Genomic DNA, 72,089 nt, shown 5'->3' with positions numbered 1-72,089 from the left:
TCAGGCAGGCCTGCCCCACCACTTACTGTTGTATTTCTGGTTGCAGGATAACCAGGCATCCTTCTTCCCAGAGACAGAAGAGACCTGGCAGGGGGAGAGTTGCTCAGAGATCAGGTGTAGCACCCACATTACAGCCAGGTATATGGTTAGTCTTTTCTGAAGGCAAATTCTTCACTGCATCAGGTGGTGTGTTATCCTACTCCTCACAATGGATTTTATTTAAAAAAAAAAAAATCAGTTAAAAGGAAAACATTCCTGAAGCGGGAGAGGTAGCCGGTTGTGCTGTTGTGTGGGCACACCTCGTTCAGGGTAGATCCTGCACCACCAGCTCTGCAGGGTGGGCTTCTGGATATGAGGGAAATTGCTCCTTTTGTAAAACTCACCTGTAGACCAATGGATTTGCAGGATGATCTGAAACTACTTCAAGCTATCACTGAAATGAGTTTATCTTTCTATTTGTCTTTCCATTTCCATTTCTATTTATGTCTCACATTCTCTCTTTCCTGTATTATTGTGTCTCTGCCTGCATAGATATTTTTGGATAAATTTACTGAATTTTTTTCAGGGTTTCCATGCTTACAGTTTCCTTACCGTGTTAAAATTGTGATGAAACCATAATATTGACATGAAGATTTTCCCCACACCTATTAGAAATTTTCTCATTTCTTCACTTAGAATATTCTTCTTGTGTAATGTGGTTACACCTTTTTCTTGTCCACATTTTCTTTTTTCATGGAAAGATTTAAGACACAGTTTCTTTTAAAGGAATTGTAATGTTGTGTTTTATTATGGAAAATTGCATATTTTCACAATTGCCTTCTTCACCTGCCTATGCTCAACTGATGTCAAATATTTTCTGCAAATAAAACAAATTTCCAAAGGTTTCCATATAGAGTTTACCCAGAGTTATCAGAAATATGTTAGGGGACACATCCAGCTCAGGCTGATGGCTCTCCAAGGCTCACAGTCCAAACAACCCTTATGGGATTTTTCCTCTTGCCCTGTTTAACAAGAGGAATTGCCAAAATCACAGACAAGCTTTACAAATGGAAGGAAGGTAAATGAAATGTGAGCACTGTACACACCTGGCTGAAGGAGCTTTTCTGCAGGTAATGAACTCACTGGTGTTAGGGCAGGGCGCTGGTAGCTTTTGCACTCTCTATTGTTACAAAGCTCTCCATCACCGACAGCGAGGCGAGAACCTCCAACACAAGCAAACAGAATGGACAGCATGGGAAAAACTGTCAGGTTTTGTTGCCCAGCCAGTACTCTCACATGTTTTATGTTATTGCTCAAAGCACATTAACACCAGACTATGACACATGTGGAAGTATGAATCTGAGGACCATTCAGTGCTGTGAAGTTTCCCACTTCATCAGTTACAGAAGCATCTCTGCTAACTTTGTGCTGTGAAAATTCAGCGTTGGATATGCTCACAATTTCTCAGCTCTTAAATGGTGTGGAGTGGTCTCAATGAGGGTGTGCTGAGCCGGTCTGGCAGTCCCCTCACACTGCACCTGTGTGCATATACATGTGTGCGTGTGCATGTGCGCATGTGCATGTGCACTACCCGGTGAGGGCTGGTTCCAACCTCCTCACCAGCACTGCTCATGGGCCAGTCTGTGCCTCTGCCTCTAGAGAAGACCTAGGCTTGGTCTTCCTAATATCCCAGTCTTTCTCTGCTTCTGCCAGTGGTACCAAGCTTCTGTGCAGGAAAGTGCATGCTGTAGACTCCCAAAATGCCGCTGATGACATCTAAAGCAAATACGAAATGTAGGGATAGTAATGAAAAAGTACAAAACAAAAAGCACAAAAAAGGAAGTCCCTTCTACAGAACTGCTTGGAACATCTGTGATGAAACAGTTTCCATCAAATATGTTGCTTTATCAAAGCCAACAAGTTTCATTGATACATAGGATAGCTAGCAAAATTTTTGAGCAAGCACTACTTGTCTCCACGCGTTACAAAGAAAGATAATTGAGATACATGACCAATGTAAAGCAGAAAAGGATGCTTATGGAACCATCAAAACTGCTCCTGAAATATTCATGCCACTTAATTTTAGAAACCTCTCCAAGGTATCAGCAATGAGACACCAGCCTCATTGGGATGGTGGGCTGTTCATTTGGAGTTGGAGAAGGTTCATTCAAAAGGAATTTCAGAGCCCCTGGGAAAGGTGCCAGTTCATATATGTTATTCAGTTTTCATTCTAAAGTGAAATTACAACAAAGTCCAAAACCTTGAAAGTTTTAGCAGAACAAAACTATTATTTCTTGCAGCTTCGTGCAATGAACATGAATACATGTTGAAAATATCTTTCAGCTCCTGAAGTTTCCCAGTTTCAATCTCTTAACCTGAACAGCGTATTGATTTCAGGTTTCGCATTCAGCAGTAAAATCTGAAGATTTTTCCCAGCCTTTCCCTGTGCATTAATGAACTACCTCAAGGTCCCAGTTGCAGTGAGAGAAAAAGATGACATTTGATGTCAAACCCAAGTCAAATTTTCTTATGTAATTTTAAATAAAAGGCATCTGCACCCTCATTGCATCTCCTGAATGCCGGGGAAAGCTGCCACGAAAGCAAACCCATGCCATGATGCCAGCACGTGGCGATGCTGGATGCAGGCTGCTGCTGCCACAATGCTGCTTGGCACCGGGGTTGCCCTTGCACATGGAGCGGTGCTGAGCAGCATCCTGGCAGCAGCAAAGCTGATTTCTGAGGTGGAATCCATGTTTTGATGTCATCACGGAAAACACAACCATCAGCTTTTGTTTCTTCAAAATGTGGAAACAGGAAAATAAAATCTGGACACCCTTCATCCTCCAATTTACGCATGATGAGTGAAAAAAAATGAAGGCTGGAGCCTTCTGGAGTGTTAGCCATACTGTACTCACAGCAGATGTCTTGTTTATTTTATCACATGTTAGTTGAATAAATAATGACAGTCATAGTAGCAAAGTCCACGGACAGCAATGGGAGACCATGGAGGCAGGGCAGGACAACATATAATAAAATTTATAATTTTATAAATGGGGCTGACATCTCTGTATTTAAAATAAAAAATCAAGACACAAAGTATGGTTTTAACCTGTAAATTCCCTAAAATAAGGATTAAGTCATACAGTAGCTAATACAAGAGAGACCAATTTCTGCTTGGGACTTTTTAACTAGCAGCAGCAGCAATTGCAAATAAGAATAATTAGGAGTGCAATTAGTTGCATTAGTGCAGTTAAGATCAGAATTTTGCTCCAGACCTTTGTCTAAAATCATTTGGACTTGCAGAGCATCACAGCGCACTTCTGTCCAGGTCTTTCAGTGTGAACATTCATCTTTTCACCAAATACACAGTCTCACCAGGCTCGTGATCAGTCTGACATAAGTTAGATGTGAAACTGCAGGTGAGCATTTTGAGTGTGGGATGTAGGACAGATTACCCAGGGTGTAGTGCTTGAAGCCCCCAGAAAACAGCAGCGGGATGAGCCCCGGGACACAGTGGGCTGGCTCGGGCAGGTCGGACGGACACAGCCAGCACCAGCCTGGCACCTTATGCCCTGCACCAGCAGCAGAAGGCAACAGGCTTTCCTGAAACCCTTGGAGGCTGCACAAGACCACGGATGAGGAAACTCTTATACTGACAACACATAAAAGCACAAGGAAACTTTCTTATTAGACACTTCCCACACCTTCCTAGAAAAGTTCTCAAGGTCTTACAAGGACTGACAGCTGGCACAGCTGATGTGGTGACTCCTCAGGAGGTGCAGACCAAGGGAGGAACACTGAGGGGGTGTAGGAGCATCCTCAGAGCTGGGAGAGGGCAGCGAGAGTGTCGTGGTTTAACCCCAGCCAGCAGCTAAGTACCACGCAGCTGCTCACTCCCCCTCCCGGTGGGACAGGGGAGAGAATCAGAAGAGTAAAAGTAAGAAAACTCATGGGTTGAGATAAGAATAGTTTAATAATTGAAATCAAATTAAAAAAAAAATTGTAGTGAAAAGGAAAATAACAACAAAAAGATGATCAAAACCCAGGAAAAACAAGTGATGCAACCGCTCACTGCCTGCTGACTGATGCCAAGCCAGTCCCGAGCAGTGATTGCTGCCCCCCGGCCAACTCCCCCCGGTTTATATACTGGACATGATGTCATATGGTATGGAATAGCCCTGGGACCAGTCTGGGTCAGCTGTCCTGGCTCTGCTCCCTCCCAGCTTCTTGTGCACCTGGCAGAGTATGGGAAGCTGAAAAGTCCCTGAGTAGTGTAAACACTACTTAGCAACAACTAAAACATCAGGGTGTTATCAACATTATTCTCATGCTAAATCCAAACTACAGCACTATACCAGCTACTAGGAAGAAAATTAACACTATCCCAGCCAAAATCAGGACAGAGAGCAGAAAGCAGCTGACCCCAAACCAGAGAGGAGACACCTGAGAAATGGGCTACAGGGACCTTGTCTGTGTGGATGGCTCCAACAGAATATAAACAATACTGTTGTATTAATAAAAAAATTTAAATCATATCAGGTATATGCAAATTCTATAAATCACATACATATGCACATGGCTGCCTGAGAATAAGGCCCCATTAATTGCTTAGATATTCCCAAAACAGATATCTCAGATCCAGTATATGCCTTTCATATGCATTGCTTGCCTCTGTGGCAGTAAAAAAATACATAAAAAACAAAACAAAACATAAGGAGAAAGAACAAGCCAACACCTTCTCTGAGGAAGGGCGTAGACCATCATGCCGCCTGACTACTGGCCATAAAGATTATTTAAATAAATTTTTTTGTTACCCAGCATATAATGGGGAAAAGCTGATTTTAGTGAGGTGATGGCTCCAAGGTTGGCTGACTTCTCCAAAGCTTTTCTGAAAAATCAAAACACCCTCATGATCAAATCTGTGCATTGCTGCCAAATTTTATTTGTTCTCTTCCTGAAAGGATCCTTTAAACCGCAGCTAGGTGGGAAGCGAAGAGAAAGGCACCACACTGACATCTAAAGACATCAATATACATACAGCATATAAAAATCCCTGAATGAAACAAATCTGCGCGTCAGCTTGTGCATCTATAGCAAATCCCTTCCTGCTCCACCAGTGAGATCAGCAGTGGGTTATTCCAGCAGTGGGTTATCCCAGCAGTGGGTTATCCCAGCAGCTGCTGCACCCTGCGGCACCCCGATGCACACTTCGGAGCTGCTGGCACTCCTGGGGCTTCCCCAGGCAGGGGATCTGAGTGCTTGTACAGGGATGGGCACAGCAAAGCCTGGCACAGCAAAGCCTGAACTTGGCCACAGACCATACTCTGCAAGAAAGTCGTCACACTGGTAAGGTTGTGAATCTGCTGGTGATTGATCCAGCAGTTATGTACTTTATTACATTTCTCCAGAGGTCAAAGGCTTCTAAAATGGCATTTTGGTCTGCAGTGTCTCACTGTGGTTGTAGCTCAACATCTTTTTATCTCCAGTTTCGAAAAAGAAAATGAATCAAATATGATTCGCTAGAACACTTGTTTTTTATCCATCAGATTTTGCACATTGCTCATCCACCCATCTTGGCCATGATGATCCCTACAAACAGCACCAGCAGCACCAAGCTGGCACGAAAGCGGAGGGGACAGGGAAGGTGGACTCACCGCATATGCTCCTCTCTCCTTGGGGACAGACATGCTCCACAAGGTGCCCAAGGCTGGTCGTCCTGGGCCATCAGAGGGGCCCTGCCACCGTGGTCCCTGTTCCCAAGGGCAGCCACCACTGCAGGGGGTCCCAGAGCTCCCTGAAGCAGGAAGCCACCAGGAAGCTGCAGGAGGGCAGGTTCGCACCCAAAATTTTAACAAGGAAGGGGCTTCAGCTGGCAGACTTCACCTTGGTCTCCTCTGAAAGCACAGACAGAACTTGGCCAGAAAAAAGTCTGAAATCAATGCAGCTTAGGTGCTACCCATTTCTGCCCAAACCCGACAGGCAAGCTCAAACCAGAAGCAAAAAATGACCCAAATTTGCAAGAGTTTAAGGGAAAGTGATTATAAACAACACCAAAACCCCATATACTTCAAGTACGACATCCAGTGGGACCTGCTGAGGCAGCTGGATTCTGCATAAAGATTATTTTATGATAATGCCACGAGGTCAGGGAGCTTAGCACAATTCACAGCTCTGTCTGGGCACTGATAATTTCAAGAGCAAAGCTCACAATATCCTCACTTGGCCCACTGTGAAGGCTGAGCACTGAAGAGGAGATGTCAGGCATAAAACGGGCAGTAGCAGAGACAAGCAGGATGCAAAGGGCTGCTACAAACCCGGGACCCTCTGGTTTTCCTCCCCTCTCCCATTTTCAGGGCAGAGGTCCAGGCTGCAGAAGGGATATATGTAAAGACAACCCGCACTTCTGAAAAATTCAGTACAACCAGACTTAACATATTTATTTTCAACATTCTAGATTTTTAATTTTTAGTTTTTGTATCTTACTTTGTTATACTCAAAATAGGATGTGGGATGTAAAACCAACAGTGCATCATGTTTTAGTCTCATTGAGGAAAATATGAATATCTGGCAGGTGCTGGAGACAGAGGAAGACCCTTCGCCTGACAGTGTACTTTTTCCACACAGATCTCAGCGGTTGCCCTGAGACCACAGGGGGAGGAAGCACCAGCAGAAACCCCTCAGAGGGGCTTTGCAAAGCACCGTTTTGTCGCAACCACACCCACGGCCATGAGCAGCAAACATAGCCATGCCACAGGAAGTATAAATTATAGTTATGGACTAATTACACCTTGGTGTTAAATTCCCACAACAAATGGTCTCTGCGGCTCCTCTGCAAGGCAGAGCATCACCCTGCACTCACCACAACATGGAGAGGGAACCAGCCCAAACCGTGTTTCCAAGCCAGCTATTATTTATTACCTACCAAATCTGAAATCTAAATACAGGCTTATTTTTGTTGCACTTTGCAGCTCACCACTTGTCGTCTTCCTAGCATTTCAGTACTCCTAAGTTTGAAGAGCCAATGTCAAAAGCCTTTTGAACTGGTTTATATCTATGACAGGTGTTTGTGTATGTGTACAGAAATATATATAATGGTTTACAGTAGTATCTGCCACTACCCTCTAGTTCAGGATCTGTGGAAAACTGCATTACAAACCAACTTGCGTTTTTTAAGGTTTACGGCTTAACTTCTACAATTTGCCTGGATGAGACCTGACAGTGTGTTATCAGCCTGGAATTGGTATTATACAGCCCCTCCCCATCCTCAAAACAAACAATACAGATTGTGTGCACAGGAGTATACAGAACATAATGCAAACATTTCTTATGCAAATTCAAACAGGTGCGTATTGCAGCACAGCTACACCACGGACTGCAACAGCCGCAAAGAGCTGGAGTGATCTGCCGTGCCAATACTCATTGCTCGTATTGCTCGTTGACAAATAGACCTTGGCAATGGGAACTGCACATCAGTCAGCAGTGAGAGTGTGCAGTATTAGTCATAGAAAGCCTGTGCCTCACTGTAGCAGAGGCAAGAGCGAGTAGTTTTTCTGTTTAAGAAATTAAAGAAAAAGCAGTTCAGATTTAAAAGAATGAAAAGCAGGGTCTGCGTTGAGCAGAAGGGGGAGATGTTACTTCCTGTGTCACTGAAAGAGAAACAGTTGGTTTTACTATAAGTAAATAAATAAAAGTGACCATTTTCTCCTGTGTCTTGGGCCCCAGATTCTGGCATTAGATATGCAATCTCTTATCACCATATTGCTCATAAAATCATTTTAATAATTACTTTCATGCTTGATCACACCCTCCTATCATTAATAACGCTGGCCCTGTGCAAATATAGCAAGTATTAAATGCTGAAGATTATTTAAGCATATTACTTTCAAGGCTGAAGATATTACTTTCAAGCTGAACTGCCACTTACCTATTGGGGTACATTTTTCTGAAAAAAAAAAGGTCTGTACTGTTTTGTTTACAGAACATAAAAAGGAACTATAACATTGAGAAAGAGAAAATGAACCATAAAATGCTGTTCACTTTGCCTGTCCTTTTTTTCCTTCCTAGGGTAACTAACACTTCTTGATGTTTATTGTATTCATCATTTTGTATTGTATTTGTCATTAAGGGGCTTTCTACATGTACCCCTGCTCTGGAGCTCCTTCGCCTCCAGGGCTTGACTGTGCAGTGGATGTGGAAGCCAGCTGTGGGTGCCTCGAGATTCTCCAGACACACACGGTATTTCTCAATAAGGCTGTATTTATTTAAACAAGACCTCCCATACACCTGCACCGAATAATTTATGCCATGCTCATGTATTTGGCTTTGTGTACTTCATATGAGCTGCAGTTCCAGGTTCCTGACAAAGAGTTTCTGGAAAGTCCCTTTATCTTTACGTGGAGGTCCCAGCACAGCTCATGTAAGACCCACTAAAAGCAAAATAGCACTGGAGGAGAAAGCCCTCCGCAGAAATAACAACAACCTGTAAAAGTGAAGAATGAAGTGACAGAAGTAGTAGCAAAAATTTTATCACACCCAGCCAGTATGAGCCCAGGGAAATTTATAGAATAAGGTTAATAAAAACAGGGGGGAAAATAAATAGTGGAAGGAAAGACAGGCACAAATCATCATTTATTTATTTATTTATGTCGAGTGCCTCATTCACTGCTGACCTACTAAAGAGATATCCAAAGAAATGCCAAAACCATGCAGTGCTCATTCAGTGAAAACCATGCAGGGATACGGCAAGTGTCAGATGCAAAGGCACAACTGATGTAAGTGCATCATCTGTCCATATTTTAAAGTCAGCTGGTGAAACTAACTCCATCTAAATGTTCACATTTTCCAAGTCCTCAAAAGGTTGCCTTTGCAAATACGATTCTTATCAAATATGATTCTTACCATTAATGGCGTTTCCTTGGCAGTTTCAGATGACTAACGAGTTTGCTAACAATGTTCTTACACCATCTTTTTGCTCAAAATATGTTTAAATGACCTGGTTGTAAAAACCATGGTAGTTAACACGAGTTCATGGTTATTACTACTTTTTCTAAATGCATTGTCAAGGTTCCTGAGACTGTGTGCTTTCAAGGTTACCACAAATTAAAAGCTATTTTGGCTTACTCTTCAAAAGTCCAACTACAACCATGCTATATGCAGTAAATCAACCCTTGAAACATATTTACACAACAGACAACATGTGGACAAATATTTCTCCCCACCAGTACCACAGCCAGGTGCACGTCCTCCCGGAAAGGTCCGCCTTGGCCAGCAGCTGCCTTTCAAACCCCAGGTGGGTGCACTGCAGCAGGACTGGCTAAAGAAGAAGGATGAAAGTAAGAGATTTCCTGTCAGACTCTTCCAGAAACTCATTTTTGTTACTTAATAAGCAAAAGCTTCCAAGAACTGAAGGAGGAAATACATCCCACTCATGCCAAAATAAAAATAAAGATGACTCTCAAATGATAGCATCTCAGGTCAAAACAAAAAAAAAATTACCCTTCAAGCAAAATATTGTACAAGCTTGCTATGGAGAAGGCACTAATCCAAATTCATTCTACATGTGCTGGCTCCTGCCTTTTTTCCTTCTACCATCTCTCATCATCTCACGCACTCACCGTGCTCAGCCAGAGAGGTCTTTAAGGTGCATTCATGCCACGTATGCATGAGTTAAAGAAGGAGTCACTGAAGGAAAATAGTGACTTAAAAGGGGCGAGGTTACTGTAAGTTACTTCTTCTTCTGACTCCTCAGTTGGCAATTTAACCATCGTGGATGTCAGCAGAGTTCAGGCAAGCTCTCCCTGGGAATTCAGCAGTAGCCGGTCCGTGCATTACCTCTGAATGTAGTTCCCTGTGCACCAGCAGAAGCAGGTAGCTTCGGGTAGGCTGCAGGAAGCTGCGTTTTGGGTGATGAGGGATTCAGTTGCCTTCACAGAGGTAATTAGTGCTGGTTTGGTCACCTGAGGATCTTTTTCCAGGTCTCCAGGCACTGCTGGAGCATGGGTTTACCTTCCAGCCCCCCAAAATGTCTCAAGCACCCTAGGATGGGAGAAATGTCCCCAGATGCCTGTGTTTAGGTAGGTGAGTCACACATCAAGTAGCACTAACAATGACACCTCTTAGTCTTGCTAAGATTCATATCAGTATTTTGCCCTTTTTCTGTCATTACAGAAAACCAGTCAGAGTACTGCCCTTAACATTGCTGTAGGAAACCAGTTTTCAGAAAGAGAAGCTAAGGAACCATTTATACAGCATATTTTAAAATGAACCAGTGTCTTCCACCATGAAAGAATCTCTTCTGCTCATTTTAAGTCTCATAACATAATCGATAGTCAAGCAATTTTTCAGCTCCTGCTCTCACGTATGTGTTAACTTGCAATTATGCTCACAGGGTATAGGGGCATAGTACAGTATTGACAAAAACTGAACTATCTTTCTAACTCTACTGAAATATTTGCCCACTTCCTGCTTGTTTCCTCTTCTTAAACTTGCTGAAATACAAGTTTCATCTTCAAAACGATGCAAATGTTAAACAAAAGTCTGTACAAGACAGTGAAAACTTTTTCTTTATCAAGTTGACATAAAAAGCAACTAACCACATGCCAGAACTCCTGATCCTATAAGGTAGTCTCCAAACCTCAGGACCTTCCAGCATCTAAGTAACGAATCTGCAACATTAGACAACAGTATTTTCCTCAAACTCTCCTTTCTTTTCTAATTATGTTTTTATTTATTTCAGTGCTCTGCTGAGCAGCCTTGAGCATTCTGAAAATCCCAATCAGAATCCACTGTGCTGCCCTATTTTTGAACTTCGGTTTGAAAGTAGACTTTAATTATCCTTGCATTGGCTTCCAAGGCCAGATAGCCTGCAGCTGTCCTGGCTGCAGTGGTCAGCATCACCAAGAGAGAAATCACCAGGCTGCAGGCAGAAAAAAACACACACAGACTCTCTCTTGGCTGCAGTACTGCATCATCATCTTGCTGAACAGCTTTGGACTGTGTTAATGTGCTGGGCAAATTAGTCAGCTGATCCATTGGTGTCACCAAGGGTCTATCCATTAGTTTTAATGGGCTTTGGGTCAGACCCTTACACAGGAGTAGTTAGTGAATGACCAATCATAAAAACACCTTCTGGTGACATGTTAAATATTCTCAACCATATGCAAATATTCTCAACTGTTTATGACAAATAGCAATCATCCCTCGCAACACTGTGCTTGCACAAAGGCTCACAATACACAAATACAGCCACAAGATTTTCATATCATTCTGTAAAATGTTCTGTATGGGGAACTCATACCATACACTCAGGCATACCATTGATGGAAATGGGTTTGCACTGAGAGGAAACCTTGGGATGCATTCAGTAACAAACCCAAAAATATCCCCACATTAAAATGAACCATTGGACAGCAGCTGAACAACCAGATAACAACTTGGCTGCTGTCTCTCATGCGATGTCTGTGGCTTTAGACAAGAAAATTAGAGCTGTTGATGGATGAAGTGCCTAAAATGACAATACACTCTATTGAGACAGGGTTAAGTCTGTGTGAGAGACTTTCTGCGCAGCAGCATACCAACCACTGGGCTCGAGCTGCCGAGTGGAGAGTGGCCACAGCTGCTGCATCTCACTGGGAGCGGTCAGGGACCTGAGACTGCATTATCACTGCAAGGCAAATAACTGCAAGCAGTGCTACTGGAAGCAGGGCAGACAGGGACAGTGCATAAGGATAGTACAGTATAATGATACTGTCTGGAAAAAGCCCCTGCCTATTGGTAGTAAAGCGAGTCCTTTGGGCTGCCCCAGCTCTCCCCGGGGAGGGAGATTTCTGCAGACCAGAGGCAGCATCGCTAGCTAAGAGAGAAGTTCTGGGTCTCCCCTCTGCTGAGACCAGGAGATGTCAATCTGGAACCAAAACACTGAAACTAGAGATTTATTTCTCCTTTCTTGTCCTCCTCTTTGTGCATGTATGTAATTGACTTTAATTAAGCTCGCATAGCTTCTAAACCGTGAAACCTAAATGTCTCTGGGATCAAATGACAGCATCAGGAGAGAAATTACTGCAGCATAACATATAAATATTACTTCGCAAATGAAAAAGTCTTATATTGTTTTTCTTTTCCCTAGATCATTTTCTTAAGCTTTTTGCCTGCTCTCTCTTTTGCTTCTCCTTTGGTAAGACAGCACCAGCAACAGATAAATAGTACCCAAGAGATAGCTGAAGTTCAAGTTTTAGAGGAAGTCAGGCTGCAGACAATATAAATATTGTATTAGTCCAATTCAGTAAAAGGTCTTCCCAGCTGCTGAAACTGAGTCACATCACCAGGAATCCAGAAAGCACCATGCTGTGCTGAATCAGTGCTGGGATTTTGCAAGCAAACAAACCATATTTAATGCATTTAACCAACAAAAACCAGAGACTCTGGGATTCGCCTGGCTCTCCCAGCCTTGTACACATCCGCACCTTGTTACTGACAACAGCAGTGCCTCTTCTGAATGGTTCCTCTTCCTTGTCTCAGTTAGACATGCAACCTTTACCAGAGGCACTGTTTCAATTAAATCATCCAGGAGCTGTTCCTGGAGTAGCAAGGCAGACCAGTGTGCTGTTATTAAATGTATTTTCTGATGCAATAACTAGTATTTTGAACCTTCTGGCTCAGAGTAAAACCTCATCTCATCCCCAGCCTGCTGTCTTTCCTCCTCCTTCCTCCTCTGCAGGAATCCTCTTCCCTGCCCAGCACGCCACCTCAACACAGGTCACCCACACCAGACCATGCTGCTGCCTTGCATTTCTGCAGCGTGGGGATAACCTGGATTTCAAAACTCTATGCGGGAAAGCACATGGAGAAGAAATCCATTTACTGTTACCAGGTAGGGGCAGGAGCAGTTTCTGCCTCCCTGGCTGGTAGCCGCCAGGGCAGGGTGGCCAGAGCAGCGCGGCGCTCACCTCTCCCGCCCCGGTGCCCCCGCGCCGTGACCTGCCAGGTCTCAAGGTGCCATACATTGCTGACCCTGCAGCACAGGAGCAACGCAGACCTAGATCTTGGCGCATCCCAGGTGGATCATTTTGAAGCCAAGATGCAAAAGATGCAACAGCTTCCCACAGGACATGTACTTTGACTAAACTTTCTATACTCTGGCAAAAGGAAAAAAACAAACCAATGCCTTGATAAATGAGACTTTTTCCCAGAGTTATTGGCTACCTATAATTGCACTAAACCCAAAACCGGTAATCCACCTTACTGCGTAGCTGTTGCCGCCAGCAGACGCTAAATTTGTCATGTTTTCTTTCATTAACTACAGAAACGCTACTGCAGTCACTGGCTTCAGAGTGGTCAGGACCAATATTTGGCTCCTCCCTCTTTAATCCCACGTTCATGATCCTCCTTCTCCCCCACAACAAACACCCCCTGCTATTAGAAACCTGATTAGCGAATGTATATCAATTGTTTGTGCAAGAGGAGCCCTGACCATCAGTGATTTCATGTCTTCCATTTTTATCAATTCCTCACTGTAGCTCAGATCCCTCATTTCTAGCTCTGACCAGACTCCCACTGACTGTGGGCTCGTGACCAGTGAACCTGAAGTTCACAAATATTTCAGACAGCAAGAAATATGCAGTTCAATTTACATCTCTTTTATGTTACTAAAAGAGAAAGCTTTTCCACCAATTTCAGCAGTTACCCTAGTTTACTTCCAGTGCAGTGGTGATCAGAAGTCAGCTGGTAATTAATTTACTCTAATTGCATGCTCACTATGTATGTGTGCACTTCTTTAAAGATCCAGATATTTATCTGTTTCTGCCAAAACACTGGAAATATTTAGTACGAAGCAGATACTAAGAACATTTCAAACTGAACAATTAAAATTTGTCATAACTACGACAAATTCAAATAGAGGAGTTATAATTATTTGTTCGGTTCAGCTATGGGAGTCATTATATGCATGTACAGGAGAACTGGATGCCAAAGAAAATTACTATTTTGCTATATTTTGGCCTTACTCTGTGTAAAAAAGTCCTCAGAAGCTCTGGGTAGAGGATACTAACAAGGATCAGCACTTAATTTCACTGTGAGGACTAATTTGCCGTGGAGCTAGTGCAGTACAAACCCAGCCAGAATCTCAGGTTTCTTTTAGGTGGCTTTTTCCCCCCAGAAGATGACGTCTACACACGCAGCTATAAGCTTGAAGAATGCAAACAACTGAAGTATCAGTGTGATAGCTTCACTTTGAGTCAATGTAAATAACTAAATAATTAATTGTTTAAAATATTAATGTTGATGCCTGATGGTTTTTCATGCCTAGGTATTGCTGCTTGTAAGATCAGTGGGTAGGTTTAAATTTAAAGGAAATGCTATGTTTGGCATCAGCTTGTTGCTGCTTAGAAAGAGACGGTACCTGGAGGTAATTGCTTCAAGACGTAGCAATAATTTTGTTTTCACATCCAGTTTACAGAATAAAGACTTATTCTAATTTGTACGTTTTACAAAGACACAAAGTCTAATGCTGTAATCCTCATTGTATTTTGACATGGGCCATTGGGATAAACAGCAGAACTTACATGCTGCAAATGCAATAAACAACCCCAAATGCATCTTACTCATCTATGTCTTTTGAAATTATATTTAATTTTTTGAATATGAACAGTAAAAAGGACAGAATAGAAGGGAAATGGAAAGGAATATGCATACCGTGTGACGTCTTTAGTATTCCAGAGTGAGAAAGCAGCAAACAGATAGTTTACCATGTGCCCTTTCATTCGAAAGGCCACCTGCCAACTCATTCCCATTTTCCCTTCACTGGGTTATCAGATGCATATAAATGAAAGTATTCCTGGGATACGCAGAAATGCTCATCTGTAGTAAGAGCGCACTGCCTTTTGTGAATGAGCCTGGCTGCAGTGTCTGTTCTTTGATACATGCTAAACAGAGCATCTTTCAGAGCAAAACTTTTAACATATATTTTCTGTCTACTCTAAATTAAACAGCCCATGAATTAAAAAAGTCTTTCGATTCTGACAGTAACTGCAATCCAAATATCTCAGCGGCCTTTGATATAGTCCTGAGTTTAACTTCTGAATCGTCCTTTGGCAGTCAGCATTGCTCTCGTTACTTTGCAGGCATGCAGAGTGAGTCACAGCAAGGAGAAAGGATTTTGCTTTACTCAAGTGAAAGCAAAAAAGGCTGCTGCAGTTTTGGCATGGGAGCCTTAACCTCCAGTGCCAGCCTGGGGCTTTTGCACAGAGGGCAGCTTGCCACCCAGATTTTTGCTGGCAAATTTGCAGAAAAGTCTTTCACTTCCTGTCATGCTACAAACAGCCAGAAATCCGATTATTAATCATTGGCAATTCAGTTAAAACAGGCAATGATTGTGTTCATGGCACAGAAATATAGTAGCACTCATAGAAATCCTATAGAAGCCACTGAGTCCCCCTGACTGTCATTCGCACGCACACACGTGCACACGCACGTGCACGTGCACACATATTCGTGCAAGTACGAGATGCACATCCATTGATTCAGAAAGGCTCTGGAAAATTCTCCGGAGTAAGAACAAACCACCTATCTGTCTTTGTCTTCCTGACCATTTTCTTCCTCTTGTTTTGTAAAGACGACACAATAGGTGTGTTCTGTTTTTTAACAATGTTAAGTTGCTATACTTGTTTCCCTTGAGAAAATATCCTTGTTACACCCCTAGGGTGTATCTTCTTAATCTACTTGCTTTATTCTGCAAGATAATCCTGAAAAACTTCAGGAGGTATTTGAGGAAGAGAAATCAGAGGTAAATGGTCATTAATTGTATAATGACTACCTTTTATTTTGTGTGAATGTTCTTCCTCTTACTTTTGTTGTTTTCTCTTGCTCTCCAATCCCTTCACTTTCTCAGTAAATGAATGATTAATTGCATTAGGCAACTGCTGACCCCATCATAAGTGGTATTGAAATGTTGGCTTTATTAAACATGGTTTTAATGTTACTAGACTCACTTAGCAGTGTCTAGTGATGGATGACATTGCACGGAACAAGAAATGGATCATTTATAATTGTTGACTCAGCCGCTCTCCATGCAAACTGCATGAAGCATCATCCTGGGAAGCAGCAGCCCCAACTGGCTGGAACTGTTTTTGTGTACTCTCAGCTCATGTAGCAAGGACAGGGAGCTGTGAGGAACTGCATGTTTACCAGCTATGCTGACCCCACCCGCACGCGACAGCTTTGCGAGCAACTGAACCTTCGGTGAAGCAGGAGTTGCTCCTCCACGTGCACATTACATGAACTAACTGTAGCCGCTCTGTGCCCCACTCACTGAAAGGTGAGCCAGGGGTTCTCCTTTACTGAGTTAAAAATACCAACCAAGGGATCCATTTTTGGTGGCCTCGATTATTGTTTATTTCTTGGTCTTTGTTTCATTCTGCTGTCACTCCATTGGCAGCTTCGCAGAGCTGTCCCAGATCGCCGGAGCACAGGGGTGATGCCCATCACCCATGGCCAGCAGGTGCTCTCCCTTCCCATTGGTCTCACCGATATCCGAGAGCACTCAGGGACATACTGTGAAGGTCCTCAAGTTCACACCAGCTATCTGAGAGGGGCTTCTCAGAATAAACACCAAATACAGGGAAAGGACAATAATATCTGTGACCGCTCGTGCCCTGAGAAGCCCCAGCGGTGTTTAAATAATCTGATGAATTAAGCACAATATTGACATCAGCCTCAGCAATACTGACTATTCCCCAACAGCCCACATCACTGTATGATCTGCAGCATGTCATCACAGCCATGAATAACACAACCAGCTCAGGCTCCTGGAATGGAAATGAAGTCAGAGGCACTGGTTGTCCCCAGACTGTGCTTTGTCACAACTTAGATGTGCAGCATGGGAAGAAAAGAAAGCCCACCTAAAATCAGACATCCGTTTCAAAATTACATGATCAGAAAGACTGTCTTGTCTGCCTTTGAATTAAAATGTAAATGTAATGGGACTGGGGGCTGCCCTTTATCAAAAGTAGTCTGCTTGGGTTTCAGTGTGTTGTTCTTAGCTGAACATTTCTGTATGTTCTCAATGGACACCAAAATTAAGCCAGGGTTAAGCTACTCTGAAAAAAAAAAACAACCTGAACTCTTAAAGGTAAATACAAATTTCCCAAAGAATATTACAAAAATATCCATATATTAATGGTGTACTACTGCAGAGTATCAGACAGACAATTAATTGACAATTAAAACCATCCAAAATGGACAAACACTGAGTAACCAAGTAACCATTAAAAAAAGCACTAGATATTTTTCATGCAAAATTCCCCAGAACTCACCAAACTTCCCTGAAGTTTATTTACATTAAATTCCATATACAAGAAAACAAGAAAGCTGTGTACTTTAACTCGTGATGAAATCAGCGTATCACCTGTGAAAGGAAGCATGACAGACATAGAAATGCTAAATGGATTCTTGTATCAGTACTATCAGAGTGATTACCAAATAAATTTATAATTATGAGACACTTAAAGTATTATGAGACATAAAAGATCAAACATACCTCATTATCAGGGAATACGAGCTGAAATGACAGACTATATCAACATGGCATGCTGAGAAGATAAAGATCATGTTACCACTGAATTTTTCATATCCTCCAAAGGTCAAAATCACTTCACCATAAAATTTTCAGTGTCACAAAGCTTATAAGTTGTAAATGTGTTTTTGTTCTAGTCTAGTCATGCACATAAATTATTGGAACCCTTAAACTGCTAGAACATCAAATAAAAAATCAGGATGTGATAGTTGTCATCATGACATTAAAGTGAATATTTCTGAAAATCTAATCCATTGGAGATGGTCATAATTACTGTAAAATTGCTTCTGAAACTAATTTGTTCATGCACATGCAAATAAAAGAGAATTACATTTCCCTTTTCTCTTTTTCTTTTTTTTTTTGTACAAAGAGGAGAAAAGACACCAGCCTTCTTTAAATGTTAGGGCTTTACTCAGGTTTTGATCCCTCTTTGAAATCGCTAATCAAGGACCTTGTTAAGGAAGTAGACTTCATGCGTGAAATCCTATGGAGCTGTAGTCAAGATGTTAATTTTAACCACAGGTTCAGAGCAGCCTTGCTTTTCTGTGCCGATTGCAGTAATGTAACTTGCCAATGTGTGCTGCAATCATACCTAAACATGCAAGGTGCAGAGCAGAGGGGCGTGCAGTGGCCTTGCAATGGCTCTTTTCTGCTCAGCGATCGGATGCTGTCTCTCGGTCATCGGCTTGGAACGATGAGCTGTTACAACAATTGCCTGCGCCATACCTGATCAGCCTCTTGTCAATGAACAGAGTTGACACATGCTGTTTTCAGAGAATAACCAGAGGCTTTGCATGTCCTGTTAGCGCCTGCGCTGACTTTGTTGATCTGATGCTTTTGCATGCAGCAGCAGACCCTCGGGATAAGGCTCAGAGGAGTACTTCAGGGTATCAGCAAAGAAAGATTGATTATTGGCTCTCTTTGCTCTTCCCTTGCTTCACGTGGCTAGCCTGGACTTACATATTTTTGCATTTTGTGTACCTTGCTTCTGCCAAGAATTGTCAGGAATGGCTTTTATTCAGTTTCAAAGTCATGGTGCAAAGTCAAGCCAATTTCTCAGAAAGCCAATACAATATATTGAGAATGATCCACTGGTATCTCTTAATCCTGGTACTGTTTGGCTACAGCAGTGAGACTTTGCAAGCAAGTGAACCTGCTGGCTTTCATGTCATGTACTTCACACTCACCGTCCAGCTTCCTGCCGCAGGCAGCTGCCAGCCGGGTGAGCAGCATGGGTGCAGGGGTCCAGGGGGCTCAGCTCTATGGGGCGGTGAGCAGCCGCAGGCTGGGACTCAAATCTTCCAGACAGATTTCTGCAAGGCTGGTATGTCTGCCACCTTGGAATACAAGATGAAACTACAAAATTTCACCACGCTGAGAGATTTGTATATTGCCCTCTCTTTTCGTATGGTCTTCCTCATGATCTAACCCTCCATTAGCAAGTCTTTTTGGTTATCTCCTGTTGTTTAAGACTTTCTGGTTCCATTTTGTGGGCCATAGCTTTACCCCAGCTATTTGCAACAGGTAGAAAAACACATTCAGTGTCTGGGCCTGAGGTGTGATTTAAAAGCAATTCTGAAGCATGTAATGAGTCACACCATATTAAGGAAAATGTTCTTTTCTCTCAGAGGTATGGGTTTGTGCATGCATATCTTAAATATTTATCCCATGTTTATTTGATAAACTCCTGACTTCACCAATTGCAGATAAGGGACTCAATTCTATTGCAATTTTGTTCTTTAATCATGACAAATTTTGCTTCTTAATAATATTATCATTCCCTTGTCATTATTTCAATGTCTTCTTTCTCTGCTGCTGATAAATGAAACTTAATTGAATTTAATATTGTAAACTGTAGGAACAAGCCCATTAGCTATCCTGAGCTACATGAATTGTACTCGTTGGCATAAATTAACTAACCAGACAACAAGGGAGTTTACAACTTAGTTGCTGACTCAGTAGACAGAGACTAATATCTCCTTCCCAGTATTTTACCAGAGTCAGTCCCAGGATATGAAGTCTTCAGCACTGGCATATTATTTATGAAATTAATGAAGCCCTGTCATTGTAAGACAAGATAGAAATTTTTGGTACTCACTGTTGATGACATATTTTTCTTCATGTTGTCGAGCACGAAGGTGCCATGAAGATTACTGTGGACTAATGAATAGGTATGGAGCAAAAAGGATGAGTTTGGATTCTTTGCAATCGCTGGGACTTAAAACTTCTATTTCAGCTGCACGGTACCTTCATGTGGGAGATCAGGTTTTGAAGTAGGAGAGAAATCGGGGACCTACGTCCAAGACTTGCCCACACTGGCTGTAGCCTGTAATATTTTCATTGTCTCCACTAAAAAGGTGAAGTGGTTATGATACACAGAAAGTCTGCTAGATTATTTTTAGACTGGGAGTATTTTTTGAAACATTATCTTGAAAAGAATCAGCTCATGCTTGAAAACAAGGCTTTTGATTTCTTCCTCTACCCGTGGGCTGGCGAGGGGTTAGTACATGACAGGGTCCTTCATAGTAAAATCATACCAAAAGAACACAGTTTCTTGAAAGTTGTAGAATCGTAGAATCATAGAATCCAAGAATTGTTAAGGTTGGAAAAGACCCTTAAGATCATCGAGTCCAATCATTAACCTATCACTGCCAAGTCCACTATTAAACGATGTCCCTAAGCACCACGTCTACCCTTCTTTTAAATACCTCCAGGGATGGGGACTCAACCACTTCCCTGGGCAGCCTGTTCCAATGCCTGACTACCCTTTCGGTGAAGAAGTTTTTCCTAATATCCAACCTAAACCTCCCCTGGCGCAACTTGAGCCCATTTCCTCTCGTCCTATCGCTTGTTACTTGGCAGAAGAGACCGACCCCCACCTTACTACAACCTCCTTTCAGGCAGTTGTAGAGAGCAATAAGGTCTCCCCTCAGCCTCCTCTTCTCCAGACTAAACAACCCCAGCTCCCTCAGCTGCTCCTTGCATAACTCGTGCTCTAGACTCTTCACCAACTTCGTTGCCCTTCTTTGGACACGCTCCAGCACTGCAACGTCCTTCTTGTAGTGAGGGGCCCAAAACTGAATACATTAGTCGAGGTGCGGCCTCGCCAGTGCCAAGTACAGGGGCACTATGTCACGCTCAGTCTTGACACGAATAGCATTTGGGCAGGGTGTTGGGATTTGAAATTTCAAGGGTGAAAAAAGGGTGTTAAAATACTGAGCTAAAGTGTGTTTACTCTTCCAGCATAAATTACACAGTCGCTTAATATTATTTACTAGTGTAAAAAATGTGCTTATAACATTCAGGCAAATATAGCAAACATCCAAATGCACATATTTGATAGATCTCTCAAAGAAAACAAGGTATGTACTGGTATCCATGACAACAAAGCCACTAAGATCCATGGGTATGTGAGCAAGATACTGTTTAGCATTATGTAAATTTAAAAAAAACGGGTACTGTTAAGGGCAGAGTTTTTCATGCATACATATTCAGTTTATTACTTATCCCCAGTTATGTGTCTTGAGGTTTGGTGGCCACAATGCCGGGGGTTTTGTTAGGAGGTAGGAGCCCCTGGGCTCGCTGTGGGAGAGGCAGCCCCAGCACCTCGGCTCTGCAGGCAGCCGGGAGAGCAGTCAGCAGCCCACACCAAGCTGTGGGGTTGCCAGCAGGGCTCTGCATCCCCTGCATCCCACAGAGGCACATGGGAGCAGGGTGAGAGAGCAGCAGAGGTGGTGCACCACTGGCATCAGGCTATCCGGTGAGCCAGGGCTGGTGGGAGGCCATGCACAAGGCTGACCAGCGCTTGAAGTCAGGTCCAGTCCCAAATGACCTGCCAGTCCTGCCCTTGTCCCCCTGCCGCAGCTTTCCTCCCTGTGGCAGCTGCACACAACTCCCATGGATGCTTCTCCTCTCTCCATCACCCAGCCCCACACAGAGGCAGCTTTCACTCCCAAGCACAGCCACATTTTATGTGAAAGAAACAGCAAGCAGACCCTGGGTGAACAGGTTATGTGGGGGACTTCTAGGCACAGATCTAGGCTTGAGAGGTGATATTCATGTCAGAAGTTAAACCCTGTGATGTGCTAAGAAGGGAATGGTGCCATGGGAAAATCAAAGGCTCTCCTCTGCCCGATTCCCCTGACTCACTTCGAGTGTCATCTTTTTGATCCATGGACACCTGCCATATAAAAGAAGCACCAGTTCACAGCTACCTTAAACTGACGTTAAAGTAAGAATAAACTTGAAAATTCAGGGTAGCCCACCACTAGACATGCAGCTCTCAAAGCACTGAGTAAAGGAATGAGGTTGCATGTGAAATTATTCTTAGCCGGTCCCGTGAGTGAGGGCTGGCTCTCCTTGGGTGGTTCTCACCAAACTTAGATCCTTTCTGAGCCATCAGTGCTTGCCAACAAACAAAACCGGTTAGTCACTTCTGGATTAATGCAGCCACAGCAGTCCCTCAGCGATCCTTCAATTTTGGATCCCATAAGCCCAAAATCTCACATGGAGCTCTATCTGCAAAAATCAGAGAAAAAGAACAAAGACAACTGAAATATGGCCACATGTTGCTTTATTTGGGTTTCTGTTGTGGTTTCACTGAGGTTTTTTCACTTCTAATGTGTTCTTATTCATGAGTGCTAAGGTACCTCTTCAGGCTTAATAGTAACCATAAAAATCTTTACACACCACTGAAAGTTATGCATCTTCCCATGAAGTCTCCCCTTACAGACAATGGCTTTCAAAAAAACCATCATGGGTGTTTTTCTTTGCTTGTTAATATATGGCAGGAGGGCTGCTAGCCTGGCTGAGGGGCAACCAGGGGACAGTCACTGTGCTCTCACGCAAGGAAACACTCAGGTGCAGCAAAAAGGATTTACAAGAAAGGTGGCCTTACCATGGAGATATACATGGTTTCTGGCAGGTGGAGCCCTGTTCAGTGCCAGGGAGGATAAAAGGTCTGATAGTCTGCTTAAAGCGTGTGTCTGGGCCCTGCAAGAAAAAACTAGGTCTAAGTTTGTTCCGTCTTCCACAGGTACAAGCCTGGTGGATTCGGAAGGGTCACTTTTTGCATAAATCCAACCTTTTTATGCCCGATCCTGTCCTGCCTAACCTGACAGGCCTACATCTGATATAACTGCTCAAGGAAAAGTAAATTCAGATTTCCCTCAACAATTTCAAGAGGCAGAATGCAAATGTGTGCAGACGTGAAGGACAGCAGTAACACCAGGTCCTGCCCGTGGTGACTGAAGCACATCAGCACATCACATCCAGCATCTCAACACGTTCCTGAACATGGAGCAGTCACGGTAGTGTCTCAGACACCAAAGGGAACAAGCAGAGTTGTCGGCACAGCTCTGCGGTTCTCACGTCCACCTGCCCCACCATGGATGGTTTTTTCTGGACTTGTTTTAAAACATGAAGTCCCACACACCACTGTTTTCAGAGTTTGGTCCTGAGGATAGATTGAAGGTCAGCCTTAGCCAACAGCTTGGACATGCTCTACATCAGCATGAAAAAGACTGAACAGGAAGAATACATGCCATCTGTTATTTAAGCAAGAAACTTTAGATACTGCCGAATCTATTTTTAGGGTAAATAGTTCATTCTGTTGCCTCAGTTTCATAACTCTTTATTTCTGACATAGCAAATTCTCAAGAGCAAAAGTGAGTAGAAAATGGGTAACTTTGGGACAGAAATTATGATGTCATTAGAAATGAGGGTCACTGGATAATGCACAAGTCCAGTTTCTCTCTGAAAGGTTTTCTGGGTTTTGGTGTTGGGTTTTTTTTTTCCAAAAATAGCTTTTTTATTTCCTGAGAAAAAGGCTGTGTGAACCCAGAGTGCCCGTTGAAAAATCTGTTGTTATGTTTATGAACTGTACAACTGGCCAGATTTTGTGACATGAGTAGCAATTTAGCAAAGGAACAAAAACAAAACAATTTATGCCTGGGTGAAAACCATGTATACAAAATGTCAGCTCAGGGCAACTTTTTACAAATAAAATATAGTAATTATAACTCCTGAGAGCAAGTTCATAATGGAATCGTTGGCACGACCTTAACTACAGTAATAGGAACAAGATGCCATTAGGTGTTGACGAGGATGAATTAAGGAACACAAGGCTCTGTGCGATACCGCTGGCTCTCCGGCATCCGAGAGATGATGGCATTAATGTCAGCTGCCCATCAATAGCTGGCAGGGTGGAAGAGTAAGCTCGTGGAGCATGGAGACCGCACTCCCCATGGGCAGGGCTGGGAGGGGACCCCCACACCCCCACCCTGGGGAGAGGAGCAGCTCCCCACCATGGCCCCACGGGGCTGGTGTTCCCATGGGGAAAAGGGGAGACAGAGACGTGGCTGCTTGCTCAGGCCATAGGCAGGGAGCCGGTAGCTCAGTTATCCTCCTCCTCACCAATGTTTTTGTGTTTTCACACTGCGGTATTGATACGGGACCATTCTATGACATGGCTGTGAGTACCACACCTCAGTGCCAAGCAGCAGTGCCTTGGACTGTGGACAGACTTGTTAATATTTGCATGCATACGTCACCTTGCTTTTGTGCTGCTACAGGAAAATATCGCTTACAGAAATTGTGGGCTGGTGGGGATGCCCCGGTTACCTGCACACTCTCCTCTGCCACAGGATCAGTGAAGACTTACTGAATAACCACAACTACTTTTCTATTGAACTGATTGCCTCCAGGATTTTTCTCCTGGCTCCTCAATGTGGCCCCAGTCAAACCCGCTGGTCTGCAGGACGGGATGCTTCAGGTTGCTCACAGCTGCACCAGTGTGAGCCCCTGCCCTGACCCTGCTCCATCCCTGGCATCACCCTCCTCCCTGGCACATCAGCCTGCAGCTCACACTTACTCTGTTCAGCCTTTATGCAGTGGGAAGGAAAATCAGCTGCTTCACAGACTGCTTCACTGCCTGGACTAACACACCCTGTCCTTTTGTAGCTAGTAGGGCTGAAAATTTTCAGCACAGCATAAATTAATTTAGCCTGCAGTAGTAAAGTGCATTACAGAGATGATTATATTCCTGTACTAAAGTGTATGCACCTTAATAAAAGCCCAACTAAACTACATATGGAAAAGGTAACACTGCAGATTTATCTTTTTTTCTGTATTCTTTTATAGCTTCCATTTGCTTTTGTTCTCTTTTTTTATCCTTTTTGCTTTTATGTTTGCAAGTGATAAATTTTTCCATGTTTTACATTTTATATGTAGTTTATCTCTTTATTTTGTACTCATTTTGCATTGAAAATGGGATGAGTCTTTAGAATAATACAGCTGATATTGAATTTTTTAAGTTGCTATTGGGTATATACTGCATAAGGTGGTTATCTGATCTCTAACTTAATCATGTGAAAATATTGCTATGGGGAAAGCTGGCTTGGTAACAATGAGACCCCTATGCTTTCATAAAATTTATTTAACTATAAACCCATTATAAAGCATTAATATAGATTTCTCTTACTTTCTGATGCATTCAGGTCAGATTTATTGTCTACCATTACTGAATTCATACCCAAAATGAATTCATAAATGTACAGTCTCTATGCAGGATGCTATTTAAGCTTATCAAGATATACTACTTCACTCAGGATTTCCTAGCCACCAAAGCCAGTAAAAATAAACAAAATGGTGGTTTTGTTGTAGTTCAAAAGTTGAGATTCAGGGGTGAGATAGAACATTATGTATTTGTTCTACTAGAAATAATGGTTGTCTAAAGCAGAAGGAAAGCCAGTAGATTAAAACCCTAATCATTTCCAGTACCTTGGACAACGCTTCCCACAGCACTGGAATTTCAAATGCCACAGCCACAACTCACTCATGTCTACAATAGCTATAAAAATAAAGACAGCACTTTTTCACAATAATCATCTATTGCCAGTATACTATTAGTATTGTTTTAATGCTGTGTATAAATATTTGTCTCATGTTCTTTAATGGCAGTTCTGCAATGTTAACTTAACACAGCACTATGCAGTGCACGGTCTTACTTGGCACAACAAGCGGCAATCCTGTTGATGGAAATCCTCCATTCAATGTCAGTCCAGATAGATCAGCCATTGCACAGGGAAAGTGGAACCATATATCTACTAAATGCTCTTCTGCCAACAGCCCTCATTACTGCCACAATCCACCAAATTACTTCTCGGTGCAGGATTTCAAATTCAAGTGCATCACAGTGATTGTAATGAGGAAAATCCAGAGCCACTCCGCTGGCAGTAACACCTCCATCTGCACTCACACCAGGGTGACTGGGCACAAAACTCTGCCCTATGGGTACACCTAGAGTTTTGGTGATCCCCAAAACTGTGTCACCTCAAAGCACAGATGCCTCATCTGGCTGCAGTAAGAGCAGGTCAGAAGAGCACGTCCTGTGAGGTGATCCAGAGCCGAGGCTCTGCTCGGTCCCAGTTGTGTTGGAGCTGTGCGACGTAAACACCAACAGCAACTCAGGCACGAGGCGTTATACCTGTGCTGGCTTGGCCACCCATTACTCACCGAGACGAGCTGCTGTTGAAGAGGATTTCCTGCTGGACTTGTTTCTGATTTTCACTGGACTGGATTTACCTACATAACATTCATCCTGCAGGACATTTTGATACAGATGACAAGTCATGACAAGGCATGTCAACCTTGCTTAATGTCTGCAGGCGTGGGTGTTTCACAGGAAGCCTGGAAGTGGCAGTCTTGTAAAGTTCCTTATGTCACAACTGTTTTTTTTTATTACTACATTAATTCAGTCTGTTAAGGGGTTCTAAATGAAATTATTTCTTCCGGAATTTTTACTCAATGCAGTATTGATCACAATGCAGAACGATCGCAATATTGAATTGTAATCTCCATTGTAACCAACCCTCAGATCACACTATCTGCAGAGAATCCTGACAAAACCAGGTGGCTTTGGCCCCATCTGACTCCAGTGGAAGCAGAGGAGAGGCAACAGCTTCCGTTGGTAAGTGTCCAGATGGACAAATCCATAACTATGCACATAGGAGAAAGGAGAGAGTTTGAAAGTAAACTGTCCCTTTTGAGATATTTTGATGTTGATTTCTCTTCACATTGCTCAATGTGAGATATTTTACCTTCAGGATGCTATATATGAAGTTACAGAATTACATTTAAATAATGTGAATCTATAAAGTACATTTTCCCATTCTTAACTCACCCTAAAATGAATTTTGGAGGCATTTATGTCAGGCTGCAGAAGCAAGCAGGGAATCTTTATTTTCTGTGTAACCTAGTCACTCCATTTTTCATTATTTTATCTCTACAGGACCATCAGAATTTCCATGCTGTATAGGCAAATCTAACACATCTGCTCCAGTGCCCGTTTCCTCCAGTGTACAATGTCGAAGGTTTTACAGGGAAGGGGGTAAACCCCTTCAGCTGATAGTTAACAAATACAAGACGCACAACAAAGCTACTGTCATGCAATAATTTATGCTCTGAAGCTTCTAGCTAATAATATTAAATATTATTACATATTTTCTATATTTTCCACAGTTACAGCATGTGGAAATTCTCAAGTATTTATTACGAATATTGGATGCTGATAATGGCTCAGATGACAGCTTTCAGCAGTGAATTCAATAGATATTCATTCTTGATATAAAGTAAGAGAGGTTTTAAGTCGGTTGCCACCTCTTTTATGAGACATAAACTTGTGCCTGACCCTCCCTGGATCTTTGCATTTATTACTCTACCAAAAGAAAAGATGAATACTTTTCTTCCTTTTGATTTTGGGGGTGATTCCAATTACCAGTGTAACTTGTTAAACCTCTGAAACCAAAGTCAACCACAGCATAAATCAATGGATGGATCTGGTCCATTAGCTTCTTTATCTATCAAGGGGAAGTAGATATCACGTTTGATTTTTCAGGCAGTTAACTGCCTTTGGTTTCAAAGGCGTTTCTCTGGTATAAAGCCAAGGTAACAGAGCGGAGAATTAGTCTACCTGAATATAACATCACTTTCCATATACTGATATGGGGGTACAGTTGTTTCAGCAGACAGTAAAGGGTTAAAAAGGTAAGATGCTGCAGAAAGTGAGGTGAGCACTTGCACAAATAAAAAGCAAGTATAGCAGAAGACTTTGAATGTTAACCTTCCTTTGAGTGTAATTTTTCTTCCATTATGGAAATGGTTAATATAAAAGCATTTTATATTTGTTTTTCCAGAAATTTTTGCTCGAGTACATTGCATATTCCCAATAGAGAAAAGCAATATCATACAGTTGATGAAAGCACTGCACAGAGCCATGCTCATTCAAGTCTCTGCAGTTGTGGTATACGCTAGGATTTTCTGCATCTCATTTCCCTGTGCTAGGTGAGATCCGTAGCTAAAGCTACCTCCTGAATTCCTAGCTGGAAGTGTACTGATTTGACTAAGTTATACTGATTATAGCTGGTATAGCCAGCCGTACTTTGGAATGTATTAGATCTTAAGTCTTGCATTTTCAGCTGTATCTAGTGAAGCTGATTTCCATCACCACCGTGAAGTGAGGATTTGGCCCTTCATATTAATTTTAATTTGGTTGTTCCCAGCTAAGTCTGAAGGATCACCAAGTCCTTCTGAGAGGTGTACAGTGATGTGAAATCCCAAACCTCACGAGCAGCAATCATAGAATCATAGAATCATAGAATCGTCAAGGCTGAAAAAGACGCTTAATATCATCGAGTCCAACTGTTAACCCAGCACTGCCAAGTCCATCTATACCATGTCTTCAAGCACCGTATCTATCCGTTCTTTAAATACCTCCAGGGATGGAGACTCAACCACTTATCTGGGCAGCCTGTTCCAATGCTTGACCACCCTCTCGGTGAAGAAGTTTTTCCTAATATCTAACCTAAACCTCCCCTGGTGCAGCTTGAGGCCATTTCCTCTCGTTCTATCACTCGTTACTGGGGAGAAGAGGCCGACCCCCACCTCGCTACAACCTCCTTTCAGATAGTTGTAGAGAGCAATAAGGTCTCCCCTCAGCCTCCTCTTCACCAAGCTGAACAACCCCAGTTCCCTCAGCCGCTCCTCATAAGACATGTGCTCTAGACCCTTCACTAACTTTGTTGGCCTTCTCTGGACACGCTCCAGCACCTCGATGTCCTTCTTGTAGTGAGGGGCCTAAAACTGAACACAGTAGTCGAGGTGCAGCCTCACCAGTGCTGAGTACAGGGACACTATCACCTCCCTGGACCTGCTGGTCACACTATTCTTGATACAGGCCAGGATGCCATTGGCCCTCTTGGCCACCTGGGCACACTGCTGGCTCATGTTCCGGCGGCTGTCAACCAGCACCCCCAGGTCCTTTTCCGCCAGGCAGCTCTCCAGCCACTCCTCCCCAAGCCTGTAGCATTGCATGGGGTTGTTGTGACCCAAGCGCAGGACTCGGCACTTAGCCTTTTTGAATCTCATGCAGTTGGCCTCAGCCCATCGATCCAGCCTGTCCAGGTCCCTTTGTAGGGCCTTCCTGCCCTCCAGCAGATCAACACTTCCACCCAACTTGGTGTCATCTGCAAACTTACTGAGGGTGCACTCGATCCCCTCCTCCAGGTCATCAATGAAGATATTGAACAGGACTGGCCCCAGTACTGAGCCCTGGGGAACACCACTCGTGACCGGCCGCCAACTGGATTTGGCTCCATTCACCACCACTCTCTGGGCTCAGCCCTCCAGCCAGTTTTTTACCCAGCGAAGAGTGCACTTATCCAAGCCGTGAGCAGCCAGCTTCTCCAGGAGAATGCTGTGGGAGACTGTGTCAAAGGCCTTACTAAAGTCCAAGTAGACAACATCCACAGCCTTTCCCTCATCCACCAAGTGGGTCACCTTGTCATAGAAGGAGACCAGGTTAGTGAAACAGGACCTCCCTTTCATAAACCCATGCTGGCTGGGCCTGATCCCTCGGTTGTCCCTCACTGCTGCATAATGGCACTCAAGATGACCTGCTCCATGACCTTCCCCGGCACCGAGGTCAGGCTGACAGGCCTGTAGTTCCCGGGATCCTCCTTCTGACCCTTCTTGTAGAGGGGCGTCACGTTTGCTAGCTTCCAGTCATCCGGGACCTCCCCGGTTGACCAGGACTGCTGATAAATAATGGAGAGTGGCTTGGCCAGCTCCTCTGCCAGCTCCCTCAGTATCCTCGGGTGGATCCCATCTGGGCCCATGGACTTGTACGCATCCAGGTGGAGAAGGAGGTCAGTGACTGCCACCTCTTCGACAACTGGGACTTCACTCTGCGTCCTATCTCCATCTCCCAGCTCAGGGGCCTGAAAAACCCAAGGATGACTAGCTTGACTATTAAAGACTGAGGCAAAGAAGGCATTAAGTACCTCTGCCTTCTCCTCATCCTTCGTGGCCAGGTTACCTTCTGCATCCAACAAAAGAGGGAGATTCTCCCTGGCCCTCCTTTTGTCACTGACATATTTATAAAAACTATTTTTGTTGTCTTTAATGGCGGTGGCCAGTTTAAGTTCCAGCTGCGCCTTCGCCTTTCTGATCTTCTCTCTGCATATCCTCACAACATCCTTGTAGTCCCCCTGAGTCGCCTGCCCCTTCTTCCAAAGGCAGTAGGCTCTCCTTTTTTTTCTGAGTTCTAGCCAAAGCTCTCCATCCAGCCAGGCCAGTCTTCTCCCCCTCCTGCTCGACTTGCGGCACATGGGGACTATCACTATCAGAGCTGTAGGAAAGCCAGTTCTGGGCTCCCCAGTACAAGAGAGACATGGACATACTGCAGAGAGTCCAGCGAAGGGCCACCAAGATGCTCAAGGGACTGGAGCATCTCTCCTATCAGGAGAGGCTGAGACAGCTGGGACTGCTCGGCCTGGAGCAGAGCAGGCTCAGGGGGATCTCACCCATGTGTATAAGTATCTGAAGGGAGATATGCCCTATAAATAAAAATAATTTAAGTTTACAAGATGAAATGTAGATCATTATTTTATTAAAATTGCAGGCTCTTTCTCAGCAATATGCTTTCACTAATCCTACCACAGACACTACCAGGACCCTTCACTCCAGGTGATCTTTCCAACAAGGCCATTTTGGCCTTCTATATCTTGATTATGTTAATTGGAGTCGAACTACTCAGTTTAAGAAAAGCAGCTAAATTTGTAAATCAGCTTTTCTTGACAGCCCAGACCTACAAGTGGCTGGGCATTGTCTGTACCTAGAAGCTAGGCATAAAATTAATAGAAATGTTCTGACAATGATGTAAGGGGAAAAAAAATCGCAAGTGAAAAACTTTAAAGGCAATGGAAGTTTTGTCATTTTGTTTAGCAGGATGAGAAGTTTGCCCTTGGTATTTCTCAGCTCATTCAGCTAGGACTGAGAAGAATCTTGCTGAAAACCTTTACCACTAATGCCACATTAAAGATGGTTGCTGAGGAGCCTGCCCCGTCCAATCTCATGTTTACTTTCCCCTTGTGCGGGTTGTGACAGCACTGGTACCCACATGGTGAGCATCACTGCCCCACACAGGACAGTCAGCCCCAATTGCCAAACAGGGCCCCCTCCCCAGGGCAGTGCGTTCTCCCCTGGGGAACGCTGGGCTCTGTGGGGGGAATGCAGCGGCTCTGCTCTGCACAGTGAAAACTGACGTTTCAGGCATGGGTGTCTTGGACAGGGCTTTGGAAATCACACTTATTCTCCTCCATAACAGCAGTATGAATTTCAGATGCACCAAGCATCAATATCTCCCACTGACAGCTAAAATGCTGCCTGTCTGTACAGTTTCTTAAAATTTTTTTTTTTAAAAATCAAACTGCTTGTTAACTGGGGGTGGGATAGAAAGGAAAGAACTTTCCCAGCTTTCAATCAACTTAAAAGTTAACGAAGATACTGACCTAGGTCCCTGGCCCTGCTAAGCATACCTTGGCACAGATGTGGAATTCACCAAGGACTACTGATCCATGGACCAGTCTTAGAACAGTCTAAGTGGGAGAGACTACATTAAGAGACTGCTCCTTCTCCTGCCCTCGCTCCATGCCCTTGCTTGCCTTTGAGCAGCCGCCCCAAGAGCAGAGCTAGACATGAGACCACAAGCTCTTCATGCACTTTGTTCCTTTCAGCTCCTCAATGCCCTTCATAAAGTCTGGATATTTTCAGTCGCTTTTTGTTCAACGTGTAGATTTTGCCAGGCTGTATGTAAATAAAGTCATTTCTAACATGCTGTTTTCGGTTGTGGGTAGAGACTGGAACTCCGTTTACTTATGCAGCTGCGTGGTGTGACTGGCATCAGCAGCAGTTACCTGTCTGCATTAGGAGGGATATTCTCAAAGCCTATGATCAGATATTTCCCAAATAAATCACACAAGACCAGAATTATATATTGTATGTCAATGAATCAAGTGAGATGCAAATTGAAACATAAGATTTTTCTCTGTAATGTACAATAAAAATTCAATGGTTAGCACTTGATACAAAGCATATAAATATGTTTTCAACTAAATACAACAGCTATGAAATCAGGAATCAGTAAGTCATAATGCATTTCAGCACAATACTGATGAACTCATTTTTCTGGCACATATGAAATAACTAGCTCATTTTAATTCTTTATAAATAACAGATAACAGCTTGAGAGGCATGCTCCATGCAATTCATTTTTATGACTCTGTCTCCTCTACACTTGATGATCCCATGACATTGGGGTTGGGAGGAGAGGGTGTATTATGCATTCTTTCTTGCTTTCCTCCCCTTTGCTGCTTTATAATGTGGCTATCACTTAAAAAAAAAAAAAAAAAGGCATCAATTTAGCGCATCAGAGTACCAGTTGACTGATGTGGCCAGAGATCATGTCATCAGTAACTTTTCTGCAATTTATTTCATTTATCCATGCTTCATATCTCTGCTGCTGCTTTCTAATCATCACTCCCACTAGGCATTGTTTTCCTATTGAAGCAGCAACTAAATGAGCTGAGAATTAGACCTATATTACATCAGCAGTGGGCATTGCAGATACTACCAACACATTAAAAGACAAATTCAAATGAAACAAACAAGAACATGTTCTTTCCTCTTGCAGAAATTGATCCTGATTCCACAGTTTAGTGGCTGAACAGTTTTCAGGAGAAAGAGATGAGTTTTGTCACAAACAAGCTATTATATGAGATCATTAACTGAAATAAGATTACTGTTACTCTATAATTTCATTTTTCTTTGTTCTTAGAAGATTGACTAGGCTGGGAAGGGATGGATACTTTGTTGTGGCAACACTTTAATCTTCTAAAATTTAGAAGTCTTGGTTGTCAAGGGATTATATTTTTGCATATAAGGAAAAAATAAACACCGACCCACTGCTGATGGAGGTAGTCCATGTTTTTCCTGGAGACACAATGTTGTGCGTGCCCCGTCCATTGAAGAGGTAGCACCACTGTAACATGGGAACGAGCCATTCCTGTCTCTCCTCTGGAAAGGCACTAGATGAAGGAGATGTCAGAGCAGCTGCAGCCCCAGCAGCATCCACTATATTGCTTTTGCCATTTCTGCAGTGCAAGTGAAAAAGCACATTCTGCACCTCCTGAATCCTGCGGCTGTTTCAGAGGGAGACTAATCAGAGGTGCCTCTGAGTGGCCTAATGTGGGTCTGATGAGGGTGTAAATGAAGGCGGTGAGCTGCACAGCTGAAAGCAGCAGCCAAGTTTCTTTTTTTCCCACAAGGAAACTGGTATAATAATGATTAAATCAGGGCTCCATTCAGAGAGAGCTGTCAAGTGTCTCATCTCACCTGAATGGGCACCTCCTTCAGCAGCAGCAAACTCCCCCACGTACCCTGAGCAGCATGGCCGGGCAGCCCCCAGCCCCCTGGCCAGAGCCCTGCCTCACGGGCAGTGCTGGGAGCATCCTCCTCCCAGCCAGTGGCCAGGCTGGTGGCAGCATCCTCGCGGAGGCTGATCCTACCACCCGGTGCAGCCGCAGTGCAGCTCTCCTGGAGCATTTCCACAGGGATCAGTGGGCTCTTCCCATGTTTAGCAGTTGTCTTGGTCCTCCCCTCTGCACCCCTACCAAAGCATTGTGCTCTTCAGTGTTTTTCTCTGTTACTATATCTCCTCTCAGCCTTGGCTTTCTGCCCATTCTGTGGTGTAATCACATCTTTCAGAAAGGTCATATTCCTGCAAACACCTCTTTCCTCATCTCTCCATAACCCAAGGAGCAGAAATACATGGCTACACTTAAAACCTGGAGTGCAGTGAGCAGCACATAGGACAAAAACAAGCAAAGCCACAGTGGTAAGATGTGCAGCGCCATGAACCTCGCCCTAGTGCCACGGGGGCAGCAGCAGCCTTTCCCTTCCCCCGCAGCCGGCTGCCCCAGTAGCTGCAGAACCAGCACCATCCCCGGACCCGTCCCACAGCTGCACAGCCGACACCACTGGCCCTGGACTGTGGCGTGCAGCCACAGGGATGGGGCCAAAGTTGGGCTGCACTGCTCGGTGAGATGCAGGACAGCGTAGGGATGAACAGCTCCTGTAAGGACAGAAATGTAGTCAGAGCGTCAGTGCTACTGGCCTGAGTCCTGCCTCTCCATCGCATCAGTCTCACGGGCTTGGGGTGGTCTGGATCTGGTGTTTGCCAAGGCTCTGTACCGACCCTTGATCAGTGCTTATTAACTTGAAAACAATTAGCTTTCCTCTGTTTCTTAGACTCTTTAGCATGAGGGGAATGCCTTGTCATTTGATATGCACTGCAAAACCAAAATAAATGCAAAATGACAGCAACCCACTGAAAACAAGGTACATGTGCATTAAAAATCATAGCATCATAGGCTATGTAATTTTGTTGTGGGGTGGTTCTGTGTAGCTGCTGGATGGATAATGAATGATGAATTAATACATATTAAAACACTGAGTGACATGGCAAAAGTAAGACACACAAGAGTCTCCCGTTTTAGATTTGCATATTGTTTGCTCTGTGACAAAGACCACCTCATAATGCTGAGATTGATCTCTTGTAATGCCAGGATTGATCCTTCATCCTTATATTGTGGTAGAGAGATAAATGGTCTGAGCTATGCAGTACCTGGGCTTAGCTTTCCTTAAGGCCTCTACCACAGCAGTTACGGTTGTTCACCCTAATTTAGCAGAGCTGGTGCAAAAAAATGAACAATTGTACCAAAGTACCACCACCTCTACGCTGCCAGGACTGCTTTTTGAACATGGAAAGAGACACAGCAAAACCAGGCAATCGTCAAATGGGTTTTCGCAGCCTCAGATCATGGCTGATCCTTCTGAAAAGAGGCAGAAAGAGGATCCCCGAGCTGCGGTTATGAAGTGCAGATCCTCTGGAGAGGCGCCTGATGGGGGCCGCTGCCCTGCTGGGCGTCAGGCTCAGCTGGGTCTACAAAGTGCTCATTAAACTAGCATGCTTTGGATTTGCCTTGCTAATCAAGCAGAATTTAAGGTAAAATTCAATGCCCTCAGACATATGGTGTGAATTTTGGGGTTGTCCTATGCAGTGACAGGAGTTGGACTCGATGATCCTTGTGGGTCCCTTCCAAGTCTGGACATTCTATGATTCTATGATTCAAAGACAGTAAAATAAAGAAGATTGCATTTTTAAAGTGTAAACAAAATTGTTGAAAATATGGTTAAAAGTTAAAAATTAAGAAAAAAGGCAAATGAAAGCCTGAACAACATTACCTGTTTCTACAGTATGCAGGGAGGAAATGTTAACATCCAGGTGGTGCTGTAGCTATCCTCTCAATAGATTTGGGCCACTTACATGTTTTAAGAATCCTATTTAGACAATTGTCAATGACTGTTCAACTAAAGCTAACTCTAAAGTAGCAAATGATAAAGCTGAATGGTTATTCAACTCCTGCAATGTCACTTCAATCTAAAAATGCTTTCCGAGGTAAAGATAATTTATACCCATGACTTTCCTTCTACCCATTTACATACAAATATTGCACAATAACGTCTAGTAAGTAGTCAAAGTACAGCTTCTGATTTCCTTTGCACTTCACCAGTTAAGTTTTAACAACAGTTATTTGTAGCCCTATCTGCAGCTTATTGCATGCTCTAAAGTTACTTTAATCCAATGTTAAAAAACAGTAGTAAAAAACCTTACCATTTATGACTGATTAACTCAAGCTTTTCTCTGCTCACTGAAAATCTGTCAATTTTGTATGATGCTTCCAATCGTGTTACCTTCAAAAATAGCTGGGGTGACCCTTGCCACGCACCCACACTCTCAGCTGCACTCGCCATGCCCATGAACACAGCCATAGGCACACCACTCTGCTGCACACTCTGACAACTGTCCCTTGTGCCTGTGCTTCCTCGGTTGTGTTTGCGCCCTGTGGGATTTCTGCCCTTGGAAGATCCGTTAACAGGAACCAGTGCATACTTCATTAAAGGGAAATATATGCAAAAAGTTGTGATGGGGACATCCCGGTGGGCAGTGGCTGCTCCCGGGGCCATGCTGCCGCTCCTGGCAGTGGGAAGGGAGGAGGTGGGTGCTGCCTCCAGGGGAGGACAAGTGCCAGGGATGGCTGGGGATGGGTGGGCAGAGGACACCACTTCACCAGCCTGGGACCACGTCCTTCTCAGGCCATTCTTAGCTTGAGGGAAAAGAGCTGATGAATTCACTTAGCTTCTCTGTTGTACTTGGGTGGTCCATCCATTCACTGCTCTTGCTTCCAGTGCTGGTGAGACTCTGGTCCTCCAGAGACATGAACTGATCCATGCAGATGGGGGTCAGTAACAGAGTGGCTGTCTCTTCAGTGGTTTCATATTTCTAATTCTCAGAATTTTGGTGCCAAAACCCAGGTCATTCAAATCTCCCTATTCAACTTCCATTATGAATCCAGTAGTAAAATGCACAGAAAGGCATTACTCTGCTGCCCAAGCTGTAGCTGTGCAAAGGTGATGAAAGGCAAGCATGGAGAATTGTTTCCTAAAATCTCTTATTTTATTGTTTAACAAAACAAAATTTCAGGTTCTTCCTGATCAACTCTGAAGGCCTCTTGCTTTCGCTTTCACTTTCACTTTCACATCATGAGATTTTTCACTGATGTTAAAAATCATCTGAGTCAGGCCAGTAAAGTTTATATACAGTTTTTAGCTGGATTGCAAGAGAATCCTTTAATTTCTTATCATTCCTCTAAAACACAAGCAGCACCTAATTGTCTATGGTCTGTAAATTTTGGGCACTGAATATTCCCCATGCTTCTGAAAATGATGTCCTTTAAAAAAATTTTTCATGTATCACAGATATATTTGAAACCCTCATTAATATCAATGAGTATTTTGACATCAAAGCTTATATTGTCCCTGGTGTAAGTGTTTCTAATGGCAGCACATGTGCACCCGCTGCAAAGAGATAAAGCCTCCTATTTGTTACCTCTTTGCAAACAGGTACATTACACGTGTATGTATTCTAACAGAGTTTTTGGCAGATGGCACCGTCCCAGCTGTGCTGCAGTAGTGAGAGGAGGCTGCTGCTCACCACTCTGACACAAGGAATGCTCTCTATTGAGGAACATGCACATGCTGCAAAATACAGGCTAGGTTTGAAGGTAATGCTAAAGACAGTGGAATATTATAGCCTTTGCTTTATTGGTATCTTGGCAAATCATAGTATGATGCTTTTTTTTTTCCCATGTGTTACCTATTCAAAGAGTTTGAGACAATCTGAGTATTGCTGCAAATATTTTCAAATCCAGCAATTAGGAGCTGAAGAAAAACACAACAAAATGTCTGGGATAATGCTGACCATCACTCTTCTGTTTCAGAAGTTTCAGTCCTTCTGTCAGGGCAAAAATATCATCTGACCAACTGCTGGCTGAAATAATGGATAGCGGCTGATTACCAGCTCAGCCAATGTGTAAATATTAGACAATTAATTTTATACTTATCTGTGTACTTTTCAGCAGAGTTTAGTCTTTGTCCACATTTTCTCTTAACTCCTTTCCCTTTATCATTCCCCTTGCTCTCTCTTGCCTCTCCCCATCCACCATCTCTCTCTGCCCCAGAGAGGAGGGGGAAGCCAGAACCACCTGCCCCACTGGAGCCTCAGCATCCCTTACCCTGCTCCTCAGAGCTACTTTGTTTATTCTTTCCCCAGACAACTTATCTTTCCAAGCTTCGATATATTCATTTCTATGTTGTAAATTGCTCCTGGTCTACTCCAATGGATGGCAGTGAACAAGAAGCCAAGGGCTAAGGAGTGGTGACACATTGCTAGAGGTCTGTTCCGCGGGGAGGAGTGGAACAACCTGTCTTTAGTGGCCTGAGGAGCCACCTCTTGCCACCCTCCTCTGTCCCTTTGGCACTCGCGCTGATTTTCTTCGTCTTGCCGCTGCCAGCTGAACACATGCCCATGTTCCATTACTATAATTCTGGAAATGTGTAAAAGCTGTAAACCAAAATCTCTGCAAATATTTGCTTTAATGTTTAATGAATTTGCTTCAGCTGTGTTTACCCTGTTTTTGTATTCACTTTCTCCAAACACTCATGCATGAAAGCCTCGCAAATATGATTCAAGGTTGAAGCAGTATTCAAAACAAGAATTTCCTCCCTAGTTTCACGCACAGCACTGCCCCAGCAATGCTGACCCCTCCAGTCACAGAAAGACTCATTATTCAGACTTCAGAGGAGTGACCATTCCCGCTGGGGAGGAAGGGAAAGGGATACAGCACCATCACCCATTGACACCAAAGGTGTAAAAGCAAGATACACAATGTGGTGGCTCAGGGCGGCTGCTTGCACACCAGATGAGAATTTACCATTCTGGGTTTCTCAACAGTTAGCTAAGAGGAGTGCTTTGCTGTGCATGCTTCCCCCGAGTGAGGAGAAGCGGAGCTGCATTCTGCTGGCATTCATGGCATCACTCATGGCACAGCAGTCACCACCGGGACCCCATGGAAGAGCAGAGGCTGCAGTGGTCAGTCCTCTGTGCCGCAGCTAACCTGCCAGGACCTCCACAGTGTCTCACAATTCACATCTCACTGAGGGGCTGCGGGAGTAATTGGTATTTGCAGAGCACTTTGGAAAAGGTAAATTCCTCTATATTGTTAGCATCTTCCACTGGATAAAACCAGGTGGTCACAGGAGACTTCATCTCCCCCTCAGGCTGGGCTCCTCTGCTATTTTGTACTCGTCATTAGGGGTCACAGGATCTTCCCAACACAGACTAACCCACAAGAGCACTTAATTATATAGATAACATAGTTTGTGTCACAACTAATCAGACTTCATGTTACAAAAGAATCTCTTCTGAAGTGAGAGGTTAAACGCATCTTTTTTTGTGAATGACAATATGCACAGCTACTGAGAGTAAAATTGTCTGAAGTGAGTGTTATACGCACTCCAGAAATCTTTTTTTTAAAGGAGAGAATTAAATTGAACCACTGACATTCTCGACTCCAGAAATGCAAAAAATATATTTTTGTGTGGATTTGTCAGTAAGGACAAAATAGAATTCATTGAACTTCAGTATATTCAAGAGTGATTAAAATCCATATCTCATCACAAAAAGGGAGTCCGCTATTTTTTTCTAGCAAGAGGTGATTGTAATTCCATTGTTGTGTTACGATGGTGGCACATTGTATATAACTTTTATTCACATTGACTTCCACCTTACCCCACTATAATCAATGTTAAAATTCAAATCAATAGGACTATGTATATGCCTTAAGTTGGGTTCATGCATGAAGGTCACCCATGAATCAGGGTCTAATAGTGTAATCATAAATCTTCAAAAAGAAAATAAATGTTAAAGCATAACCATCTGACCTAAACATACTTTTTATAGCAAGCAATACCCATTCTCTATAAATACTGTGAAACCAAAAATAAAGTCTTTCCACAATGGGGTATTTGTTCCCATTTATTGTGCAGCTGGATTAAGATAAAATAATTGTTGGTTTCTGTAGCCCAGAGGAACATGTGCACGGCACTCCCCTTTCCTTTAGTTACTTGTGCTTGGATTTTTTTGTATTAGATGTGATACTACAAAGTTTGATCCATGCTTTCCCATAGGGTTTATACATCATTTCCTTTAATAGAGGAAATAAAATGTGAGTGGGTAGTGTGTCTTAAGACAGATTCATTGCCAAGTTAACATTAGATGTTATTTTAAAAACTCATAAAATTGAGAAGTGGCATGGCTTGATAAGTTGTAATAAAGAAATTTTGTTTGCTCTGAACACCAGTCAGAAATAATGGTTATGTCTCCAGACTTACAACAAGAAAATGTTTTTTGATATATTTTATAATTTGTATAAAGAGAAAGAGAGAGAGCAGTAGTACACAGCAAGGCCAGATGTCTGGAGATTGAAGTCAGAATGAAGTCATTTAGATTAGGTCTGGATGTTTTAGTGAGTGTTTCTTGAGAACGGGTAAGAGTGAAAACATATTGGAAAAAAAGGGTAAAAGGTAAAACTCTCTTGCAAGACAGGCTTGCTGATGCTGAGTAAAAATAAAAAATACAATTAGGAGCACAATGCTACATGGGAAAGCTCTCTGCTGTTGGACTTAAAGCATGTTGGTATTTTATTTAGCTCAGGAAAAAAAGCAAGCAAGATATGGAGTGGCAACATAAAAAAGTCATGCTCCCTTTGACTGCATTCACCTGGACTATTCAGCTGAAATACAGTAGTTTCCAGAAAGTGGCTTTCTTCCCCTGCTGCATCATAAGATCAGGAAATTTGCCTTACAGAGGTCTGCCAACCATAGGCAGACAAGTGACCGAAATAACCATGCACAGAAGGGCAAACCCCCGCAAAGGCCAGGTGCCGGGGGTAAGTCGTGGTGCCGGAGCACTGACACGCTCTGACTGCGCTACAAGGGAGAAGCAGAGCATGGACCCCAGTGTAGTGCTTAGGAAAGCTGGTTTGGGCATTTCTGCAAAACCAGTCGCTGCAGGATGTGGTATTTCCAAGGCTGTCAAAACCCCCGTGCCAATGCCTGGTCAGCGCAGGGCTGGCACACGATGATGCATAGCTGGAGGGGTAAGTGCCTGCAGCCCCAGGTTTTGCATTTGCTAACACACACAAGGGCCCAGGTACATGCCACGGTGGGGATGGCTGGGTCACTTTTGTGTTGCTGCTGTTAAACCAGAAAGCTGCCGTTCCAACAGCTACGTTTGTCAAGAGTCCTGTGATTTCCACATTTAATCCATGACTGCTCTGTGAGCAGTGTTTTGGGAGCTTCCTTCCACAGGTTCCTAAAGGAGATGCTGCTTGTGAAGATGCTGCTGCACTGCTAGTCCTTGTGCTTTCCCAGGCGTGTCAGAGTGCCTCTCCACCCAGTGCCGTGGGATGCACAGGCGGAATTTTAAACAAAGATGAAGTTTCACTGCTAAGACCCTGCCCTGTCCCTGGCATCAACAGACCACAATCTGTACTTTCTTCTCACGCTGAACATGCATGCACATCTTTGCATGTGTGTATATGTATATGTATATATATGTATATACGTACAACTTTGTGTGTGACTGGCATGATGAAACTATAGAAGAAAATGGAAATGCAGCGGGGAAAAACATGGCTGAACCCTGGATCATGGCATGTACATCCCAGCTACAGCAGAAAGAATAAACTTCAAGGCATGTGAAGCTGAAAGCTGCTTTTGTAGCTCTTGTGCTGTATTTCAAGTGAAGTGCAGGGAGCCTGCACACCAGCACTTGAAGGAAAAAATAACTCCTGCTTGTGAGAGGAGGGAAAGGCAACATTTTACATTGGCAAGGGCCATTTTTAGCATGGAACAAGCCAGTTGTTTAAGCAGCAGTCTTGCAATGAGCTCAAAGCCGTCAGTCTCCCACAGTCACATGGAGGAAAGTGATGGATAACACCAAGATAACTCCCGTGGCAGCTGGAGAATCCTGCCACATGAGGACAGTGACAGCTTTAGGGCTGTGAAGCAAGAGAGCCTTCGCTGGTACCTGATGGGATAAGGCATGCACCAAACAACAGGGTTGAGAAGGGTACTGCCCTTTCCAGGAGCTCAATGTGCTAAAGAGGACCAATTTTTCAGCCAGTTTACCTTTTACATGAGCATTGAACAGACAGATTTCATGGTGAGCACCCAATGGGCTGACTGCTTTTAAAAATCTGTTACTCTATTTTGGTGCCCAAATGGAGAAGGAGTGCATTTCAAAGTCTAGACCTTGCACAAACAGGGGGCTGCGCCTGCATCAATATGCAGGGTGGGAGAAGAGGCTTCCAAGGGAAATGTTCACAATGTGCAGCTCTAACGGTTAAATAAAATAGATTCAGAGAAGCGCCAACACATTTTATAAAGTGTGCATTTCTGTGCCAGACATGATAGAGTATTCAGGAGGTTACTATAGATGTTTACAACACTCAAGGCTTAAAATATTGTGATTTAGGGGGAAAGGGAGGGCTGCAAAAATGTTGTCTTTGTTGCCACCTGTGTCTTCGTGGCAGTGCAGCTCAGAGGTCTGGCCGGGTGTGAACAACCCCCCCCGGCAGCACGGCTTGTTTGGTGCTGCACTCACCGTGTGCATGGCCAGGACTCTGCATGCACCGCAGACCAGTCCTGCACAGCCACAGGCTGACTTTCCTGCCTATTTTGGGAGAAAAAAAGGACTTTTTTCTGAGTTATCAGCCCCGGTAAAAGCCTCAGTCCCATTATAAACTATGTATCCAAACAGGTGAATAGTCTGCTGGGACAGTATCTCCAGGCTTGGATCAGAGGCTTCTGGCTGAACGTAGCCTCCTGACTCGAGTTTGGCATGTTCCCATCCCAGGGGCTATTTTTTTTTCAAAATATACATTAGATTTGTACCTCAGCTGTAAAAACAGAAATAATAAGAAATGTATAGCTTAGCTTGCTCATGGAGTAGTAACTTTACAACTCTGAATAAAAAGGGCATTGCTCACAGAAGTTGATGTCAGGCAAGTGCAGGAGGCACGACGGTGCGCCCGTGGCAGGGACCCCTCACAGTCCCCACGGCCAGCGGAGGTGACTACCCTGGTCTCTTTTCCACACTGCCTTTGCGGAAAGGCGCACTGTGCCTGAGGCGGCTGGCAAGGTTCCCAAGCACCAAGGTCCCACAGGACCCCGCACCACAGACCAGGCTCAGTGCCGACCGAGTCTGCTTTCCAGCTGAACGCATCCCAGTCCTCCTCTTAATTTTATCTCCAACCAACTGTAATTGTGCAAAATCACGCTGCTAATCTCATATTTTTTCAGATTAATTTCAGCAGCATCAGCATATTGGCAATTCAATTAACTAATTATTTAATGTGTTTGTTTTCTTTTAAAGTATCTCCAGGAATAATTGTTGGCTCTGTTATTATAAAAGATGCCAGAATCTATTTCAATTATTATTACTTTTAAAGCACAAATGTCATTTTTAATATTCTCCCAGACACTTAGTACCATGGGAAATTGCTACAGGAGTCCAATAGCATCTCTTTCTAGAACTGGTATTTATATTCTTTTCATTACTTCCTTGGCTTCACCAAGCACTTATCCAGCAGCAATCACATATGATCAGGGACGTTGTCCTGTACCCATTTTATTGAGTTACAAGGCAATGACAAGAGCAAGACTTTTCTGCAAGACTAAATTTTTGACAAACTATGAAAAAACATTAAAAATCATTTATGATGGCAGACAACGATCCAGTTGTACAATAATGTCAGATGGGCATCTGAAACTAATCCCAGCCTTCCCTGCGCTAAGAGACAAAGTGGTTTGGCTATGAGCTATCCCAGTGACCCTGCTTCCCATGTCACCTGGCAGGAAACAAGCCAGGTGAGCTTGCTTAGGTATGCATCAGTAGGAACCGCTATAAAGGATATCATGCAATCAATAAATCCAGGAATTGGCATTCACAAATATCTGAGAACATCCTGCAGAGGCAGAAATTATTTTACACGTGCAGAAGCACAGGGCTTGCAAGACAAAGGCCTTCAGCATCATGGGGTTTGAACCACTGTACAGGTCCAAGGATGTGTAGGAATTCTGACCCCTCCACATGAGGAGAGACCTGCAGAGCAGCAGGGCAATGGGACCACTGGGTCCAAGCACACATCTGCAGAGCAGCTCCCAGCACACCCTCAAACCTTCCTCTGCCCCAGAGCAATGGACGTCATCTTAGGACACTGAGGCCAGCAGAGAAAGGCTGCTCCTTCTGAGACACTCAGGCTCCAACTCCTAGGTTGTGGACCATGTGCCTCACCCCCACTCTCAGAGAGGCAGAGAAGTTGGGGTTGTCCATCCTGAGTATCCTTGCATTGGATAGAAAGAAACAGAAAAATGCACCTTCAGATGCTAATTTGAATTACCTTCTTGAAATTTCTTTCTTTCTTTCTTAGGACAGAAGGACTGTGAGGGGGTTGGTCTCTGGAAAGTTGGCGGTATGAATCCCCGCCTGATTGCCTGTTTATTTACCTAAATCCAAAAATGGACCTTCACAGTGCACTGAACAGAGCAGCGGAAAGAAGCATACCCCCTCTCTTTGCTCCTTCAGGGCAATGCTGAATGCAAGTTCTGGTGATTTTGCCCAAAATCCCATTTTACCCAATCAACATTTTGTAGGAAAACAATGCCAACAACATGTGAAGCATGAAGCTATTGATGTCCCCAGTAAGACATGTGCCTCCTCCTCAAATAAGCGCTACCATGCAAAACGTGCAGATGTTTATGTGGATGGGCTCAAAACGAAGGTGTTTGGCTTCAGCCAATGCCTCTGCACACACCCTCCCCAGCCCACCGTGCTGCAGCAGAGCCTCAAGACACAGGTTTGCTGTGCCAGGAAAAGGAGGCTCATTGGTGGTGCCCATTAGGGAGGGGCACTGCTGCTGTAAAAAGTCACCAACACCCAGTGTTTTCTTCACAGATGCTGAGCTTGAGAAATAAACATTGAAAGGAAAAAAGGAACTTGGATCATATGGAAACAAGGGTCTTTCATAAAGTTACTGGGACAAATCAGCGTTGCTCCACTGGCTTCTCCCAGCAAATACGAGACTGGGTCAGTGGAGTAGAAAGTCCCCGCCCTCCTCTCATCTAAACTACATTAGAATTTGGGTCTAACAGGTGTTGGTACAGCCAGAGCATCACCTTAGGACAGTAACTAAAACCAGAATCCGTGACCAAATTAAGAATAAATGTACAAAAATAACACACTAGAGATATGCATTAAAAAGACCCATTTACAAATGTACCTTTTAGTATCTGCATCTGCCTTGGCAACGTGTGGAAGATCGGCTGCTTAGCATTTGGATTGGAATTTATTCTGTGAACTGAAGTGAAAAGAATGGAGCTCGATGTTCATGTTATTGATACGCTGGTCATCCCAAATTTCTCACCTCACTACCCAAATTGCTTTCTAAGGACCCGATCCAAAGCCTACTGAAATAAATAGGAGTTTTTCCATTAACTGCAGTGGACTTTGGATGGAGCCTTGCCTCTTGCAGGGACTGTTGCTGAAAGCCATTGCTATATAGAAATTGGGTTGTGTTTTTATGAACTGGTTCAATAATATTCTCAGGCTGAGCCCTCAAAGCACAATCCATGAAAGAGATTGTTTTTATACAGTTTTAATCATAAACCCTAGTATCTATAAACAGAGAAATATATTCTCCTTCCCCCACATCTGAAAGGTCAGATATCCATCACATACCCATCACTGCAGCACAAGCTCATATGAGCCTCGGTTTCCTGCGCTTGCTCCTGATTTATCGCTCCTCTGGCTGCCTGGGTTACATTTACAGTATGCTGTCCACACAGGCTGTGATATAGATCCGGAAGGATAAATATTGAGGTTCCCATATGGCTGCTCCATATCTGGGACTTCTGAAGCAGTGAATGATGTTCCCATCACTCCAGAGCGCTCCACTCTCCCAAATTGCTCCAGCCGACTGTGCAACACAAACTCACACACAGCGTGTTGCAGCAGCGTACTCAATCACAGGTGACACTGCATACACAGCATTTCTCGTATTGTCTATGGGAAATAACTGATATTTTATCCATTTTCCACCAGCATTTTCCTTAGCCTGATTTTCAAATACAGTCCTGCTTGCAGAGTCCACGACCAGCTGCTGCACGTCAAAACCAGTCAAACCATTGTAGAGCTGAGCTCAATAATCAAACAAGTGAGACAGCATTAAAAAAAAAAAAAAGAACTTTAAGTGAAGCTGGCCTAGATTCAGTATCAGAATATCAATTTGGAAGCACAAGGCCAAAACCTGCATCCTACAAGACCTTACAGCTATCAAGATGCATCTCTGAATTCCCACAGAGGGGATCAGCTTTCTACTTAAGCTTTGTCACATCCTCCTCACAGGAGATCCACTTTTAACTTGGAGATGTCTCTGACTTCCACTGTAAATTACTGCAACTGCATAGTGTAAGACTAGTAATTGCAATGCCAGACTTTGGCAGTTTAAAAGAGCTGTGTCAAATGCTAACAAATAGCTCACTCTTCTTCCTGCATAAGTTAAGGGTATTCAGTAGTCAAAATTAATTGTGCAGATAAAAAGATACAAGGACCCCTGTCTGTCCATGGGATATATTGGCAGACTTGTATCATGTAATCAGCTTCATAGACTGCAATCTCACCTCCTCTTCCTCCTCTTGTCCTCTTCTACAAAGCAAGGCTTGCACGGCACTTGTTGGCAGTAACAGGCATCTGTCTGAATTCCAAAGTTACTCATATACAAAATCAAATCTACTGATCCCAGGTCAATTGGCTTTAATAACCCTTTTCCGACATCACTAAGTATAAGATGGCACCTGCCCCAAGTAGCACTTCAGCTGCTTCCAAAAGTGAAAGTGATGGTGCAGGGAACCCAGAGATGTATTTGTCAGGAAATTGGTTCCTCGGAAGGAAACACCCAAACTTACCCATTTCAGGTTTGAGGAATTTTTGCCCCATCTTTGAGGAACAGAGCTGATACACAGCTCGGAGAAAGGCCACAGAGGAGAGAAAAAATCAAAGACTGATGAATCTATGTGGAATCACTGAAATCCACAGTGCAACTGTCAAGGGCCTGAATTTACTTTCCAAGACCTGAACACCTACTTCATCTCTAGGGAAATTAGTATTTCAACCAAGCCTTTGCAACTTACGCTAATAGCAATCCCCAATACATGCCCTTCCTCTCACGTATGTGTTGCAGTATGTGCTTCCAAAATGGTCTGATAGCATCAGGTTTTCAGCATGAGACGTTTTAGCAGTAGTGGGAAAAGGCCACGTCTCCTGGTAACCCCGCATGACTGTCTAGTTTGTTGTTCAGGCTTCACTTCTTCTTGTCTTTTGTTTTCATTCATCCCCTGCTCTTCCCCTGAGACCACTCATGGAAGTTTGTCTGCTGCATTGTCTGTTCCCGTAATTATTCCCATCCACAGGAGAGAAGATATTGCACTGTACATAATTTCCTAACTTTCGAGTTAGGAGCATGGACTTTTTTACATGGTGTAATATCCAGCTTGACGTGGTACTTGCTCAGCATTCCTGGGTCACATACATGTCTGCCGTCCCCTCAGCAAACCTGAGTACTGTCAACGAACAGCAAACAGCTGTTCCCTTCTGTACCATCCTCATATATAAAATGCCTCAGTCTCACCTCTTTTTATCCCTCAATTATAGTTGCAGTATTTTGTTGTGGGAGAGTTACTGTGATTCCCTTTGGCTCACCTCATAACTGCTCCAGACCTGATTTCATGTCTGCTGCCCCTCAGAGAGCGGGTAAGAGTGCAAACAAACTGGCTGCAGCAGGGTGTTTCTAGTGCATTTATTCTGTTAATAACTTCTCTATTTTATGCTTCATGAATCCTCTTGTTTTGCATCATCTCCTCAGAAGGCAACTCCAGGCATTGGGCAGCAAAAGAGCCACAAATGAAAATAACCACTGCTGCCGACGCTCTGCCCCACAGGACAATGGACAACCACCACACAACCCCCTTGACCCTCCATCACATGCCTGTTTCATGGCCTTTTCCCAATGCAAATTTTCTGGTGCTTTGAAATCTCGCAAAAGAGCACACTATGTTTCCCCTAAAACTGTAATCAAATGATAAATGGTACCTTTTCTGAAACGATCTGCCTAACCTACTCTGTCACAGCCTTCTCTTATGAGAAGATGCCTATGACTGAGCAGTGCCGTGGGGATAAATTAATTGGAAGATCACGTCTTTATCAACTCAGCCTGCCAGACACCTTTCCTGGGTCTCCTGCAAGAGCCGCACCACACGCACAGCTGCATACAGGCATGTACAGGCTGCTGGACCCTGAGCCTTCTCCCGGATGGGACAGGGGTACCCCACACTGCTCACCAAGCTGCATCTCTGTCTAGGCATCCCTGCCTTCCTCTTACAGAGGAGTTTCTTTTTATTTTCATACATAACAATAGCTGAAGCAATCTGATACGATAACGTTCGTGATGAAAGATGTTTCTAAGTCAAAAAACTTCCATAGCACAGGATCTACCAGCCTTTAAAAATGTGATAGTTTTAATTTGTAACCATGTCTGTGTAAGAGATGACAAAAAATTAAGTGCGGAAATGATAAAGATATTAACATCCTCTCTCAAGGATTTTCTGTGTCTAATTTAATAGTTTTTCGTGTTTTAAAGCATTTGCCAGCACAGTTTTCTCACTTCAGCTGGGCACAGCTTGTGAACTCCATCTGAGTAATGTCAAATCATAATGTGATACACTCATGAGTGTACAAATAAAAGACTGTTTTCTCTTTCTCAGTGTTCTGGACACCATTTGCAAATGCAGTTTTGGCATGGGAACAAGCCTGGTGGAAGATGTTGCTGATCCGGACCCTGTAGCTGCAGCTGACCCAGCATTTCCTACCTGATTTCCATCTGGGGTGAAACAGCAGTTTGGAAGCATCTGCCAGGGAAGAGCCTGGCCTGGCCTGGGTGGGTGCCAACTGCTGTGGGAGCCACCGAGCACAGGCAGCTGTGCTCCCAGTGCTGGGGCTCCCCACGAGTCCCCCAGCTGCAGCATGGAGTGTGCAGGCAGCGGGGAGTTTCACAAAAGATTTTGCAATAACCCTGGTGTCTAGGAAAAACCTAGGCATGATATATCCCAGGATGATATATCCTAGGATTGCACGGACACATGGAAAAACTTTTTTTCATGTAAAAATGACAAGATGGGAGCAAGAAAGGAAGAAAAGAAGTATCACCCCCAAAAATTTAAGTCAATTACAAGAGAGACAATAAATCCCAGATTATTCATATTTAAATAGGAGCTAGACACCTAACTGAAGACTAATTTCACTTGCTGAGATTAGATACACAGACAGGTTGACAGAAAATGGCTTTTTACATTTTATCTTTATTAGGCCAGAAAATTAGCTCCAAATTTAGGTATCCTTACAAGGGACTGTTCTGCTGAACCATGAAACTCTTCTCATATTGTTATGCCTTGACTCAGTATTTTGAATATTTCAAGTATTTTACCATCATGTGTGTATCTGCTGGGAGAGGTACCAGCATTTCTCTACCACACCTGAGAAATGCCTTACATGTGTCATGTGGATTCAGGGTTTTTTTTCCCTGCAAGGGTTAAAGAAGAGGGAACTTTTGAGATACACACTTTTTATTTCCATCACTTTGATAGGTTTGCATCATCAGCGTCCCGTTTCCAGAGCTAACAGTAAACGCTGTGTGGTGAGTCAGTCTTCACCCTGTGCTTCGTAGGAAACTGAGAATTGTCCTGTGAAATCGGGGAACAGGTTTTCAGCATCCTTTGTGCTTACAGTGTCTCTAATTGTGCATTGTCCTGGCAGAGAGATTAAAAAACCAAAATCCATTACAAGCCCTTAATTGTCACTTTCTCCAGAAAATAGATGTTTGTATGCATGAGTCATAATAGTCACCATTCATTACGATGATGTTCTTGTGCTGCTAACTTTAAATAAACAGCAATGTTTTGATAAAGTTTGCAAAAGCATAATTAGTCCTACAGGCACAATATTTTCAGATTTCAAATGCTTGCTCTCCAGCTGTACTTTTTAGATTTATAATTTCAAAAGCAGCTGATCACAGTCTCCACTGAAGCTCAAGATTAGGTGGGGGGCTTAATGGCATTCAAAACCTTATTAAAATATACGTGCAGAGAGATGCAGTACATGTTTCTCCATTTTCTTTGTTATATGCATCTGTTACAATCTAAAGAAGTGAGAAAGAAAGAAAAATCTAATATAAACACAGACTTTAACATCAATTCTGTTGGGATTCCATGGCATGTAATCCTTTTTTCATGCAGTTCTTTATTTCTTTAATCATGGTCCAAAACACAGTCAAGTACGAGAGTCGCTCTTTCAGAATAGCTGAAAAGGAAATATTGTAGTAAAGGTCGACAAGGCGAGATGAGAGGAGAAGACGAGGATAGGTGCATCTCGCTAAACAGGTCCCGTCTGCAAGGGGGAAGAGGAGAGATTTCATCCGGTGCTCGCAGGACATAGGGGCACGAGGGCTGATGTGGTTCAGCACTACAAGGATTGCAAACTCCTTGAAAGCTGGAGCTTTTGCGGCTGTAAGACCCCATGATGGCAGTGATAATCAGCCTCCTCTTGGAGAACAGACCGCTACAGTGTGCTCGTTTTCAAACAAATTCAATATTTTGCGGGTTAACTTGACTTTTAGATTTATTTCCCAATTGACTAACTCGTAAGAGCTTTCCTTGTATACAGTGACTTCTATTCTTAGGCTTTAGGAGCGGTGCAGGTTCTGCTTGGACTGCAGTGAAACAATGAGTAAGTTTTTATTTATTTTACTCTCTTAAAATGTCAAGATTTAATACTGCTTCAACCTTAGCTCAGCTGCTTCAGTGCAAGAGCTCCATAGCTGTTTGTCAAAGGTGGACTTCCTGACAGCCCCGGCATAAATCTAACCACAGGGAGACGACATCTTTCCCCAGCTGCGAAAAATTCCCACGGCACCAGTACAGGTGTTCAGTGAAGATATTTGTCCCCTTAGAGTCCAAACTAAACTTATTTTAGAGCTGAAAAACAGTGTTTTTCCAAGGGTGGTGGGATGGAGCCTTTCAAGAGGCACAACTGCATTACTTTGCTGCTCTGTTCGATTCAGTTTTAGAACAAGGCACAATCTTTGCATTCCAAGAAATAAAACAACAGAGTAAACAAAGTCAATTTAACCATAAATTTTAATGCATAAACCGTCTGCATTTTTTAAAGCTGCTGCTAGCATTGCAGGTGCAGTTTCCCTCCGCAGGGCTCGCACAGCAGCACAGGCAATTGCATCTTCTGCCTGTGCGTGTGGGAGCTGCAGAGTCCACTCCTAATGTCTGGTTTAGCCCACATGAGCAGGGACAGAAACTGAGCATGGACCAGCTGGGGCCCAGCAAGTGTTTCTTTCCTCAAAGGCGACTCAGGAGAATTGACTCTGACTTTATTGCAGTCTCAGTGGCATTGCTTTTATGGCCTTTCCCACCCTGCAGAATATCAGGGCAGTAAATCCTCACCATTACAGAACACCATTCTGACACCTGATGATACCAGAATAGCAATATCTGCAATTTCATTATTCTGCACAGAAGGTTATATTATGTATGTAAAAGGAAGCCACTGCCTCTGCTGAGGATGTGTGGGGCTGTGGCCACAGCAGGTTACAATGAGGGTTTGCGTATGCCTCCGGACGGGGCAGATATCCCTGCAGTTTAAAGTCCTCCCTGAGAAAACACATTTGCTATTGGGTTTCTGCATTTTAAATGGCAGCATCCTGCAATGCCTTGCCTGCAACACCTGGCGCTCTATGTCCAGTAAGTCGATATCAGTCCAATTCCTAACGTGCAGTGTTGGAAGATCCCTTCATTTTAATTTAACATCAGTTTTATAGTTTGTTATCTCAATTGAATCTGAAAAGGCATTTCTATATACATTCACCAGCTTATTTCTTTCTACAAAATTATAGCAGTTTGGGTTATAGTAATTTACTGTGTTTCATATTGGGAATTCTCTGTATCTTTCAGACTGCAAGCTCTGGGTTTATCTATGCCTACTGGTTTTTGCTTTTTTAATTCAACCAGTGACCATTAACCCTAGCTGGTCCTTAGTTCATGCAAGCTGCTGTTTTCCAGAGCAAATAATAGAATGTGTTCTTCAGTGTTTTCACTGGATTCATTTCCTGTGCTAGCTAAAGTAAATAGCAATTACTTTTGAAAACCATGTATTTGCTTGTATTTATATTTGTATTTGAAACCTACAGCTATTTTCTTTGTACCTGCCACAAGACTACCCCTGGAAGGGTAGAGCTCTTGGAAAGGCTGAGCTCCAGTTTTCAGGCAGCCCAGGGGCTCTGTGCTGCTTCTGGGGGCTTAGCGCAGGTTGGGCTGCAAAGCTGCATGAAAGAGTAACTGAAAAAGCGTGCACTTAGGAAAGGTGCTAACAGCATCAGACAGTGTGGAGGTGCATTCAGACCAATAAAAGCTTGGAGAAAGCAGAAACCTCAAGACATGTTATCCTAAACCAGAAATGTAATGTCTTACAGTTTGGATAACCCATGCTTTCTCTCCTCTAGCTTTGATCCATCTTTAATCTAAAAAATAAAATAAAGTAAAACATTGAAATTGCTCCACAATTGCATTAGTGTACTAATGTGCTAGTGAGGATGACAAAGAAGATTTACTCATCATTGCTTTAAGGCTTTATAGATCATACCTAATATCTATCACCATTTCTATACTGTAAATTCCAACAATTTGGGAGCAGTTTAGTAAACTGCAGCAGAAATGGAGGAAATGAATGCCTCAGAACAAAAAAGCCTTAATGAACCACACAGATTTTCAAAGCAGGCTGTGTTAGAGGTTAGTTATGCTCCTTCATTTGCTATAGCAACGGACACTTTAGCTGGAACGTGTACGATGTCACACCATTTTCTGTCTTTTTTTTTTTCTGCAACCTCTCAGATGGCCTGGAAGTCTGTAAGCATCTCTTAATAGGCTCTTGTTATGAAAATTTCTTCCTGGGAAGCATCTAGAGATAAAGATCTTTCACTCAGGAAAAAAAAAAATGGAATGGGCTTTCTCTGGTGCAATTGCAAAGCAATTTGATATGCAATTAGTCAGAAAGAAAGAAAATTTTCTGTTTTTATTTATTTTTTAAACTAACAAAGGAGAATCTGGTGCATGCTTTTTGTAGTCCAAGCACTTCAAAAAGCAAAAATATCCAAATATTTTAGCAGACATGACAGAAACAGCAAAGGTCACCAAAATTACTTTTTTGTTTCCATGGCAGAGAGTTGTCCTCAAAAATGAGATTTGTTTATTTTCGGTTTGTTTTCTTATTCAGACCATTTTGTTGGGGTTTTTTGGGGTTTTCTGACCCTCTCAGTCAGGGCAGCTGCGTTTGCAATGAAGGCAATGAATGCATGCCGTTGGTCTCCATGTGTGCCATGGCCGAGCTTACTCCCTGCACACCGAGGCACGGCAGCATCAAGGCTCCCATCAGGAGGTGCTTTTCCAAAAATACTCTTTTTTGGACCTTTCCAGTAGCAGGTTTCATAGCGAGGAATTCACACTTTCTGGGGTTGATCAGTGATGTTGCTGAGAAATAAAATCATGACTGGCTCACCAACAGCCCATTGCAGAGCTTTTCAATTCATAACACTGAAAATGACAGGGAGAGGGAGGTTAATAAAAACTGCAGAGCCTACAGCAGAGGGGTCAGGTTGTCAGCTGCTGTAAACACGTTGTGCCTCAAAGTTTATAACTGTAGAGGATCTGGCCATTATTTTTTATGAAAATTACTTTCTAAATGGCAGCTTATTGAGACATTTATTGGCAGTAATTATTCAAATGAAGAAATAAAAGCTAGTAAATTTGGTTCTTCAGAAAATTTGTACTGATTTGCAGCATTAATAAATACAAATGCCAAATAGCTACTCAAGTGCAATCTGAAACCCCTTTATTCAATTTTTCATTGTTCATTGGTTTGACAGACTTCAAAAACCTAATCTGCAATATTGTGGTAAATCATTTATTAATTTATCTCTGCCTGATGTCCATTTTATAAAAAACATACGGTTTAGACATAAAGGCTTGTCATCATCTCCCAAATCAAGGGAAAGGAAGACAAAAAATACAGTTCTTAAAAACTGTTTTTCAGAAGATCAAATTAGCTGGCTGAATTGAAAAATAACTTTAAAAATATTTAAGGTTGACTTGGAACAAAGTATTCACTATTGCCACAAAAGTAAAAATAACATGGGATACGCTTTCTATAATACAAATGTGGGAAATGTCTAAAGACAACATGTTTGAAAAAAGAAAGAATCATCTGATTAAAAGTTCTGAGATTGTCTTGATTTGTGCACGGCACACTTGATAGACAATTTGACAAAGCACACATTAATTTGGTTTTAACTTTTTATTCTTGTAAAGTAGAAAAAATACAGGTTGAAAAACTTTATCCACCTCCACTGTGAGATTTGCAGTGAAATACTCAACCTTGTGCTGTCATTGGTACATCAAAATTGTGCTGAAACATTAGAAGCAGCACAGAGAAGACCTACAAGAGCAATTTATATCTGGGAGCATTGTAGTAAAAGATTTGAGAAGATCAACAATTCATTTTATATTGAAATGTTCAGAAGGTGACTTAAACTGATAGTAGAGGACTTCATCTTAGCAGACCATCTTCATATTATGCAGAAATGAAACAATTGTGAATAAATCTAACTGTTGGGTGTTTTTTTTTTTCTATACAAGAAAAAGGAAAAGGGCTTCAGGAAGGATTTGCAGGTTTAATTTTAAAGCATCTGTCATGTAAGAGGTCAAACTAGATGACCATAACAGATATTTTGGCCACATAATCCACATATCTGTTAACAGAGAGACATTTAACCTGTTTCCTACCATTCAGGTTTAAAAACATTAAATATTATTAAAATCAATGTTTTAACTGGTTTAAAGTTTAAGGTGTTATTAAATTCAAAACTGGCAACAAACACCAAGAAGTACTGCAATAAATCATTCAGCCTCAAAAAGAATATTTAGTAGCTGTTACTGCATATTGCTAACGAATCAGTCACCTCTGGCATTACCAACAAAGAAGATCCACCCCAAGCAATGTTTTGGTGGTTGTCCAGCACCAAACTTCAGACTTCTGCACTGCAGCCAACGTGCACTAAAACAGAAAAATCTTCCAGGAATTGATCAGAAAAGACTGTGATCTGAATTACATTGTGTAAATTCCATGTGTTTCACCAGCTTTGGGCAAATTAACACAGGTCTGGGACAGTTTTAATGACCTGAAGCTGGTCCTTGATATCAAGTGAGGCAGCAAACACTGTGAGCTGATGCTTACAGCAAGCCACGCTGGTCATGGGTGCATTGGTACCAGTTTTAGATAGGCATTTGAGATACGTATTGGACCATCATGGCAGTAGTGTGCACCCTGTCAGAGAGCAATGCTGCCTGACAAGCTGGGGGAGCTGCACGAAGACTTGAGATGGTCAGGGACAGATCCTCCTGGAGCAGATGTCCTCACACCCCCATGGCCGGGAGCAGGGGCTGGTCATAGTAGGACTTTACGAGGGGTCCTCTCAGCCACAGTGCAATGCCAGCCCCTCCTCAGGACCGGTGTCTCTATCGTAGGGACTTCATTAACAGTCAGTACCATGCCACGGCGAAAGGCAGAGGATGGCAGAAACTGCCAGGTTTAGAGCTCCACGTTTACTCAGTAAAATTTCCCAACCCTGAAAGCCGCGGTTTCCTCGTTCACTTTTTGCAAGCAGAGATTCACAAATGCATATGTGATGCAAAGGTACAGCAAACACTTATTGTATGTTAATGAACATATAATAAAAGTTATCAAACAATATTTTTTTCTATAAATCTGGATTTCTAATACTTACCTTAAGCTCACATGCAAAAGGAAAAACAGTGAATAAAAGTATCTCATGCCTTTTCTCACAATCAGCAGTGACAGGCAGCTCATTTCAGAAATAATCCTTGCCACACCAAATGGTCCAGACCCGCCACCAGCATGGCTGCTCGAAAAGGAACCACAAGGGCTCACAGGGATCATTAATGGGACCACCGCATATTTCACACCTCAATAGCAGAACAGTGTAGAAAGGGTCTGAACTCTTCAGTTTCACAGGCACTTAAGGAGCTTAGAGGAAATTAAAGGATATTATAGAAATATGAATTATAAAGAAGGAAATACTAAAGGATTTTTCCTCCATTATGTCCCACAATTACTTTAATTCCTCTCTAAAGGCAAGAGGCTTAGCGTGATCCCAGTAAATCACCGAGGAGTGTTTGTAGGGAGCACCGAAGTGGGGCCTGGTCCAAGCCCTGAGAAACCAAATCCCAGCCAGCTGCTGGCTCCTGCTGCCCTTGGACTGGCAGCTGTGCCATCAGAGGGATGGTTCACCGGCACCAGCTCAGCATCTGCACGCCTGAGACACCAGCACCAGAAACATACTCATACCGGTAAGAAGCTCTTTTCTCAATCCACATAACACCATCGTGGGACAAAGGCACAAACTTAAAGGCGTCCTCCTCCATTTCATAGCCTCTCATTTCCTACACATTTAAGGCCATCTTTTAATTACATACACAAGAGAAACACTACATCTAAAAGGACAGGGTTGAAGAGAAACAGATGCAAAAGGGAAGGTCTTGAATTTATTAACTAAAATATCAATATGGTCTAAAACTATAAATATCTTCTTTTAAAAAGAACAGTTACCAGAGTTTCTAAGCAGAAGTAACATTATAGGAGTGCCATATTCTTACCAAATAGCTTGCTTGTATCTGTCGTGGTTTAACCCCAGCCAGCAACTAAGCACCGCACAGCTGCTCACTCACTCCCCTGCCCCCTGAGGGATGGGGGAGAGAATCAGAAGAGTAAAAGTAAGAAAACTCATGGGTTGAGATAAGAACATTTTAATAAATGAAATAATAATAATAATAATAATAATAATAATAATAATAATAATAATAATAATAATAATAATAATGAATATACAAAGCAAGTGATGCATGATGCAGTTGCTCACCACCTGCTGACCGATGCCCAGGCAGTCCCCGAGCAGCAGTCACTGCCTCCCAGCCAACTCCCCCCAGTTTATATACTGAGCATGATGTCATATGGTATGGAATAGCTCTGGGCCAGTCTGGGTCAGCTGTCTTGGCTCTGCTCCCTCCCAGCTTCTTGTGCACCTGGCAGAGTATGGGAAGCTGAAAAGTCCTTGACTTAATGTAAACACTACTTAGCAACAACTAAAACATCAGGGTGTTATCAACATTATTCTCATGCTAAATCCAAAACACCGCACTATACCAGCTACTAGGAAGAAAATTAACTCTATCCCAGACAAAACCATGAAATGAAAGGTGCTGACCCTGGTGGGATCTCGGATTGTTCCCCAAGTACCTGCAGGATTCAGGATGCTCCCAGCCTCGGTGGCGCCAAGCAGCCCTGGCCACCCAGGCAGGGCACAGGCACATGCTGCACTATGGCATAAAACAAAGTATTGCCTGAGTGACTAATAGGAGAAATAAGCCCATCATGTAGATTTCCAGTTGGAAATTTATTTCTGAGTAAATGGTAAGTAAAAATTTTTACTTTGGACTCATCAGTATGTGATGATCTAGCAGCCTTAATAATGAAGATAAATTTCTGAGCACGTCAAAACATTTATGGAGAAGAGTCAAAGAATTAAAAAATGCACAGTGATTCCTCAGACACTCAGACTGAAGTTCAAGCTAGTATTCCATCTGTAAGATTTAGTTTCATTTCAGTTTCAATTATAAGATTTTATTCTTGCTATTAATTTCCACTGTCATCTGAAATCTAAGGATTTGACGTAGTAAGACTCAATAGTGGTGGGAAATAGAAGCTTCTCTACCATTTGCTGTGTTCAGTCAAGAATGGCATATTTTTAGTATTAAAACAATAGAAGAATTAGCAAATATTATGCAAAGATCACTAGAAATTGTAAAAATACTTCTTTATGTAAATAATTTAATGAGTTTGGTTAAGATGAACTTCCACTCACCATTGTTGATTATTTTCTATCATCTTTAAATTCCTTTTTCATTGCTGACGTTGATTTGCCTTTGCTGAGACACTGGATTTCTGTCCAGCCCTACCTCGCTGTTCATCTCCACTTGCTTGGGCCTGTTTCAGGAAGGGCACGGAGGGGCTGCTGCCTCTGCTCTTGGGACTTTCCAGTCACTTGCGGGCGTCTCTTTCTTTGTGATCCCTTCCCTGAAAAATTGTAAATATTCTACCGTGCATGGCAATTTCATGCCAGCAGTGGCTTATCTGGCCAATCTGAGAGTAAGGACTGCACAGATCAAAAGGCGCCTGAAGAGATCTGTTTAATGATCTGCCTTCACTTGCTCTCATCCTCCTCTCCAGGCTCCTGAAGTCATTGCCAATGCAGAGCTAAATGAAACCAAAATCCTCAGAAGCTAAAAAATAAGAGAAGAAATAAGAAAGCGGAGCTCTTTTCAAGTGCAGACGTAAAGAAAAGATAACTCCAGACTCAGCTCTCTGCAGGAAACTTTAAGAACCATCTTTCCCTCTACTCCCCTGACCAGCACAAAAATATACATTTCATTTTTCAAGTCACCTCCAACAAGTATGCAGAATCAGCTGCTGGATAATGCTTTACAAAGATAAATTCATGCAAGAGAGAGATGAGCGCCAGGCTGCAAATGTTTTATTGGGATAGAATCATCAAATCGTGGGCAAATCCATGCACCAAGCTGGGCTTGCGCCCTCCATAGTTCGTCCATCAGTAGCTTTGTAGGAAAGCTCCCTTGCTCACCGTTGCTACGGGCTGTTGGTGTGCAGGACACAGTGATAAGCTCTGGAGAAGTCAGCTGAAAGCAACATCACTGTACGGTATTTCTATGGGACACCTGAGCTGCCTGGCCCTGGAGGGGACTGGAGAGGATGGGGGGGGACCTCAGCGGGACCGGTGGTGACAAATTCAAAGGGCTCACCGCAGCCAGTGGTTCCCAGCCTCTTGCTGCCTGGCATCGGGGCCCTGGCAGAGGGGGGGATAGCCCCCCAGGCTGGGGACCCTGCCTGGGGTTGCTCGGGGACAGAAGCAGTGCTGGGAAGCCCCTGGAGCAGGGAGGTTGGGGAGTTCCCACGGGACTCAGCGGCCAAGGATCTGCACCCTGCCCGCCGTCTGCAACTAGCAGGTGTACCTGCTGAACACAGGGAGGAATAAACACATACAGGGGATTAGAGAAACACATAATCTGAAGCTGAAGTTCTACTATTCATTAGATTAATTATTTTCTGAAGGTAGATGGAAAATCTAGACAACCAATATCAAATGCAATTCTGCATTTTGTCAGTTTTCCCACTACGCCACAAGGTCATCTCTAATTGACTTTAAAATCCACCTTAAAGGAGGCTTTGTGAACAAGCCAAGAGCCTGTCCCACTAGTGCTGAAGGTGCTCATGCCTCTTGGTGGCCCCCTCTCACTGCCACTCTGCGGGGACACCCACCTGGCAGCAGGGACCCCACGGAGCCAACGCCTCTTCCCTGTGCAGATAGAGCCCCCCCGCCATTTCATCAGCCCAGGAGGACACCAGAGTTGGAGGGACAACAGAGCAAGATCGTGTGTCATGGGGCTCTGCTGGGGTTTTAGCTCTTCCCAGACAGGACTCCAGGCACAGCTGGTCATAGAATCATAGAATCATTTAGGTTAGAAAAGACCTTAAGATCATCAAGTCCAACCATTAACCTAGCACTGCCAAGTCCACCACTAAACCATGTCCCTAAGCGCTACATCAACATGTCTTTTAAATACCTCCAGGGATGGGGACTCAACCACTTCCCTGGGCAGCCTGTTCCAGTGCCTGATTACCCTTTCAATGAAGAAATTTTTCCTAATATCTAACCTAAACCTGCCCTGGCACAACTTGAGGCTATTTTTCTCTAGTCCTACCACTTGTTACTTGGGAGAAGAGACCGACCTCCGCCTCATTACAACCTCCTTTCAGGTAGGTGTAGAGAGCAATAAGGTCTCCCCTGAGCCTCTTCTTCTCCAGGTTAAACAACCCCAGCTCCCTCAGCCGCTCCTCGCATGACCTGTTCTCTAAACTTTCACCAGCCTCGTTGTCCTTCTCTGGACCCGCTCCAGCATCTCAATGTCCTTCTTGTAGTGAGGGGCCCAAAACTGAACACAGTATTCAAAGTGCAGCTTCACCAGTGCCAAGTACAAGGGGATGATCACTTCCCTAGTCCTGCTGGCCACATTATTTCTGATACAAGCCAGGATGCTGTTGGCCTTCTTGGCCACCTGAGCACGCTGCTGGCTCATATTCAGCTGGCTGTCGACCAGCACCCCCAGGTCCTTTTCCGCTGGGCAGCTCTCCAGCCACTCTTCCCCAAGCCTGTAGCGTTGCATGGGGTTGTTGTGACCCAAGTGCAGAACCTGGCACTGAGCCACGTTGAACCTCATACAGTTGGCCTTGGCCCTCCCTTGGTCAGAGGCAAAGGTCTCCAGCTTGGATGTGGAGGTTACACAACTAAAGGGGACGTACAGCTATATGTTTTTGACATTGCCAAGTGAATTTGAGAATCAGCGGTTTTTCACCTTCTGCAGATGAACAGTGAATTTCTTCCTTTGTTATTTGATCACCTTTGGGATTATTATCACTTAACTGCACTGCAGTGGCATGTAGGAATCTCTTCTATCAACCAGGACCTTCTTTGCACAAACTTAACAAAAAAAGAGATTCCTCCCTGAATTCACAATCTGAACCTATTGTATTAATTCTTGTGAGGACTCAGGGAGTTTTAGTGGTGTCTTTTATGAGGTTAATCTGCAGCTGAGAACGGATTGACACCCAGGCACAGTAAGAGCTGACACTACCTGTTTTCAGAGGTCGTAGTCGACACTCTAGGGATCGACGGGCTGTGCATTCAGAAGCGCTCATGGCTGTACCCCCATGAGTGTAAGGACTGTACTGCATCCGTAGCACCATCTTGCCAGAACCTTTCCTGACGGGGGCTCACCCCATCATGAATGGCACGAACGACTCACTGCAGCTGGTGGCCCCCAGTGCTCCCAGTTGGCTTAGGAGAAGCACCTGTTTCCCAGTGATTAAATGGGACTTGCCCTTGGCTGCTCTGCTTCACATCCTCACTGCGATTCCTGTCCCACAGTACAAGACTGGCTGTCAGATTACTTTCACACAGGAAACTTGGGCAATTACATCAATAACATAGTTTTAATCCAACAAAGATCAAATGTAGGCAAATACAGAGCCAGGTTTTCCTGCTCAGCTCTGCAGCTGTTGAAGAGCATCTCTTCCCTTTGCACCACTGTCACGAGGTGCCTCCTGCCAGGAAGCCATTGGGTACCTGTGCTGGCAGGGCTGGGACTGGACACCATCTCCCCAGCAGCAAAGCAATACCTCACTCTCAGGGCAGACACCGCCACCTCTCCCCAGCTCGCCATGGAAGAGGTTTCCTTTGCACACCCGTACTCTGCCTTCATGACCCCTTCACTGCACACCAGCGGTGAAGAAACTTACCCAGAGTGATGCTCCTATAGATGAAGATCTCTATGGACCCAGATCTGCAACTCTCACACATACAGAAACAGCCCCACATGCTGCCAAATAAAAAAAAAAACAACAAACTGCTGTTAAGCTTGTGAACTCAAAAGCTAAATCTTAAATTTTTAAAGTATTTTCAGCAAAATAGAGCTCTTCTGCAAATGTAAGACTTTTTCATGCATTTTTCCCATTATATTGGGGATTCTGTTTTATTAGAAAAAAAATAATCCAGCAAAATGCACCCCCATTTAGTCACCAGTGGCAATGTAAAATCTAGGGGATTTTTTTTCAGCTTATGCCACAGGGTATTAATTTTTAAAAATCAACTTCAGGTTTTAAAATGCTTGCCAGTGTTTTCTGTAACATCATGCCAGCCCAGTTTCGCCGCTGTCTTCCCTGGCCTTTCCGCGTCCAGGTGGGACCCTGCATGAGCATCTCTTTCCACTTCCCTGCCCACCTCCTGCTCACCGAACCAACCTCCCCGCTGGCATGACGGTTCAGACAGGAAAGCTGGTTGCAAACCTGCAATGTTCAGCTGCATGAACCGCTTCCCACTTACACCAATCACAAGAATGAATCATATTCACCATGAGTGCGGAAATTATTTTTTATACCCTGGAAGTGAGTGCAAATAGACGGGTCCTATTTCATTTTTAGGTGGGCGTTCCCAGGACAACACTGGAATGCCATGGCATATGTCCAGGGTCTGGGCCACTGAGCACAGATCACAGGAGTGGGATGTGGCGGGGAGGCGAGGCAGAGGGACAGCCTGACAGGAGACTGTCTCTAATGGGGCTTTTAACAAAGTTATCAGTTTTGTGTTTAAGCCACTAAAGATGTGATACTGACAACAGCACAAATAAATTGGAAGTCTGTTACACAAACACTCCTGAAAATTTTATATTTACATGGCAACCAGCTTATTATATTTACATGAACATCTGCTGCAGGTTCACTAAAATCTTTAAAACAGATGGACACAAAGAAAGAGCTAGTAATTAACAAAGCTATATGTTGATTAAATCAGCGTGTGGTTAATTTTAATGATTACTGATCTTTATTAGGGTCCATAAGACTTCTCAAAATCAAATCCACTTTAGCTGACGTGTTGATTAGCCACAGAGCCACACCATTGCTGCTTGCCAATGTGCCACAGCACCGCAACAGCCATCGACTGGGTGGCACTCTGCACTCCTCCAAGGGGTGAGGGTCTGATCCTGCTTCCAGTGAAATTAACTGTTGGGTCCGTAGCCAGGAGGGGCAGTTGTCAGCATCCATTGTGGCTTGGACATAAAATTTTCCAGGATTAATTCTTTTCCAAGTAGAGCACCCTTTCAGAAAACCACAAACCAATCTCCATTAAGACATTTTGGCAATGAGAAGTCAGCCATCAGCTCTGGTAGGATGCTCCAGTTATCAAATTACCCCCATTGTAGATCAAATGTGCTTTTATCTCAGCTTCCAGCTTTAGATCTCCTTATATCCCTGTCCACTAAACTGAAAAGCTTTCTGTTATCAAACTTCTACTTCCTGTGTTCATACTCACAGGCTGAGACAAAATCATGCCTTGCCCACCTCATTCTTCAATTCAGCAGACTGACTCCTTCGAGCCTCTCAGTGCCTGATTTCTTCTCCTGGCCCTTACCCCTCTGCTACCTGTGGCCTTGCATGATCCCTTTTCCTGGTTTCGGCTGGGATAGAGTTAATTTTCTTCCTAGTAGCTGGCATAGTGCTATGTTTTCAATTTAGTATGAGAATAATGTTGATAACACCCTGATGTTTTAGTTGTTGCTAAGTAGTGTTTACACTAAGTCAAGGACTTCTCAGCTTCCCATGCTCTGCCAGGTGCACAAGAAGCTGGGAGGGAGCAGAGCCAAGACAGCTGACCCAGACTGGCCCCAGGGCTATTCCATACCATATGATATCATGCTCAGTATATAAACTGGGGGGAGTTGGCTGGGTGGCAGCAGTCACTGCTTGGGGACTGGCTTGGCATCAGTCAGTGGGTGGTGAGCGGTTGCATCACTTGTTTTTCTTGGGTTTTGTTCCTCTTTCTTTTTGTTGTTGTTTTCCTTTTCACTACAATTTATTATCATTATTTTTATTATTATTATTATTATCATCATCATCATCAGTCATTATTATTATCATCATTATTATCTTTTTTATTTATTTATTTCAATTATTAAACTGTTCTTATCTCAACCCATGAGTTTTCTCACTTTTGCCCTTCTGATTCTCTCCCCTATCCCACCAGGGCAGGGGGAAGGGTGAGCAAGCGGCTGTGTGGTGCTTAGTTGCTGGCTGGGGTTAAACCACTACATCCCTCTGTGTGGTCCCTCTCCCCAGCATGGTCCCTCTCTCCCATGCACATCCTCCGCAGCTCAGCAGAGGGTTTCTGCAGCAGCCAGATCCTTGCCAAGTAGGGCCACCCACACCTTCCCCAAATCCCCATCCCTGCAGGCACAGAGAGTGCCAGCTGAGCCCCGCGCAGAGGTGACGGACGTGCACACACCTCCCACCCTCAACTGCTGCCTCTCTGCATGGCAGTCCAGCAGCATCCCAGTTCCTCCCCAGATGTCACACTGGTGTCAAAGCAAATGCCATACAGGCGGCTGGGGTATCAATACTCTCCTCATCTACCGCATTTGTCATCTCATTAAAAAAAATAGTCAATCTTATCTACTGGTCCTATTTTCCATACTTGCAAGTTGATTGACACTAATTAGAATACATTCTAATTAATTATTCATTAATCAAATCTCATATCAGCTATTCTGTTATTGTGCCAGGGATCAGTGATGTGCTAACAGGCCTAGACTTACCCGTGTCGTACTGATCAGTCCTTCAGTACTGGCACAAGTTTGCATTCCTCCACCTCCTGCCTGTGCCTGACTTGCCTGGGCAGGAGGGCAGAGATTTGCCTGCGCAGCCCAGACTGCTGGCATCCGGGATCTGCGCTGGCAGCTGGGCCTAGCAGGGATGTGGGCAGCAGCCTGAACCATCACTTTTCCACTTTTTTTCTGGCCAGCTCTACTGGTGAGGAGAAAACAACAAGATAATGTTAATTTTAGAAGAACTTTGAATTTGTATAATTCAAAACTAATATGCAGACAACAAGTACAAATATAACTTCATGGCACCCACAGAGAAAAAGTGGTCACAGTTTAATGGTCTGAAGCAAAGCACTACCCAGTTATTTAGGGCATTGCTTAAATACCACTGTAACCAAGAAAACTGACTGCGTTAGTGCCAGCTGCTTATGGAAGAGGAGAGAATATGACTACCTGGGTGGACTATGTCCAAGATAAAAGAGATGGCTCAGCTACCCTGAATTATCTTACCTGTGAAAATTAAGGTAACTAATGAACACAAATAAAACAATTTCTGGTGGCATCCGGAAAAATATGGCAATTCAGCAGTACAAATCACCTAGCCAGTACAAGGTACCAACACTGACTCAGAGCTACCAGTCAAGCCACCTTACTTCTTCTCTAAAAATACATATAGGGAGCAGGAGAATTTCATCTGTCTTCTTACCACTATTTTAGGTGAACAAGGGCAAAAATTACTTCTGGAGGAAAAAAAAGAATTTTAACAGGGAACCTAGACTGGGAGTTGCAAAAAAAAAAAATCTCTTCATGCTCTCTGACTATGATTTCTAATGAACAAACTGCAAAAAGGGAAGGCCAGTGTCATAGGGTTAATTTGTATCAAGGCAATTATAATTTTTCTATGGAAAACAAAACAAAATGCCACTCCCACACTGTCTGGGTCTTCTCCAGGGCAGCAATCTGCTTTATCCCAGCAAATTTGCTGGTAAGTCTGTTCATCAAGTCACATTCACAGGACTCCACACAAGCACAAGCTTCTTTTAATAATTGGTGGAAGAGTGCTGAACAGCCATATAAGCATTCTGGGATAAAGCATGAAAGAAAATTATCTTGAGGCAATTTCTGCCACACAATGTCTCCAGATAGCATTGTAGGGCTTTTGCACATCCCAGAGAAGGGGTGTAGAATAAAACTGGCCCATTCCTGGAGAAAAAAAAAATATTAAAAATATGCAGACTGATCCTCTGTTTTGCAAGTGAGAAATAAATCAAGTGGGAATAAATTTTTGACAGGTTCTTTTGTCACTAACATAAACAACTATCCCAGAATCAGGATAACGGGAAGGCAAAGCCACTGGTCTGCAGTTATAGCAGGACATATTGCAACAGCTACAATACAGATTTCCATTACAGTATGAGAAGTACAGTATATTGCACTATTGGATGCTGGGGCTCCGTGGACAATTGCTATAATCCCTTTTTATCAGCAGGGAGAGGAAAGTCATTGATTCAGAGGCAAAGGGGTCCATCTCAGACTCCGCATGGGATGCAGCCAGGCCCTTGGTCCACAAGTCTAAGGAACGACCAGGACCTGTGTCAACCAGCTGTTGAGTTACTCACCGTTATTTGAGTAGAGCTGGAAGAACACATGAAATAATCCAAACAAAATCAATGTTTGTATTGTAGATGTTTTAAAGTTTGATACACTTGAAGTAGACTGGCTTAAACAGACTTGCAAATCCAGCCTGGTGTTACACTAATTACTCTAAACGAATTCACCAAACTGTGCAAACTGCTGAGTCTGTACTATAAAAACCTTCCATAAATACCAGGCACTGGGATCCAAAATGCTTCAGCGCATCCTTGGAAGACAGGATTATCATCACAACTCTCAACTCACTGACAATTTATAAGTAAAGAAACATTACTGATGTAAAACTACTGTCGGTATAACCACTGAGGGCCTGAAACCATACCATTGCCATTACTGGGAGTAGTCCTGGATTAATCTAGCCATGTACTTCTTAAAAAGCATTTCTCTTTCTGCAAACATTTAAAAATAAACAACAAATTTTAATACTTAAAAAAAAAGCCTGTGCACTACCCCACTTCTGAGCATTTCACTGTAGCAATGTCCTGTGATTTTGTGTATGAAGTTTGCTCCTGCAGAAGTCTGTGGGAACACAATAGGATTTTACAGAACATTAAAAAGCATAGTTTTATCAATGAGGAAATACACAAAAATGGCCTGATCTCTAAGCAAATAGACAACTCTGATTAAAAGAAAAAGGACTAAAAAAAACCTCTACAATGCTAAACTTAACCACCACAGATAAGAAATACTGCCATATGCTGCCACATAGCTTCACTCTCATTCAGCAATCACAGGGATCAACAAAACATTGTCAGGAATTATTTCAGTTAGCATGGATGATAATGCAGAGATTAGATTAATTAAACCGATAAATCCTAAGCATGGATCAAAAGCATCCAATACAGAGAAAGAAAGCCGGGTGAGAGGCAGGAAGTGCTGCCAAGAAGATTTGCAAAGGTCCCGCCAGTGCAGTGTGGCTGGCAAGCCTTGAATGCTAAAATAAAGAAATAAATTGGAGGAAACGGAGAAGGTGCCAGGTAGCTATGAATGTGGGGTCTGACTCGGCCGCAAGGCTGGCACTGAACCACCAGTGCCACCAGCCCAAAGCAGGGCTCACGCAGCTCATCTGGGCCAGGTCTCTCGTCCTGAGCGGTCACGAGGAATGGCCACCTGTGGCGCTCACCGGCGCCCGTGCCAGGGTGACGGGGTCAGCGGTGCAGGGACCCCCATGCCCCATCATGCCCACCCCAGTAAGGAGCTGCCTGAGCTTTGTGTCCTCCTCCTTCACCTGCAATATGGTATTTTCAGTCTGTCATTTTCAGAAAAATGGTGCAATCACTGGGAAGAGTGAATTAAAGAAATGTCATCAGGAATATTCAGAGGTAATGGAAAAAGTAAAAGAGAAACATGCAGAGAAATTTTTTATGCGGATATTTTTCCTTTGCAAGCCAGGTACTTACTAAAAGACGGCAATGCAAAAGAGCTGCCAGAAAGAAAGAGGTCAGTAATGCCAACCACAGATTTCAGAGAAAAGCCTTTACAATATACTTTAAAATATACTTTATGAAAATGTAGTTTAAAAATTAGAGGGAGAATGTGTATTGTAATTCATTTTATATAGCCTCTTCCTTGCCAATCGAAAGGAAGTGACATTTAGTTTATTAATGACAATTACAAGTGACATTACTTTGGAAAATTAGCAAACCAGCAAAAAAGATAAATAATACCAGATTATCAGAGGAAATAGAAATACAGAAACAACCAATAAACCTCCAGAATAAACCTGTGGAACTCATTGCCAATGGATATTACTGAGAGTGAACATTTCATAGAATTCAGAAAAATATAGCTATGTATATGGGTGCTGAGATGAAACACTTATTTCTGCTGGGTTTTATGGAAGAGGATATAAACCCTTCCACATTAGCACAGAAATACACTATGGATCTTTCCTATGGACAAAGGTTTTCATAATAATCCATTTCTGTGTTTTTTCTATGCTTTCTGAAGCATCTGAACCTGGTAAATTGTATAAGAAAGAATAACAAAATGGATGGATTGTCAGTCTGATCTCATATATCAGTCCCTAAATTTTTGAGTAATAAGATGAGACTTAACTGGGAAAAATGAAGACTATTAAGCAAGGGGGGAAAAGCACATATTGAATAGGAAATGGAAACCTAGAAAGGTAGTAAAAGCTAGAGACCTTGGGGCTGGCTTGGACAGTAAATTAGAAATGAAAATGCAATAGAATTTGGCAGCAAAAAAGGTCAATGCAATTTGGAACTGTATGTGCCAAGACTTTCTGTCACAGAGCAGGGAAGATAGAGCCTATTACCAGTTTTCTAGATTTAAGCAGCTTGAATAAGTTTCAAATAAATAGCCAAACATTTGGATGCTTAACCAAATCAAGCCTCAAAACCCTTTGGATTTTCACTTTGATTTCTAACATCTTTATGCTTGGCCTCTTTTCTGAGAATTCAATCTGTTGTAAAAATGAATCTTTCAAGATAAGCATCTGCAGTTGCCAAGAGACTATTGTGTTAAGCCCGAGGATGATTTAGCATCCTCACAAACTGGGATTTTGGAATTAGAAAAAATTGCTTTGCTTTTAGTAGCAGATACATTTCAGATGCCTGAGAACATGGCTTCAGCTTCTCGGAACTTCTGATTTAGTTATTCCCCCCCAAACTACAGCTATTTTACCTAAACAACACTTTCTTCTGAGGCCCATTACCCCAGCCACCGGATAACACACACCAATAAATAAAGAGAAGTCTCTAAACGAGACACAAAATAGTCCTTTCATTTCCAAAGGCCCTGCAGCGACCTTCCCATTGCCAGAGCTCCATTTACTGCCATTTACTGATCTGTAACGCAATGAAAAGCACGACTGAAGAACAAGATTTCCTGCATAGTTTTTCCTCTGAAGCTCAAGGATCTGACAGACTGAGTGGGGACTAAGCTTCAGAGCCATCAGCTGCCTCTAAAAATAAGTCTATTAATGCCATAAGTATTTAAATATTATGGTGCAGTGAATAGTGAGAATTATTTTGTCTTTGAATGTGTAGTTGCTGCACTCTTTTTGTAACCAAAATTACATCTTTCAGCTGTTCATTATTGTTTGATGTAACTAAATCTTCAATGTCAAGGAAGTTAAAATCACTTCAGCCTCTACATTCACTAGTAATTTTCTTTGAAGGAGGTAGAAATTTATTTGGCTTGACCTAATGATTGAACTAAGTAGGTTTTCTTCAAGCCATCTGCCAAGCTAGACATATTTACTTTGTGTGCTCCAAAGTTGCATTAGAAATGTTCCTTGTAAGCACAAACAGCTCAGGAAGCCTTTAAATCACCATGCATTGTTGAGATAAATCCAGTGCTAAAATCTGGGTGTTCTTTTGAGAGTGATCTTGAATGAGGAGGGAGGGTCTTCCCATTATTTCCCTTGGAGACTACAGAAACACATTTTTCCAGGCATTTCACTTAAAGGCTAAGAAGAAAATGCAGTCATTTAGAAAATGTAATCATCTGTAAACAGCATATTTCCTAACAATATGGAGAAAACATCAGAAGTAAAATTTGTCGAAGAGATCATTTATAAAATTTGGGGTTAGACAGGGACAGTGTCTTTTTCACTTCACAGGTAATATGCGCTTTGAAATACAGAGCACTGAGAAAGCCCAGGCAGGTCAGGGGAGCGTAGGTGTGCGATTTTGAGGCTTGTGCCCTGCATCTCCTCTCCTCACCGCATCAGCAGCAGAAGTTGGCGATGCTTGCTGCCAGCTGCTAGGTCTCTCCCAGCATTTCCCACAGCCTCTCTGGCTGACTTGGTTTCACCACTTCATGGTGACTCAGACCTGGGGGGTTTGCAAGAACCTGGGTCTGAGGTGAGGTCTTCGTTCTCCTCAGCACCATCCAAGACCAGTGTCAGCACCATTGCCCAATTATAGAATCATAGAATCATAGAATCGTTAAGGTTGGAAAAGACCCTTAAGATCATCAAGTCCCACCGTTAACCTGTCACTGCCAAGTCCACCACTAAACCATGTCCTCAAGCACCACATCTACCCACCTTTTAAATACCTCCAGGGATGGGGACTCAACCACTTCCCTGGGCAGCCTGTTCCAATGCTTGATTACCCTCTCGGTGAAGAAGTTTTTTCTAATATCCAACCTAAACTTCCCCTGGCGCAGCTTGAGGCTGTTTCCTCTCATCCTGTTGCTTGTTACTTGGGAGAAGAGACCGACCCCCACCTCACTACAAACTCCCTTCAGGTAGTTGTAAAGAGCAATAAGGTCTCTCCTCAGCCTCCTCTTCTCCAAACTAAACAACCCCAGCTCCCTCAGCAGCTCCTCATAAGACTTGTTCTCTAGACCCTTCACCAACTTCGTTGCCCTTCTCTGGACACGCTCCAGCATCTCAATGTCCTTCTTGTAGTGAGGGGCCCAAAACCAAACACAGTACTCGAGGTGTGGCCTCACCAGTGCCGAGTACAGGGACACTGTCACCTCCCTGGACCTGCTGGTCACACTATTCCTCATAGAAGCCAGGATGCTATTGGCCTTCTTGGCCACCTGGGCACACTGCTGGCTCATGTTCCGGCGGCTGTCAACCAACACCCCCAGGTCCTTTTCCGCTGGGCAGCTCTCCAGCCACTCCTCCCCAAGCCTGTAGCATTGCATGGGGTTGTTGTGACCCAAGTGCAGAACCTGGCACTTAGCCTTTTTGAATCTCATACAGTTGGCCCCGGCCCATCGGTCCAGCCTGTCCAGGTCCCTCTGTAGGGCCTTCCTGCCCTCCAGCAGATCGACATTCCCGTCCAACTTGGTGTCGTCTGCAAACTTACTGAGGGTGCACTCAATCCCCTCATCCAGATCATCAATGAAGATATTGAACAGAACCGGCCCCAACACTGAGCCCCGGGGAACACCACTCGTGACCAGCCACCAACTGGATTTGATTCCATTAACCACCACTCTCTGGGCTCAGCCCTCCAGCCAGTTTTTTACCCAGCGAAGAGTGCACTTATCCAAGCCGTGAGCAGCCAGCTTCTCCAGGAGAATGCTGTGGGACACAGTGTCAAAGGCCTCACTAAAGTCCAAGTAGACAACATCTTACTGCTTATCTTACTGCTTATCTTACTGCTGCTCTGAAATAAAACAGCATTGTGCTATGCAAACTTACTTACACAAGAGAGTTCAAGACAGGAATGGGTTTTCCAGGAGAGGTTTGAGCAGGATGGAGAGCTGGGACTGCCCTAAGAACAGGTGGGATGGGTACTACAGCTTCTCATGCATGGCAAGCCCATGAAAGCTGCAGAAATGATGTTGGGTTTCCCCTGATGACCCAGCAGGCTTTGAATGTCTGAGGTTCATGGTTTCCAAAGTCCCTTAAAGCCTCCACAGTCTGACTCCACAGCTGCAGTTCTTGCTCTCTTTCATCCACTTTGTAAGAAACTCACAAATATTTCTTCCTGGTTGAACTCTTTTAATTTTCTGGTTTTTCCTTTTGACCTAAACCGCAGGTTAACTGAGACCCATATTATGTCTGTTGGATTCAGCAAAGCACGTAGCATGTAACCTTAAAAAATAGGAGATTTTTTAAAGATAAAAAAGGCTTGATGTTGCTAGTTATCCTCAGTCTTTAATTCTTGGTCATTACACCAATAAATTATAGGTTCAGATAAACGTACTCTTTTCTGGGTTCTTGGAAGACAGCAACAAAAACCTGAGAAATGTATTATCCTGCTCAGTACAATAATAAATGGAAATTCTATTTGGCATCAAACTACTGGAAAAGAAAATGATGCTGAAGGAACTCTTGCTCAGAATTGCCCCAAAGTGTTCACCTTCACTCCACACCAGCTGCAAAGACAGCTAATGATGATGCTAGAACAGTTTGCTGACTATTACAGAACAGTCTGAAGTACCTTAAATTGTCCCAAATGGCAACGGTTGTGCTACAATGTGGACAGAAAGGTCAGAAATAATGGAACTCTGCCGCTAAGGCATTCGCAAAAACACATAGCAAACTCAGGGGCAGCTCCCTCTGTTTCACTGGGAGAACAAAGCTTTGCTTCATTCCCTGACTCTGCACCTTTGATGACTACAGAGGTTCCTGCTCCCTGCATTGTATGCAGGTGAGTCTAATTACTGGTAGTTGCAAAATTTCTATTAGAGGTCTGCCTATTAAAAATTCCACAGAAGTCACAATACTGAGCATTTAGTGGAAATCAGAATGAAGATGCATTACAATGAGGATGTTAATCTAAAAACCAAAAATTAAATAAAAAAAAAAAAAGTTATCGTTCAGTAGGAAAGATTGACTAGAGTCTATTACAAGTTAATGTTTAAAACAACTACTGTGAAATAATGCTGGTTGCTATACAGATCGGAGTGAGACAGGCAGGAAATTAAAAACTAAGGTTTGTACCTGAACTCTTCTCATACCTACGAATTGTCTATTCATTATAGCGTCAAACAAATGGGAATTTGTCAGGTCTTCAGGTGGTATAAATTAAGAGCCCTTCCATTTGTTTCAGTGTAATGATACCTGTTTACACCAACAGAGAAAACATGGCTTGAAGTCCTCCTCCTCGTATTTAATCTTCTG

This window comes from Nipponia nippon, unplaced genomic scaffold (assembly GCF_047370975.1).
Source record: "Nipponia nippon isolate SJK-2023a ecotype South Korea unplaced genomic scaffold, ASM4737097v1 scaffold_5, whole genome shotgun sequence".
NCBI classification, from domain to species: domain Eukaryota; kingdom Metazoa; phylum Chordata; class Aves; order Pelecaniformes; family Threskiornithidae; genus Nipponia; species Nipponia nippon.
Note: the sequence above shows the minus strand (reverse complement) of the source record.